The 72,089-nt window shown below is 37.2% G+C and overlaps 1 protein-coding gene across 1 annotated transcript; it reads left to right on the top strand.

Annotated features, from left to right (window-relative positions):
- The first annotated feature begins 27,233 nt into the window (after positions 1 to 27,233).
- On the top strand, positions 27,234 to 53,899 carry TMEM47 (transmembrane protein 47). Its single transcript, XM_082781987.1, has 3 exons — positions 27,234 to 27,659; positions 41,232 to 41,372; positions 50,357 to 53,899. Exons 1-3 carry the CDS (start codon positions 27,434 to 27,436, stop codon positions 50,533 to 50,535), a joined length of 546 nt encoding a protein of 181 aa, XP_082638113.1. The 5' UTR covers positions 27,234 to 27,433; the 3' UTR covers positions 50,536 to 53,899.
- Positions 53,900 to 72,089: the final 18,190 nt, after the last annotated feature.

Raw genomic sequence — 72,089 nt, 5'->3', positions numbered from 1 at the left:
CCTCAAGTACTGTGTTCAGCTTTGGGCTCCTCAGTACAACAAGGACATTGAGACCCTGGAGCATGTCCAGAGAAGGGCTATGAAGCTGGTGAAGGGCCTGTAACACAAGTTCTGTGAGGAGCGGCTGAGGGAACTGGGGTTTAGAAGAGGAGGCTTGGGGAAGACCTTACTGCTCTCTACAACTACCTGAGAGGAAGTTGTAGGTATCTGGAGGTCAACCTCTTCTCACAGATAACTAGTGTTTATATATGTCCTATGTAATAGGACTAGAGAGAATGGCCTCAACTTGCTCCAGGGGAGGTTTAGTTTGGAAATTAGGAGACATTTCTTCTCAGAAAGAGTAGTCGGGCATTGAAATGAGTTGCCCAGGGAGGTGGTGGCATCACCGTCCCTGGGGGTGTTGGACTTAGTGCTTAGGGATATGGTTTAGTGGGCGATATTGGTAGTGGGGGCATGGTTGGATTAGGTGATCTTTTAGGTCTTATCCAACATTGATTCTGTGATTCTATGATTCTATCTCACTGCAGGCTGTTGCTCTCATTTTCTCATGCACATGGCACTATTTGCTGGCACCATCTCTCTCTCTCTCTCTCTCTCTCTCAGCTTTCTTTTAATAAACATATTGCTTTTCCACACATTTATTATGCAAGTTTAGTAAAATGGCCATGTTAACTATTGATGGTTTCAACTAATGCTTTATTATTCATCTTGTTACACAGTGAAAGTCATAAAATCAGAAAATGTTTTGGATTGGAAGGAACCTTAAAGACCATCCAATTCCAACACACCTGCCATGGGGCAGGGACACCTCCCACTAGAATAGGTAGCCCAAAGCCACATCCAACCTGGCCTTAAACACTTTCAGGGATGGTGCAAGCACAGCTTCTCTGGGCAACCTGTTGCCATGCCAGACCACCCTGACAGTAAAGAATTTCCTCTGAATATTTAATGTAAATATACCTTCTTTAAGTTTAAAAACATTAGTACTTGCTCTGTCAGTACATTTTATGACAAAGAGTCCCTCCCCAGCTTTAGGCCCTCTTTAGGTACTGGAAGGCTGCAATGAGGTCTCCCTGGAGTCTTTTCTTCTTCAGGCTGAACAACCCCAACTCTCTCAGCCTGTCTCCACAGGAGAGGTGCTCCAGCCCCTGGATCATCTCTGTAGCCCTCCTCTGCACTCATTCTAATACTTTCTTGTCCTTCTTGTGCAGGGAGCCCCAGAGCTGAATGCATAACTCCAGGTGGGATCTCATGAAAGCAGAGTGGAGGGGGAGAATCACCTCTCACAACCTTCTAGCAACACTTCTTTTGATACAGCCCAGGATATGGTTGGCTTTCTGGGCTGCAAGCACACATTGCCATCTCATGTTGAGCTTCTTATTAACCAGCACCCCCCAGTCCTTCTCCTTAGGGCTGCTCTCAATCTGTTCTCTGCCCAGCCTATATTTGTGCTTATAACTGCCCCGATCCACATGCAGGACTTTGCACTTGGCTTTGTTGAACTTCATGATGTTCACATGGGTCCGCTTCTCAAGTCTGTTCTGGTCCCTATGGATGGCATCCTGTCCCTCCAGAATGTTAACTGCATCACACAGCTTGGTGTCATCAGCAAACCTACTGAGGGTACACTCAATCCCATTGTCCATGTCTCCAGCAAAAATGCTAAACTGCACCAGTCCCAATATTGACCCCCGATGAACACCACTCATTATTGACCTCCACTTGGACTTTGAGCCATTGACTGCAACTCTTTGAGTGCAACCAGTTAGCCAGTTCCTTACCCACCAAGTGGTCCATCTGTCAAATCCATATCTCTCCAATTTAGAGACAAAATCATGGGGGACATGGGGGACAGCAGTGTCATGCTTTGCACAAGTCCAGGTGGATGATGCCAGTTGCTCTTTGGCTACCCACAAATGTTGTAATCCTATCATAGAAGACCACCATATTTGTCAAGCATGACATGCCTTTACTGAAGCCATGTTGGCTTGTTTTTTACCTGAATGCAAGATAAGTACAAAACACACTACCCCCAAAAAAGCAAAGGGGTTGTCAGCTGTTAGGTTCCATCTATCAAGTCTGATATTTTGATATTTGTAAATTGTTCTTATTTATTTATTTATTTATTTATTTACTGTTTTTGATAGCATTTCTATGATAAACCAGTGGATTTAGAAGGCAGTTCTAACATTCAAATAACAGCTTCAAGGTAGTTGAAATCCAGTCTCCAAATAACTTTGGTACTGGTTGTAGAATTAATAGTTTATTATGACATCGCAAAGGCTGTGTTTGGATGAACTTAGGGGGGCTATTAATTACTTTCTGTATTTACCACTATTAAAACAATTTTGTAAGCTTTGGAATTAAAAATGTAAATAAGATATTAAGCCTCCTAAGTATTTAAAAGGTTTAAAGGAAAAAAGCTTACATCACCGTTTAGTGTTTCAATGACCTCCAAAGGACAGATAACAACAAAGACCAGCAAAATCAGAGTTACACTGTTATATATAGAGAGGGGGAGAGAGAGAGAGAGAGAGATATCTGAGTCTATAAAAACAAGCTCTGGTGAGGTCAACATCACATTAGATTTTTTTTCCAGCATAACATACTTTCCATGTTCAGTATGCTTTTAAATCTATCATTTTATTCATAAAAATCGAAATTATCACCTTCCTTATAAACTGTCTTTAAAGTAAAAGACTGAGTAAAACTCTAGTTTGAGATTCGTCCCAGGTGCCGCAGTGAACAAGTGCATATTTTGTGCCCATTTACTTCAGTAGAATTTCATATGTGTTTTGACTTCAGTGGGTTTTGCCTTGTGCTGAGTTCTATTTGCATGTTATCTGTAAGAATTTTAGCATTTAATATCTGAATTCAAATTTTCAGGTTTACTTGTTACAAAAAAGTCTGCCTGTTGCACTTTTGAAATGAAGTCAGTCTTAGTACATTGTTGAAAATATTTCAGTAATTTTTAAATGTGGAGTTTTTCATTTAGTTTTTCTGCTGGTAGAATGTGTGGGTAGGCATGGGCAGGACTGGCCTTAGTCCTGGATGGATGGTTTCAGGTTTCACCAGATTCCACCATCCACCCAGGACTTAAGGTGGTCCTGCCAATGCCATAGGAAACATAGGGAACAAAAGGACTATCTCTTTCCCTTTAAGCCCAGCTGTGGTGTAGCCAGATTTCATTTTCACCTTTCTCCCAGGCCAGAATTGCTAACAGTGCAGTGGTATGTGATGCTCTGAGCTACATATGGCAGCAGTAATGGAGAAACTCGAAGTCCATGTTCTGTAAATCACTCTGTTCATTAGTGAATGGTAGCTAAGGAATAACACTTTACAGCCTCACATGTCAGCTATGCACTGTGCTGACTGGTGAGGCTGGATTGCCAAGTAAGGATCAACAAAATTGCTAAATTACAAATTTGTCCTCTTTCTATTCAGTCTGAGATCTGAGGGATACAGGATTAGCAACCTCAACTTGGGTCCCTCTACAATTTATTCAGGGCAGTATGTGTGGCAATGCAAAAACCAAGAATGGCAGGATGCTTCTAGTCAAATGACAATTTGAAATGTACCTAAAGTGCTCCTAGCCAGTATAAGGTATTGAAGAATGTGTGTTTTAGATTACCTATATGCTCAATCCAAAACTTCTGAATGTTATTCATCTCTGGTTCAGAAACCTTAGCTTTTTTATCTTGATTTGGGATAGGTCCATTTTTTTGTCTGACCAGCCTCAGTCTGATCCCTGGTTTGTTACACAGGAGGGATGGTGTAATGGAAACATTGAAAGGTGATTTTCTACTATTCTGGCTGCTGTGAACTTGGAGAATTTCTGTTGGTCGGAAGAAATATATAACGCATAACTAATACTAGTACACGCTGCTGTCTGCTTTACTGGATCCCCTCAGTGCCCAGGCTACACTGCCTAGAATGTGTAAGAAGTCCAGTTGCACCAGATGGCTTTCAGCAAAAGTGTGTGTTGGGCATTTATCAATGATCCATAACAGTAAAGGTGTCTTTTGTACTACAGCACATTCACTCCTTTGGCATTTTCATTAGAAGCAAATCATATGGACCTTACCTAGGGCTCTTAGAAAATAAATTGAAGTAATAATATCATCAATATTTTCATCACTTGTCTTATATGGAGGACATGAATGAGAGAAGCTCTTCAAAATCATGTTCATATTGAAATCAGAGGTCTTCCTTCTCCTGATGAATGCCTGAAGGCTTCATCTGTACTGAGAGAACAGCAGACTTGCAAGGACTGCACAGCAGAAACATTCCATCCTAAGGTTGGAGGGAAGCATCACACAACCCAGTTGGATTAAAACAGATTAAAAGACATCTCTCTTAAGTGGAAAAACAAATGGAAGCAAATTTCAGGATAGTTTAGTAACAGCTATTGGAACCCCTGGCTGAAAGCTCATGTTATGCAAATTCAGCTAAACCTGTTATGGTGAATTTATGGCATGTACACTTGAATTGGCACATGGGACTACTATTAGGAACAAGTCACCTGCTCTCTGCCTGTGGTGTGGGAACTGGTGTGCTCCCAGCATACCACTGCCACTTCACAAAAAGACCTAGTATATCTGGAGAAGCTTCACTGATATATGGAATTGGGGACAAGGAAGTTATAAGACAGCTAAAGACTTTCTTCAGCTGAAATTTCTTGCAGTAAATCTGATATGGGTTGAAGACCCTATAGTCTTTTCAATCTTCAAGACTAGGAATCATCATGTTGAAAGGCTTGAATCATCATGTAGCTTGTAGCTTTGCAGAAACTAGAGTTCTTTGTCTGGTATCCAGATCTCTTAATTTCACAATTTCCTCTTTCATGAAATAGGTATGATATCTTATTGAATCTGATGCATAATATAAAGGCTAGGAGATTGTTTTAGTGGCTGGATAATAACAACCATAAGAGAGACAAGTCTCTTGACTTTATTAAGGACACTCCAGGTTATGCTCAGCCCTTATGAAAGGATATGTTTTAGGTTGTTCTGCAATGATTGTTTTGTTGTCTGCAAGAAATATTGCCTGATGGACCTGTAGGATCTCCAAGTGGGGAGCACAAAATCTACTGAAGAGTATATCTTACAGTAGTATAAGAATATAACACAACATACAACATGACTTTGGAGCCTTAAAATCTGGCCATGTAAATATGTTGAAACATGAGGATTATGTAAAGTTACGCTTATATTTTGAAAGCCCAGGCTTAGCTACGTGGAGTTGTTATCATTTATTCACCAAAAAAGGACATTGAAAGAACTTACAAGTTAACATCAACCATCTGCTGCTGTATATTAAGAGTTTTAATCTTAATGCATCCAATGATTCCTGGCTTAATGGTCTTTTTGACCTAGTTGTCAATATCAGCAGGATAATCTTGTTAATTGACAGGGGTATGTAATTTATTGCTGCAGATGAAAACATACCTTTTATTGTATATATTGAGAGAAATGCCTTCAGAAAGTGTCGGTTTTGATCTCAAAAAATGTAAATTGTTTTGGCTTTGAAGGATGTAGTTTTGTCTTTAAGACACAAAAACTAACTGAAGGAGCAAAATAAGGGCCCATTGAGGGCCCATCAAATCTGAGCTGTAAGCTAGCTATAGATTGATGGCAAAATATCTTTTCTCCAGACACAGTTTTCAGCAGCAGCTTTGACAAAGGACAGTGAACAGGAGCAGAAATTCAAGAGCAGAACAGGTGCCTCCAAGAAAGTGTCAGTGCTGTCATCCAAAAGCAGTAACCAGTATCTTCTATCTGCTGGCAGTTGAGAATGCAGTATGGGAAAAAATAAGTGTCATAAACATTTGTGTTGCTCTTGGACATGATATTTGGCTTGTTACGCAAGGACAAAGGGGAAATAAGCACTACTACTCCTATCCCAAGCTGAACAGACATGGAAATTCTGTTAGCTTTTGAAAGAAGAGTAGATGTTTAAGCCTCCAGTGCCAATAAATAAATAAATAAGGAATAGCTACCTTAGTTTTCTTGTTTTCACATATCAAAACTAAAAAGAGCAGAGAAGTAACTTTCTTAGAAACTAGGCTGGCACAAATTTTTTCACCCACTTATTAAAATAGCACATTCATCTGAAAGAATCGGATATATTCCATGCTTTAATGTTGAATATGTCTCAATATTCAGATGGCTGAAGGGGTCCATCTTCTTCAAGACTATACCAGAGAACTGGTATACACTTGTGGAAAACATCTCTAACAACTGCTTGAAATTTCCCCTCACATATCAAAGTGGTATCGGCACAGTGGAATTCAGGTGCTAAAACTTACAAGAGGAGACCAAAAAGATCCAAGGATTCCAGAGAAGCTGTTCTGAATATGGGAATAAAATATATGACTTTCCTGTCATCTTCAGGAATGATAGATAAATGAAGTAGGCTAATAGAGCAATACAAAGGTATTCTGTGAGCTATTAATCCAGAAAAAATGTTATCTACATTTTAATATTATGGGTGGTAACAGCCTTTGAAGATTATTTAAAAAAAATAAAAATGGAAGTTTTGCTACTTCATTCTAGTGGATGAATATACAATAAATATTTTCACAGCTAAAACAATTACTGGTAGTTATACTTACATAGGGTTGGGCAAAAACAGCCTGGGGGTTTTTCTGGGCTTTTTATTTTCTAGAGATTTTGTGGTACTCATCAGTGTAGTGTCCAAGTATCCTTTGGATAATTAGATATGCATGATAGGTTCCTTACTGAGAGCCTCGTTCCTAGTTGAATCTACGCTTCAGGTAAATATAGGCATTTTAACTCTTCTCCAACTTCCATTAATTTAATGATGGTGAGAAATCTTCTTTCAAAGAGGCTCCAGCAGTGCATAGTGGATGTCATCATTAGTATAGAAATTCACTTTTCAGCTAAATGTCTCAGCTGAAATATTTTCTGCTCTTACACATTTTAATGTAGGCTCTTTAGCTTACCTTTTTCCACAAGACTGCAACCACCTTGACAGATAATAGACAAAGACTTGTTTAGTTGAACACCAACTTGCTGAATGTGTTAAAAGTAAACCCTATGTTGGCATTAAAATTGTACAAGAAGTCAGCAGAACAATCAAAGCACAGTGGCAGCCTGGAGTATTGACTTGCCATGTATGAACAACCTTGCACTTTCATCCCAGATATGTGAAGTTCCACAACAATCTGGGACTTCCATCACAGTGACATTGACTGGAATGGGGATTTGTGAGGTGTTCCCAGACACTCTGAGCCAAGAGATTTCTGACTGTGCTAAGTGAAAGCCTAAATCTAATAGGACCCCAGAGTTTTGCATAACTCTCATAAACACCATTCACAAAGCATGGGAACAACTCCTTCACACTACTCTCCTGTTGCAGCTCTGAGTGCTTCTGTCTTGCCCATTTGATGTCCTGCTCTGGTCTGTATAGGTTCTTATATGTCCTTGGTGTCCTATATTTCTAGTGTTATGTGGATCAGTTCTTCTGGGGAAGAAGTGAGGGGAGAGCCTGGGGGAGAACACTGTTATGGATGAAGCCTCTGAATTTGCTTTGCTGGGCTTACAATGGTTTAGGTATTTGTGTTTGTTCATAGCTATTTTAATAATAATAATTTTATTAAAATATATGCTTCCTACTGGAACTGACCTTCACCAACTACTTTTATCAGAGAATTTTGTGAACAGTAGAGAAAGGAAAAATCCTTTCTTATAAACTATAAAATGTCATAAATGGCCACATTTTTATAAAAACTGTTAAAGTTTTGTGAATCATGAAGAAATTAGTAAGACTGCAACCTGTTCGTAGATGGCTTGTGAAGACTCTCAAATACATTAGTTTTAATGGCCAATTTTACCAGTGTTAGTTCGATCAGCACAAGAATTATATTTCTGAAAGCTAAGACAACTTGGATATGTTATCCAAATTTCTTTCCAACATGTTGGAAGCAAAGCAAAGTGCTGTGTTTACTGAAGAAGACAGCTTTGCTGTGAGAGTTTATTTTTATTCCTCTTCTTACTCAGTTACAGGGAAAGATCCTATAATTATCGACTATCTTTTAGTGGTGATTTACTTGGGGAAGATTGATTAGCACAATCAGTCACTCTAAAGCAATTTTCATCACCAAATATTAAATGGTTTCTTTTCCTACTTGATTAGCAGTCCTGCTGCAGGTTACATTGTAGATGTAATTCTATAAACACTGCTTGCAAGATGTTGTTATATGGCAAATCCATATCTAAATATAGGAATTCTTAAACATTTATGGCTACTAATTGTGTATGTGTGCATGAGCACACATGCATGTTTGTGTTTGTATATGTGCATATGAAGAAAATCAAAACATGTCAATAATATTCCAAATTTAGAGATTCAGAGATTAATCTTCCATATAAGTATATGAATAATATTTTTGTTTGATCTTTTCATCCTACCCCAGCACAATCTGGGTAAAAGAAAAAAAAAAACACTTAGCAGAAAGTAATTCACATTTGTGTACAGCTAGCTTAATACATTTTAACTTAGGAATCGTAATCAGATTTTTATTTTATTTTGTTTTGTTTTGTTTTTAATCTGGAATACTTTTAATACTTTTTTTTTTTTTTTTAACTATTCTATTTCAAGCTTTTGGATTTAAAGGCTGCACTCTTTGGCTCTGTTCTCTAGGGCTGACCTTAGGTGAACTGCTACTCCAACTGAAGAATCACATGTAATTTCTTTACTAAGATCACCCTCAAATTGGAAAGAAAGCAGAAGCAACCATGTTCAAGTACAGATTCAGCAGAAAAGCTTGTGTCTGTAACCTTAGGTATTCCAAGGCAATGCGTATAACATAGCTCAAGTTATGTAAATAACACATTTCCTTATAAAAACTTTATATGTGCATTAACAAAAGGTAAGGTTTAATGAACAACCTAACTTCATTGATTCTGCAGTTTCTTATGCTCCACAGATACAAAGGCAAGCAAACTGCATATTTGTGCAAAGGATGCATAGAATATCTCTCAGGTGAGGGGTTTCATCGCTTTGAGTAACTTCTTGACATACAATTCATCTAGAAAAAGGAAAGGAGCACCTACCCCAGGCCCATGATCTGGGACAGCAGTCTCCCCTCACTAAGTGGAAGTCATCGTGCTACAAATGGAAAAGATGGATGCAAAACCTGTGCAGGGGAAGCAGGATTTGGGAGAGGGAGAGTTCAACAGTTGGTTGCAGTAGATCCTGTCCCTTTTTCCCACCTGGGCTTCATCAGCAAGAAAAGGTTCCTAGTCTCCTTTGGTGGTTGAGATGAAATGATTTTCTGATTTCCCTGAAGCTGATTTTCCTCCTAGGTAAACTCACTCTTCAGCTTTGACCTTCCTTTCAGTGCCAGCTTGACTTTGCAGTTCTAGCCTGCAAGCCCTAAAATTTCTTTACATGGTGAAGCAGGAGAAATGCTTCACTGAAGCATTCACTACTTGAAGAAGAAATCAGTGCCCTTAGAAGTCTCAGTGGACTTGGGCTTTAAATGGGACTTTTCCTTAACAGGACCCAGTCCACAGTTGTGCACAAAAAATCTCCTATATCTCCTACTCTCCTGCAAATGATAAAGTCTGATAAAAAGAGGAAGAAAATTTTGCATTTAAAAACAAAAACTGAGCAAAGGTTCTGAATTTTACTTGAGTTACAAAATACATAGCCCTGTTCTTTGTAAAATAAGCTGGAAAAAAAATATTTTTGTAAATTTGTGTGGACTTTATTTTATATAAACACACACTCCCAGAGGCAAAATTTTAAAAAGGCTTCCCCTGACCTGAAGACACAAACTGCATGTTCACATACAAGTTCAGCTTTGAATCCTTGCTTATCAACTAGATGAGAAGAATAAGTAACCAGGCTAGTATGCACAAATCATTTTCCTGTGTATGGTACCAGGATGTAAAATTTATAGATGCAAAAGCCTGAGGAAAAAATAGCAGGTGTGTAAGATTTTAGAAATGCAACTCTGTTGTATCACTGCAACACACAAGAAAATGTAGCAGTATCATCACAAAGAAATGTTATTATTCTGTGTATTTTCATGTTCTTTCAAAGAAAGGCTGTAAGTCACTACTGCAGAACCTAAAATAACAAAATGAATAGGAAAATTTCTTGAGCCTGCAATATTATTATTATTATTATTATTATTTTTATCATAGATTTATTTATAAATGTAAAATATACCAAAATATCAGGCTATTTTCCATTTCTGAATTGGGTCTGTACCAGTCGTAGTATACACAAACCCACAGTTTGGGACCCCTTAATTTATGTCAGGAATCTGTGTGAAAGCATTGAGCTCATGTACAAGTATAAAAGTTTTTATTTATCTAGATGAGAGATGCTGAGATTCTTTTAAATAGTATTTGTGGCAAATCAGTATATTCCAACTGTGCAACAATGAAGAAAACTCACTGATCTGTAATTATTTCTGTTTCTTGTAAAATCTTTGATTATTCAGATAAAGCTCTCTCAGCTCATACAGTATGACCTCTTGTGCAGAGCATGATGTTCCATAGAGTAAGGCAACAAGAAATGTATCTAACTTATTTTTGAACATCATTAATGAAGGTGACTCAGGTTCTTCAGCAAAAAACATTTTTCCATTATCTAATTGCTTGTCTGCTAAGAAATGTTTCCATTTACCTAATTCTGATATTTTAATTTTGCAACATTAATTCTAATTTGATTTTGAAAAAGAAAGCAAGCAGCTATTCCTTTAGCTTTCTCTTCAGATGTAAGCAACTGGTAAATAGCTTCAAAGACAATTAAGTAATACCAACTTAGTAGTCCAGGATTTATGATAACCACCTTTACCATAGCTATGTTTCAAATGAGACACATACACACAAGCAACTTAGATAGGTATTTGGTTTAAAAAATACTGTTAATAAAAGGTCTCCTGAGTAGACAAATCTAAAATGTTAGACACAGGAACCTAACAGCGATTTTTAATTTTTATAAGTAATGTATTTCCTATTCAAGTAAGGGGTATATTATGTTTTTGTTAGATTTGGGTGGATGCTTTCAAAATACTGGAAGTATTATTTCTGTAGTGGATACTACAGAAATGGCACATGTTCATACAAAATACTGGAAATCTCATTTATATATTTGCACTGAAGAACATAGTGCTGAATTAGATTTGCTAGCACAAAATCTAATGATAAGCCAAAAATTTGTTTGAATCCTATTTGTGACTATTACATTTCACAAAAGCAGGACTTAGAAAATATATAACTAACCTTTAATTCAAATCCTGAGCCTTGCCTTTGAAATATGTATTGTAAATAACAAATCATATGAGACTTCAAATTAGGAAATAAAAAGTATCCTTCATGACTTGTTTTCATTGTGATACAAGTTCAAACTTTTACAAGAAATCTTTTAAATGATAGACAGGAAATGAAGGTTTTCTGCTGAAGAACACTGCACATTCTCATCTCAGTAAGCAGTTATGAACATTGTCTAATGTCAACAGCCAGTGTGGTTGTTCATACTCTGCTCAACTCTCAAGTTCCAGACCTATACCACCCAGTTTTCTCTAAACTCATTATTGTTGGGACTAAAATGTGAAGAAAAGTCATAACATTTTCCTGTAGACCATCTTTGGTGTCCCAAGTCATGGCAATGTTGTTTGTTTTGCCTGACCTTACACGCAGTTAATTTTAAATGTTGTACTCTTAGCTTGGTGGAGGAGAAAATGAAGCTAAGTGTCTCCTCAGATTGCAAACAGGTAAAGTTTAAAAGAGAACAGAAGAATTTTGAATAGGTATCAGAGCAATAAGTGATAATATTGCCAGCAGAGAAGAGGAGGTCAAGAACTTAAAGGTTCCTCTTTAATTTTCAGATGACAAACAATTATTACACGGCAAGAATTAAGTTAAAAAAAAAAATCAGTAAAAATTTCAGTATGAAATTTGAGGCAAGAGACAAGTGAATAGAGAGAAAGTCACCTTTATTTTGGTCTCAATTGAATTTTTAAAACAGATCTTCCTTTCCAAGTAGTGAAGGCCCTACCCGCTATTATGGGAACATGCTGAAGTTTATCTCTGCAACCTGTATATTGGGGGACACTTCCCCAAGACCTGCTTCCTCAGAGCATGTGCATCTGCTTGTGTAAGAGCCTCATGCTGGTTTTTGCACATGAGGGGTACATCTCTTTGCCCTGGTGTTTCATTTTATTTATTTAAATAAATAAATAAATGTAGAGCTTCCCAGGAGGATGGTGGAGGATTGCTTTTTCTGTGTTTTACAGGGAAACCCTACATGTAGAGTATACTCAGAGCAAATCCATTGACCATATTTATTCTCATTCAATAGAGACGTGTTCTGCCATAATTAGGATTCATATAACCAGACATGGTTACTTGATTTGTGTTTATTTTTATCCATTGAAAGGAAATGGAATTCTTTTCCAGAAGAAATTAATTTCATTATATTTATTTCCAAAGAAAGCAATATATCTCAAATTGGAAGATGTACAATTAAGGACATTGTAACACCCAAAATAAAACAAAGTGCCAGAAATCCAGCAAGTCTGGGCAAGAAAGGCAAATAATAAAATGACATTTTACTGGAGATGATGCCTGTTCTAGACAGACAGTGATTGCTGAGTGTCAGTGATGAATGAAGCAATTCCTGTGTGTGTATATATGGAGACTAGTAAAGCCACCAGGACTCGGTATTCTTTGCATTGGGGTTTTGCCATTAAAATTAGCTTGAGCAGACTCACACTCCTAATTAATATAAGTCTAATTGTACATATCTATCTATATGAAATAAGTAATATTTCTAAGCCTCTTCAGCTGTATTCAAATCAGCATTTGACACAAAACAAAATTATTTTAAGATGAGATACCTGGAGATAACCTAAACTCAGACCTTGCTGGATACCAGGATTTACTTTGCTTCTGGGGGAATTAAGCATATAATTACACTGGTGTCACCTGGATAAAAGAACATAGATGAGTTACAGTTGCCATGTGTCTGGTTAACCTAGAAAACAACAACAAAAACCAACACTTTGCACAGTACTGAGGATTCATTGTTCAACCTTGGCCTTAGAAAAGGTCTGAAGAGATCGTTAATGTTGGGTGTTGGGGCAGGAAAGAATTAAATGTTCCTCTGGTAAGGGGTTATTTTTAATTAAATGGCAGATGTGTGAAACTGCTAAAAGATCTAGAACATTATAAACCTTGAAAAGATATATTATTAAGCCTACCATTGGTAGTATATATGACTATCTTTAGTACATAAACACATATAAACACAAAAACTCATATTTACACCTACTCATATTTACAAAAAAAATATAAAATAAAATATTGCTATAATTATGCATATTTAAAAAAAAAAAAATGATGAGCCAAAGTTGAGACCCTCTTTACCTTTAATGAAAGTATTTTTGTTATATCTTTGACTTACTGAATTCTAGCATGGGAAAAAATATTTTAAAAGGACTCTGGTCTGAGAGACATGAATGTTTCAGAGAATGATGTTGAATGTAAATTATCATTTATTTTTTCTATGCCAAATGTCATAGCTAAGCACTGTCATCTATTTCTTTATTGTAACCATTTGATAGCAATCTATGCACAATGTCCAAGTCTAAAACTATTAAATCAACTGTTAGAAAAGAAATTCAGCTGACAGACAAAGTCTGATAGAGGATAGTAGGATTCTTAACAACAGTTGCAATTCATGTGGCTAAACTTATCTACGTGGGACTAGAGTAGCAAGGTATTCACAAGAAGTTATATGAATAATGATTCATTTAAGGCATTGAAATTCCTCTTAGCTTCCCCATGGGGTATGCTTTCATCCACAACTTTAAAATGAGCACAGAAAATAGTAGACCAATGATAATTTCACTTTCAAGAGAACTGAGATCTGAGTAACTAAAGCTCGCTGTCATTGTATTCAGTTTTCAAAATGCCTATCTGACATTATTTTTTGGGAGTTCCACATTAATACACAAAGTTATATAATTTTAGCAAAACGGGAATTTTTGACATGTACACGTATATACAGACTCATGTCTTCTAGTTTGTTTATCCTGATCTATATCAAGGTTAATAGAGTTATATTAAATCTCATTGCCTGTGAATGAAGTTACAAAAAATTTGGCATGTAGCTGAACTGCAGCCTTCTGCAGGTCTTGCAGCTGGATACATGATGCTATATTAGAACTTCCCTGCTCAAGTATAGACATTAATTTTTACCAAAATTTAAATTAGTGTTTGATTCTCTACTACAATATAATAATTGAAGGAAACAGTAGCAATCAATGGTACTAAAATTATTTCTATAACATTATGCGTGTATCTGGGACATTATCAAACATACCAAGGCATAGGGATGTATGTTTCTGACAACTGTTCTTTTCTTTCTCCACTTCAAGTACATATGTGTGTAGATAAATATTTTTAAGCAGATCATATTTAAACATATGTATGTTTTATGTGCATGCATGAATGTTTGAAGATAAAACCATGAAATAAGAAATTTTCCCATCATTTATACCCTTCCACAACCAAAAAGTATGCAAAAAAGAGATTAAAAAAATACTGCAATTCAAAATAGATTATCAGTCAGTGTCCTTATCTAAATGAATGCCTATGTTTCTGGGAAAAAAAAAAATAAAAAATAGATTGCCTTTTTAAATGAATAAAGGTAGCTTCTGCTGTGACTAATCTTATCCAACTATCTGGGAAAGGTATTGCAGGAACAAGTTTATTGAGTGTAATTATTCAGTGTGCAGGTAGCAGTAAATAAGAAACATGAACTTCTTAGAGTAAAAGAAATACCTAGTTACTGAGGATTTTTGTAAATCTCTTTTTAGACCAGAGTCAACATGCAGTTTTTAGGAATAGTGCATCATGATCTGTTCTGGAAGTAATTTGGACCAACAAATCAGTATTGGATATTGTAGCTGTATGTCTGTGACAGTGATAAAGTTGATAACATAGCATAATATGGATAATATATCAGTAAATTTTTTTGAAATATAAGAAATCATAATTACTCAACAAAATTGTTAACATAATACAAAATAATCATGAACAAATGTTTCTGCTGCATTATCTTCTCTAGCTGTATAAAATGCATATTGTTTTAATTACAGTATTCTCAAACTTGTCAATTAAGCAACTTCTAAACAGTTGCTATTGTCAGAAACTATACCAGTCTAAGATATATGAAGGGTAATAATATTATTTGGTCCTCATAGACCCCCCAAGAGGATCCTAATCAACTATTCACTACATTGATCTCTATAGCATATAGAAAGGAAACTTAAATATGCCTTCCAAGAATTTGGTGTATGAAACATACAGAATCCTAATAATAACATTCCTTACTTTCTACTGTTCTGCTCCTGTTTTGTCTATGTTGGCTGCTTCAGTGAGGTGACTGGTGAGGAGAACAGTCTGGAAAGAGGTTGGTCCATATTTCTTGTCCTCTTTGACAGAGACTTAAGATAAGATGGACCCATCTTAAGATAAGATGTTACTAGAAATAGACAGTACCTGTTGTTCCCCTGAGAAATAAATTTATTTTTAGAATGGGTTCCTTCCTGTCTCTTCCTTTATCAATGTCTGTCAATACCGAATGATCTTCCAAGGACCTGAAGACCCTTGAATTTTATTGTTTCCGTTTAATCCCATAAACATTTTACCTATTTATTTATTTATTTATTTATATTATTATTATTTCCTTATGTAGCCAAATGCATTTAAATCAAAATTTTAAACTTAACATTGTAATCTTTTAAAATATATTTAATTTCTGAGTACTAAAGTGCTATTCTAAACTCCTTTATTTTAAACATTAAGGAAATTGAAAGCAAATACCATGCTGGTAGCATCACTTCTGTTTTGTACTTCTTGTTTCATAGCCTTGAAAAATTTTCAGATATATTACCTGTGTAGCTTGTCTTATCTTGTCTTTTGGATTCTTTGGTGGATGTGTGAATAACTTATATGGCTGGTAATCCTATAGGTAATACAACAACATTGCCTAGTATTCTCAGAGGTTGATTAAAAGAAAGGAAAAAAAAATAAAGAAGATATATTAGTAGGCTGATTAATAGTCACACAAGGTTTTTACATATTTTCTTCCTTGTGTGCTGGCATTTTTAATAGTGGCAACAACTGTTCCCATTGCAATTTTATATTTAAAATTCAATTTAATCCTATTTACCTAAATGCAGATTGAATTTTGTCATCCTTCTTTACTGCTCATATTATACCTAGAAATATGAAATAATTGCTCATCATTTTATTGAAGAACATTTAGTGGATTTCTAGGTTTTCTAGGTGATATAGGTGTGTTATTGTATGGTATTTTAACTCTTTTGTTCAGCCTTTTTTTGCTAGACATAGACATATTTAAACTGTAGGTTAGTGTCTTCTATCTTTTGCAGGTTTTGATGTCTTTCCACCCATAAATATTCTTTGCCCATTCATGGGCAAATAATGAAGATCCATATGGATTCATATGGATCCATATCTTCATTATTTTCAGATAATAGAGTACGAATTCTCATATTTACAGTATTAGTGTTATTGGATGTCTTATCTCATCTGATGCTAACATATATATTCTAGGGCTGCTTTTTCATGACTGTGAAGGTTTTGGTTTTGTTTGGTTTTATGCTTTGAATTAAGTCATAACTTTCACTAGCATTAGACTTTACTTTTACTCGTTAGGATGTCTTGCATCTATATCTGTCCTAGCTTATGATCGTCTTAAAGCCTTAAACTCAGAAAATTTGTTTAGATTATGCATTGCATCAAAAATAAATTCCAAGTGTTCCTCTTTCCACTTCCCATTAATTGTTTTAATATGAAATGTCTATAAAATTAGCATCAAACTTTTATGTATATAAAAGTTTCTTTTCCATGTCTTTCCAATCTTTCTTCTGTTTCTTGTGCATCCTGAATACCTACTTGTACATAATCATTCTTTTCTTGTAGTTATCTACAATATATATAGTTCTATCTTGTAGTTATAGTTCTATATATAGAACTATATAACTCTATAGCTATAGTTCTATATATAGTTCTATCTTGTTATTCTTGGTGTTATATTTTTCTTATTATTTTTACTTTTATTTATTTATTTATTTTAGGATTCTCAAAATTTAGTCTCTGCTCTTCTTTAGTTCCTGTTTCAGTATTCTTTCCAGTGCATTTTCCCTATTACTTCCCCTAGTCATCATGAGATTTTCTCATAGCTAGCAGTACAAAGAGATTTAAGGAGTTTTTGTTTTATAAATTTCTCTGTATTTTTCTGCAGAAAAAGCACACCATTCTGAAGGAAGGAAATGTGGAGCTCCCAGCCTCCTATGTAAGAAAGGTCATACTGGTCGAGTTTTCAAAAAAAATTATTTAACTGCTACATACTACATTGTCTTATAAAGTTCAAAAAACAAATGTAACAGCCACCAAAAGCAAGAACAAAAGCATATGGCTCATTAATAAAATAAATAAACCAATGTATAGAGTTGAAGTCAGACTCATAATTTTCAAATGCTTTGAGAGAAAGACATTGAATATATGACAGAAATTATCGTCTCCAAATTGCATGGCTATTTCTAATTCTCACAACTGTCTTTTGTCTATTTCTCACACTGGGAAGCAGTATTCTTTCCACAGAATTCATTAATTTTAATTAAGAAATCATTTTGGAAAAAAAAAAAAAAAAAAAAAAAAAAGCACTTTTGCTGCTACATTTTGAAATTCACATACTTCTTGCTTTTTGCTTGGAGTGGGAAGAGGAGACAAATTCAGTATGACAAACCTTAATTTGCATAGTTTTGAAGCCAGGGACATGGAGTCACTCCAAGTCAATATGGAGATGCTAGTTTACCATGTCCATGCATGCTTCATACACAGCACCATCTGATGCTTATGTGTTAAACAGATATACTGGCGTTAAGCTAAAGTTGTCACACAATTCAAGATGGTTTGAAAATAATCATGGCTGAGCCAGTTTGGATTTGATCCCAATCCTCATGGATATCATTTTAACAATTTCCATATGTAAAATAAAATAAAATAAAATAAAATATAAAATAAAATAAAATAAAATGTAAATTTAAAACTTTGAGTGTTTGTAGACCAAGTGAGTAACTCACTTAAAGAAGTAGCAATGAATGGAGAATTATGGGTACATGCTTTGACATTCATATCTACTTTTCTCAGCAATTGCCAGGGCAAATTCTGCAGTTTTTAAAAGTTTCTGCTCTTTCCCAGCTTCCTTGAGGCAGCTTGTGAGGCTGGTTCCAGCCTTGTTCTCTGTCAGGTTAAGCACAAGGAGACCAGAACCTGCCAGGGCACTGAAGATATGCCCAATGTAAAGTATAGGAATATTCCTTGCAAGGTAGAAATCGGTGCTATCAAACACAAAAGAGGCCAGATGTGATTTTCTTTTGTATTGGAATATCTTCATATCATTTCACTCTACCAGAACAATGCAAAGTAATGACTATAAATGAGAGACAGACCAAACTTTACTGTAACATCACTGACATTCACAAAGAGAACCCTGTCAGGCAAAAAAATTCAGGGGCAAGGGCAAAGCAGGGTCATAGTATACAAGTTGATGTGGGTTAGAGAGGAACAAATTCTTCCAGTCAGATCCTTCTCTCACACCCTTCTTTCTAGAAATTCATTTGTTTTCAATATAGTGTCATTGTTTCTGGTCAGCTCTTGGATCTCAAAGCCATTTCTAGAGAGCCAAATATAAGATGCTACATAGCCAAGGAGTCTGTTCTCAGACACCAGACCCACACTGACAGCCTGCAGCTGTCTTTATGCAAAGGCAGGCACCTATCACATGGCTCCCCTGCTTCATCACACTCCTAGTACATTTAGGCTGCATTCATTTGTTAATCATTTCCTTCATTTTTTTTTTTTACATTGTTGGGACTTTTTAAACAGCTGAATCCTACTTAAAACAAAGACAGTTTCTAATGCACATTTTGGAGATGGAAAGATGCACAGTGCAAGAGATCTATAAAGGTTCATCACAAAATGAGCAGCGTACCACAGGCATCTATCTGTTCTTAGTGTGACTCTGCACGCACTGCTTACAGCCAAAACTCCAGCAGCAGGGCAAAACCAGCAGCACTGGTGCCAGCAGGTAGTTGGCTGTCATCCCACTGTGGTCCCAGAAGGATACAAAACTGTGGGGATTATATACTGTTTCTGTAAGTGACAAAAGAAAAGGGAGATCTCTGTGTACCCCGCTGGACTTCTGAAATTGAAAAGGAACTTGATTTATTTTATTTTACTTTTAAAAAGCAATACCAAACTGCAAATGCTTGAAGGAGAGGGGAAATGAAAAAGATACTGCAAAATATTATGACATATTTATTATCAAGGCTTGTTCTGCACCTAGTCTGCATTCCTAACATATTCATCTACTCAAATCAATAAGATTTGGGGTATGTAAAGAATCTGGGACTGGGTTTAATTTTCATGCTAGTCAAAGTGATTTTTCTTCAATCTATCATATACTGTGCTTGACATATGGCTTTTCTCACAATCAATAATTGACTGGTATGTGCTTTGTGCTTCAGTGAAGGTAGATTTAATATATGGGACATTGGTGTCAAATACTTCTGTCTTTTGAATTACAAATTTATTTTTGTAATTTTTATTGTACTGTTGTTTCTGTTAATTTCATACTCTTCACAAGGTCTTTGTTCCCTGGGTCCATAACTAATGTCTTGCTTCAAATAAACAAGTACCTTCATATCTCTCAATAGACCATGACAGCCTCCTTCATTCTTCATATTTCTTAATGGGGAGATAGCCAGTGAAGGAAGAAATACATGACTGTGGTAAACAAGCAGAAGAAATGTGACTCATTGTTTTTCCAGTGATGTTACCAGATTAAGTGGACTAGAGGTCTGAGAAATGTACTTAACTAACCAGTGGAGAGATGCACATGTTACAAGAAAGTGTAACTGTCATCTGCCATGAGATTACTTTTCCCTAATTTAAATTCATTTTTCTAGTTTTAAAATAACTTTGGAATGTGATTTTGTTAATATTGTTTCTTTATGAAAATGAAAAACTTTGATGAACAAAAATCTTAAACATAGATCTAGAGAAATGTCCTACTTAAAATCCATGGTTTTCTTGATCTTCTAAAACTTATCCAATTTGCTGAAGCTTTGCATTTGATTCCCTTAAGAATTTATTTTAGTTCTTAAGACTGCTCATTGCAAGCCTTGCTTGGATGTATTTCAGACTGCAAGTTTCCCTTTACTTTTATTTTTACTACTTCTTGTGTGACTGAGAGAAGCCAGATGAAAATCTTTTACTGGCAGTCTTAATATGAACAACATAGCAACTGGAGCTGTAGAGCACCACTTCTTGGCTAAAAACAAGTGGTGAGTGTATGATGTGGAGGAGGGAGCAGGAGGAAAGGGAGCTGCTAGGCCTCAAGTTTATTTTTTGCTAAATGTTAAGCAGGCATGAAGCTAATCTGATAAAAAATGAGATTACAAAAAAATGGATGGATCTAAAACAGTTACAGATACTCAAGTTATCAAAAAAAAAATCCTACAGGATACTGTCCTTTTCTGCCTTTAAGAGAAAGATCAGAACAATTTATTTAAAGGCAGTGAAAAGAGTACAGTCATAATCTCTCATACAATAATAAAGCAATAGCCTTGTTGGAATACTGGGGGGGAAGGGGGGAAAGGGGAAGGGACGGGTTGAAGATATTTATAATTAGCCTCCAGGTTTGCCCTCAAAAAGCATTAGCTGTTCTTCTTAATCTGCATTTCCACTCACTGGCAGCATAGAATGAGAGGAAAGGGCTGGTAATCACAAAAAGGCAACTGCAGGTCCAGTGCCTGGTCCAGCGCCAAATGGGCCACGGGAAGGTGAACCCCAGTAGAGAGCTGGGACCAGCCTCTCACCTGGAACTGCAGGGACGCTTCCTGCCTTAGCTGCCTTGCCAACTAGTAGGGGAGCTAGATCCACAGCATAGATTGATATGGCTTTTTAGGTGGCCTTCACACCAACCAGAGTAATCAAGGAGTGTAGATGCATATCAAATCCTGGCTTTTGATGTGTTCTGTAAATTCCTATAGGTCCCTTTCTTTAAATGCTGATTTCTGTCATTAATCTTAATTAGACTGGCTCTAATATTGCAGTTAGAGGCATTCTCTTAAAAGAGCAGAATGAAATGAACCTGCTTGCTCCCTCTAAATACTTTGCCATTTTGAGTAGAGTATCAAAAAAAAAAAAATAGTAAAAAACAAAAACACATGCCACATTATAAATGCAATGAAAAAGAAAAAAAAAAAAAAAAAAAAAAGCAACATCAATCCAGCCAATGAAAAATACATTTCTGTTGATGCTTGAAGGCATATGAGATGTGTTAAAATATATGAGTGAAGAAATGCATTCAGTCAGAAGTACAAATGACAACGATTAGGGGAAAGATTCAAAACATTGTGAAAGAAATTCCAACAGGCATCAACAAGCATAACAAATACACTTTCTCAGATATGATATCTGTGATATCTGGGAGGTTTCACAGTAGCTCATTTGACCATATGAGGTGATGATATATCAGGAGATAACATTTTTACAATCTCAGCCTCTGTTGGAAATAAAAAAAATAAAATAAAATAAAATAAAAAGATATTAAAATGTGAAGTAATGATGCCCATCTTCTTAGGTTTAGATAAATCAGAAGCATTGAATTTTCTGTGTGTTGTTAACTTAACCATACATTTTCCATTAGGTTATCTACTATATATTGCAACGAGTAGTTTCTACTTACTTTTTTTTTGTTTTCTTAGGTATGTTATATTCAGCTTTATCACAATTTTCAAACAACATCTTGTTACTATTTTTTATTCCTAGTAAGATAAAAACTTTCCATGCTTTTTCAGCTTCTGCCTTTTTTTTTTTTTTTTAATTTATTTCTCAGTAACTCTTTGTGCTCTTTGTGGCACAGACAGTACTAAACCACTACCAAGAAACTAAAGGTTTTCTTCTGCCTTCTGCTGCATAGTGCCAAGTCCACTGTGGTTAAGGAAAATGCAGTAGCACTTAGGTGGTGATGTGTTTTCCAGATTGGACACTATATGGCTTTAGAAACTAATTTAAAAATACACATGACAGCAGCAGTGACCTCAGCCCATGCATAATTCAGACCCTAACCCCCTTTAGGGAAAGATAACTGAACTGCTGCCTCAGTACTACTGCTATCATTGCAGGACCTAGTATTAAGACACTATGCACAATGGAAGAAGCCCCAAGGAAATCAACGTCTTATTTTCATAGTTTCTAACATTTGCTAGGTTGGAACCTTCTCAGGAGCCCTTCACCACACAGCTCTTCCTATTGATTCTGTAAAGTATTCACAGCAGAGGTAGAAGGCAGCTCAATACATATGGGACAGGGCTTTGACTGCTTGTTACTGCTCTCATGCAAGAGTCTTGCTCATGGCAGAAAGGGAAAAAAGCATGTCTCACTCAGTGTTCCTTATGTAGTGTTTATCAGATTCAAGAAAACCTCTCCAGCTCTGACTTGGAAGGACCCTTTACCAGGTATATACTGGTGTTGCAGCTGGGACTTATGACAGCATGAGAACCCTCTCAGCAAATATGCAGATGATGTTGAGTGGTGTGGGTGTGTTGCTGCCTATTGACTGAAGGACAGGACTGTGGTTTTGAAGGACCTGTGCAGGACGAAGTATGGAATCTGACAGGAACTTTGCAAAGATTAAGATTGCAAATAAGTTCTTGCACCATGGGGCTAATTATTACATGCACCTGCATGGGGCGAGGACCAACCAGCTAGGAAGGTGCTCTGCACAAAAAGACCCAGTGGGCAAAGTGGGCAACAAGCTGAACAAGAGCCAGCAACATGCCCTTGCAACAAAGAAGTCCAACGGCATTCTGGGCTGTTGTAGAAAGAAGGTAGCCAGCATACCAGGAGGCTCGTCCTTCATCTCTATTCAGCACTTGTGAGACCATATCTGGAATGACCTGTCCAGAGTTTTGGCTTCCCAGTACAGAAAACATATTGACATCCTGGAGTGAGTCCTGCACAGGGCAATGTGGATGGTCAGAGCTCTTGATATATGAGAAGCTGAGAGCTGGGTTTGTTCAGCACTGAGAAGAGAAGGTGTGGGAGACCTTAGTACTTTCTAGCCAGAGGACACAAAAATGATGGTGCTAGACTCTTCTCTGAGGTACATGGTGATAGTAAAAGAGGCAACAAGGAAAAGGTAGAATGCAGGAAATTCTGATTAGATACTAGGATCTATTTTTACCACATTCATGTTCAAACAGCATGGCACAGAGTCCCAGAGGGACTGCAACATCTCCATCCTTGGAGATGTTCAAGCCTCAAGTGGACACAGCCCTGAGCAACTTGATCTGATTAGACCTGTTATGAGCAGCAGGTTGGGCTAGATGATCTCTGAAGGTCCTGTTCAAGCCTAAAATATTCTTTGACTCTATGGTTTATGGATGTAATGGTATGATCTACAAGAGAGATAAAAATGCCAAAAGAAAAACAGAGAACTCAGAAAGAAAGAGGAGGGGGAAAAAAGAGAGGAAGAAAGAGGAGATGGTCAAAAGACAAACTGGTGAGAAAACAAAACAAAACAGACAGAGGTTAAATGTTGGTGCTATTGTGATATCTTAAGAAAAATACCTCTTTTGAGAAACACAGTATCATTTTAAAAATGGGCTCCTACAATGTTTACTTTCATAACATACTTAAATATCTTAGAAAAATACTAGGTCATGGTTTAAATTAGAATTTTTCTATTTTAAATTACATATATAATAGCATATTGTATTTTTAAATATATTTTTATTCCAGAGTGTAGCATTTAGAAATGGCAAGGTTTAGACAGGTTTAATTCAGATGTTTCCACATAGATACTGAATAACTTTAATGTTCACACACTAAATTAGTATATGAGCATGACCTATGTTTCCAGAGGATCCCTGCTTGTCCAAAGAGACAAAGCAGACAATCCATACTTTTTTAGAAGCTTTGCAATTTATTTATTTATTTTAATTGCACATTGTACCTCCATATTAACTTCTTGCTGAATACAACAGTATTAATTACATTTGGATTCTTCTATGGTCTTTGTGACTTTAGCACGAGTTCTCATAAACAGCAGTTAATGTGTCTATCAGATTTGTAGAAGGTATATAATTTTATGTTTCATAAGAGGAATTTCATATACAGATTGGTTGAGAATTACCTGAACTGTCCACTGATGATAAGAGAAATTGGGTGCTTTGAACCTCATATTTGGGAATAGTTAACAAGTTTATAGTGTTTTACATGTTTAAAACATCCTTGAAATTGATTTCATTTATCGACATGAGCTTCCAACCTCTATCCCAGTTAAGTCATTCAGACAAAAATGAGTAATTTGTACAGCAAAAATGCACATTTTGTGAAATTACACTGACCCGGAACTTATGTTATCAGCAAAGGTAAGGTTGTCATAGTGACAGAGAGGAGATCTTTGTCACTTGAATTAATAGTTTCAGTAGTTGCTCATTCTGTAGACTGACCACCCAGGAAGGCAGGGCAGTGAGTTTTCTAGTTGATTTCATATCCATTCACCAAAGGTAAAAAGATTGTCATAGTACTCTGTAATTCAAAGACAAATTTCTGAGGCAATGGTGCTTGTTACTTTGTTACAAAGTATGCTATTTCAGTTTTTCCATGCTGTCTTTTCCCATTTTCCCTCTATTCACTTAATCCTTGCTTGCACACTTAGGCCATCTCTGCCTCCTTCTTTCCAGCCCTCCTGTACTCTGGGAAGTACCCCAGGCTGTTTTCACATCCTTTGGACCCTTGATATCTGATCGTGCCTTAGAACCAAGCAGTCCCACTGCTTGGGCTGTGTCTCCCGTGCTCCTTGTTGCATCTCCTCAGCAAGGGGAAATCTCCCTGCTCCTTCTCATGTCCAGAGCAGGCTCTCCAGGTACTTCCAGGGCTAGTGGATGGCTAGAAGGCCCAGGCCGGAGCGTGTCTCAGCATTCATTTGCTGATACACTGTTCATTCAGACACAAAAGCTGTAAACAGCTGCAGTACACTCACTACGGATTAAATCTCTGGAGAATTTGACACAAACACAGATCTCTTGAGCATACCAAACTGAGGCATAGTGTGTAGGTTGTGGTGGTTTTGTGTGGTTGTGGGTCAACTTTCTGCTTCTCACCTTAAAATGTGTTGAAGTTTTGTTTGTTTGGTTGGTTGGTTAGGTTAGGTTTGTTTGTTTGTTTTGTAGACAGTGAATCCATATAACTGAACTTTAGCTAGAACTTAAAAAAAATAAATCAACCTAATGCAGACATCTTGCAGAGGCAAGCCCAGCCCTAACAACAAGGGTTTAATAAAGAAAAACAAATTGAGCCTTGTACAGAAAGTGCTGGCAACATTAACTGTAGATACCAGTGCTATTTCAGTACATAATTTCCCAAGTTTTCATATGTTTCAACTGTTGGTATTTTCTCCTTCTTTTTATGAAATACTGGAACAGAACCATGATTCTGCATTTCATACCGTTTTGAGATAGTGTGCTTAGCTTGGCAAAACTACACTATTTATCAATTTTTAAAGCCTTTCTCATTGTTTATTTTATATATATTTTATTATATATATATATTTATAAAAATATTTTATAAAATATTTTATATTTTATTTGCTATGTTCTTCCAATAATTATCATTTTACAATTGAGAGGTAATAGAAACATGACTCAGACAAACCAATTAGTTAACATACTTGCTTCTGGTATATACTTACTCAAATTATATCAGACATTAAAAAATATCAAAAAAAAAAAAAACACAAACAAAAAAACAACAACAAAAAACTTCTTTTAAAACGTTAGCAGTAGCAGGTCAAGGAAATGCATTTCTTCTTCAGGATTAATGACAGACTGGCATTAGCAGGTTCACAAATATTTATGGCTTATAGCCCTTTGAATACACCTGCTAAGAAAACTTCTGCTAACATTACATTGTATATGCGTCCTGATACACCTACTATGGTATCAGGGCAGTGAGCTTTGGTGGTTGTGTTTCTAACAGAGGAGGCACCTAAATGCTTATGAAAAGGAGAAATTGTTGCAAAATGTGTAATCCAATGCAATGTCACTGAGAAGTCAAAACTACACCTCAAACACTCCTGTAAACTGCTGTAAGAGTAAAGCTGTTCGTGCTCCAAGGAGCCTGCAATATGAATAATATTCTTTCTTTCTTTCTGTTTCTGCCTTAAAGGACTACAAACAGTGAAATAGAGTGAGGAATTTGGCTAAATCGTTAGGATTTACTCATGCACCTTCTGAAATTACTGAGAATATTCCCATAGCTAGAAGAAAGACTTATGGAGCAGGGTTTTCTCCTGCTTCTACACCTGACAATGGCTTTTGGGGCTTGATTTCTCCCTTCGTATTTTTATAGTTCTGCCTCAAATCTCAGTCACTGTGTTCCCTTTCAAATCTAAAGGTTGAATCTTTTTCTTTCTTTTTCTTTTTTAATAGTCCTTAATGGATGTTATACGATATCCCTGTATGTGTTTTTTTGTCTTGTGAGGCAGACAATGTTTAATAACTAGACAAAATATGCACCCTTGACATTCTCAGTACTGTAATACTAATTAAGCAAAATAAACAGAGATGAAATGGAAGCTGGTCAAAGTACCTATCCTTTCTTGAGATTTAATTTGGGTTCAGAAAGGCAGCTGATGGGAGAGAGAGAAGGGAATTACCAGTATGCCCGTGCGTGAACAACGAAACCTTGATTTTTTTCTTCTTTAACCTTATACTGAAGACTTGTGATTTAAAGGTCATTGGAGAAAAGGAGTCAAGGTCAGCCACTGCTAATCCCCAACCCGAGATGGCTTTTCTTTTCTCCCGGTTCCCCGCTCCATGGCGCTTTGCCGCGGAGCACCCAGCCCCGGCCGCACCCGCACCCGCACCCGCCGCTTCCACGCATTTCTGCCCGGGCTGAGCGGGGAAACTTCCCCAAACTTCGCCCCGAGCGGGGCCATAAGGGTCCATACCGGGCCGTGCGGGGCCGGGCACCGCCCCAGGCGGGGGGCGGGCCGGGGGAGGAGCGCGGCGGGGTCGGGCCGGGCCGGGCCGGGCCGAGCCGAGCGCGACAGGGGGAGCTGCTGCACCTGATACACCGGGGCGGGAGCGCGGCGGAGGAGGGAGGGAGCTGTGCTGCCTGCGAAAGCCTCTCCCCGCCGTTAGTCAGCGCTGGTTTCGCTGCTCCTCCCGCCCCCAGCTTCTCCTGTTGGGAGCCGGGCTTTCGCTCCTGTTCCCCTCGGGGCTGGCGGCAGCGCATCCTTCTCCTCCTCCTCATCTTCCTCCTCCTCCTTCCCCCTGGTCCCTATGGCTTCGTCCGGCAGCGGCATGGAGGAGGTGCGCGTCTCGGTGCTGACCCCGCTGAAGCTGGTGGGGCTGGTGTGCATCTTCCTGGCGCTGTGCCTGGACCTGGGGGCCGTGCTGAGCCCCGCCTGGGTGACGGCGGACCACCAGTACTACCTGTCTCTGTGGGAGTCCTGCCGCAAGCCCGGAAACTTGGACAGCTGGCTCTGCGAGTCGACGTTGCACAGCGGTAAGATACGGTTGCCTCCGCTCCCCCTGCCCCTCCGCCTTGTCCCCCCTGTCCCTGAGCCGCCTCCCGCTCTCCCGGCTCCACCGCGGCCGCCCGGGCTGCCCCGCCGGCGTGCCCCCGCCATCCCAAAGCCGGCTTTCCTCGGTCGCCTGGGTTTGCGAGCGGCTCGGGACAGGGTCCTTGCTCCTGGGGACAGTCCTCCCGTATGGGAGCGGTGCCCGAGGCTCTGCTCCGCTGCCCCTTCTTCTACCCGACTTCCCCGCTTCGCCCGCTGCCTCCCCACTTCCAGCCCTGCTCCCCGCTCCGGCCACCGCCGTCGGGAAAAGTGCGGGCGCCTCTTGGCCGCCTGCCCTGAACGCCCTTCCCGGCCCCTCTCCGCCCCGTGCTCGGCCTCTGCCGCCTCCCCTCTGCCTTCCCGGGGCCGGGGCTCGCCTCTCCGCCCGTCGTCCCCACCCGCCTTGGTGCAGCGGGGCGCCCGCCCGTGCCGCCCTGCTCCAGCCCCTCTTCCTCCGCCTTGCGAGCGAAGGCGAGGGCAGGTATTTCTGGAAATAAAGCTCTGGGGAGGGCTTCGGGAGTCAACCGTCTGCTATTTCCCCTCCCCGCGTGACGGTCTAAGATGCAGGAGAGGCTTAAGGATAGCTTCTGTAAGTGAAAGAGGTGACTGATTCCTTATCTCTGCTTGACTGCTTTCACAAAAGATCCCGACTTTAGCCTACTTTTGATTATTTTTCTTTGTGGCCGTTGTTATCGTGTAAGGAGAAGCTGTTGAGGATCAAGGATCTTATCATTACGTCCCCATCCCCAGAAGTCACCAGGCATGGAAAGCTGAGGCTTCCTAATCCTAATAAATAAATAAATAAAATGCTATTTTGTCCCACATGAAGACATCTGGATTCTAGCTTTCTCCATCCCTCTTGGTGTACTTGTGTATACCTTTTTCTATCATGTACTGCTATTGCTCCCGTTGTCTTTCATACTATTTTTCCTTCTTGCCACATTTTGACTTCTTGATGTTCTTTTGTTCTTCAGGTTTCTGTGTCTTTGGTCATAGTATTTATTTATTTCTAATGCCATTTCACTGTTGCTTGGGGTACTAAAAAAAACCCACTCAGCTGGTTGTGAGTGATACAAACAAGCTGCCGCCTGTTGAATATTTTTTCAGTAAATTCTTTTGTAGTTCGATAATCGTTTCTAGTTTTATGTGTTGTTTTATTTACTTTATGCTGATTCCAGTATCAGGAATCCCAACAGAAACATTTACAAACAAAGCTGGCCTCTTTTCTTCCCCTCTGCCCCTCATTTCCACCCCCATGCTCCCCCCACACATGCTTGCGTTGGTATATCATCCGTTTGGATCACTGTGCTCTCTAGCTTCTGGTAAATCATGCAGGGATGAGATGCTTGTTTTGGGAAAGGGGTAAGGGACTGTCTGTATGTTCTAGATGGCTTTTCTTTTTCTGGCTTCTCTGAAATCCTCTTACAGGTTCTAGGAAATTGCTGATCTTTGAGTAGAAATTACACGGGTTCCTTTGCTCCTGTTCTTGTCTTTCTATACTTGTGTGGAGTAATATTTGAGGTTTCGAATGTTGTTTTGGATTTTGTTTTAAATCATACATCCTCAAACCGAATTGTAAAGAACCGTCAGTTTCAATCAGTTACCCGGGTACACAAACTTCAGGGAGCTTTCTTTTCCTTCCCTGGTATAAATGGAAATTTATGTAGGAATGTCAGCTTCTACTGTCTCCTTAGCAACGTGAATCCTTTGCCCCTTCTCTCTGTCTCCTGAAATAGTATCCCCTTGATTGCAGAAGGACCTTTTAGCTGGCTTGAATGAGAACCTGCTTCAAATCTCCCTGCCCCACACACACTTCATTGGGCTCCCCCCTCAACCTGTGCCCCACCACGCATGTGCATACACACATGCACGCACACAGTGGGACATTAAGAGAAGCAGGACAGTTTATGGAACAACATGTAAGGCAAATAATTTATCTCGTTGCTTTATTAGTTACCTATTTGTTTATGGAAAGATGGAAGATGAATCAGTGTGGATGGATAGAAATAAAATATTTCTGTTTATTGAAAATTTGCCCTCTCCTGTAGCTTTCTTGTATACTGTGTGAAGATTCCTGCCTGCTCAGTTTTATTCAAGTTCATTGAATGAGCTTTACTTATTTTCCTTAGATACTTTCTAGTCTAGTGGAGCCAGGTTTCACACGCTACTAGGGAAGAAGGGAATGATTGTTTTATTTGAGGTGACTGGGGGGGGGGGGATTAATTTTCCTCATGTTTGGCACACAATTCTGCACTCTGAGGAGACCTGAAATATGAGACACTACTGTATGCCTTCACATTCTGCTAGTGCATTATAATTCCTACTAAAGTCAGTGGAAGGGCTCCCAGTAAGTTCATCCAGTTGGACTGGGCTCATATTCGAGACCATTTTGTGTGCTTCCTTAATATTTTAAGTACACTTTCCTCCTACATCAAGAATATAGCAAGCGGTATATTTTGGAGATAGTGGAGAGCTCCCACAGGGAAAGCTCTTTTAGCTTGATACCAATGCAAGCAGCTTTGTAGCTAGCTAGCTGTGAAAAGCAGTAGTATACACAAGAAAAAGGCATCTTCACCCATGGTTTTAAGAGATTTACTTCATCATCCCTTGAAGGAGAGTACCTCAAGTGGCACCATCAAGGGCAAGCTCATGCTAGAAGCTGTTAAAGCATATTCAAGGTTTAATTAAAAACCTTTGTTGTAATTAGATGTAGGACCCCTGACTGCTGTCAAAAGGGCAACTTGGTAGTTTTTGAACAGAAGGAAATGTACAGAACATGATTACATTGGCTGTTATAGCAGAAAATAGTTGTGTTTTCCTTGAGTAGTGCTAATGCTTGGGATGTATTTTTGCTTGCATTCATTTACTGTTTTGAGGCCTTTTTCTACAGCTTGCAAGCAATCCTTTGCTCTCATACTGCTTTTAAAGTTGTGTAAGTACTGCACAGTATTGTGAGTTCAAGTATCTGAATTAGGCAAATTAATTAAAAAAAAAAAAAAAAAAAAAAAAACACCTCAAGATATTGTGTTGGAGCTCTTCTTAAAAGAGCTCTTCTTAATTTGCCTTTTTTTTTTTTTTTTTTCTTTTTCAGTCTTTACATAAATCACCTTTTCATTTTTTTCTGTAATTTCAAGAAATATAAATATATTCATGCATATTCCTCTCCCCTGTATGAAATTCTAAAATTCCCACTAATAACAATTTCAGGAGCTGAAAATTTAACAAAGTTGCCAGTGTGGAGATCTTTGTGATAAAGTCCAGCAATGCTGTTTTACAGTTTCACCAGCTGTCTAGGCACAAAATTATTTTCTATGATCAAAGCTTAAATTGCCTTGTGCACAAGTTGTCTTTTAAGTCTGCTGTATTTTAAATCCACATGCTAAACTGAAAACTTACAGGGTTTGGAATCTCTCTTTGGTGTTGTTAAACAAAATTTTCTTTAGACCTCATTTGAAGTGTATTAAGTCTGATTTGCAGATTTATCAGGAGTTAAGAGTTATGTATGAATATTTATTTCTGTCTCAGTATCTGCCTAAAATTAAATATGCCTTATGTATAACTGCATGATGTTTATACCTTTACAGGTAGTTGCCTTATGTTTTCAGAATTAATAATATTATATTTGAATTTATGCAGTTCATTGCAGGCATTATAGTTTTCTAAATCAAAGATACATAAATATGATGTGGAATGGTTCCATAGAATCTGGTCTGTCAGGTAAACATCATGTATTTTACATTTTATATGTAAATATATATATACACACACACGCACGCGCACACTATTCCTAGAAAATAATGGCTCCTTTTGGAGCATTTCAGTTTATTGTGAAAATAGCACATATAAAAATATATTTGAATGAATGCTATTAACCAGTATGAAACTATCCTGATGGATGAGAGACATGACTTTGTTACTTAACAACCTATGTATTTGTTTATGAAAACTCATTTTCCTTATGATTACTGTATTCTCCAAAAACTACCCATGAATGTTTGAAAAGCAAAATGATCTCAAGTAAATAAATGCAAAAGGACCTCTGTACATATTGAAGCCTAGTGGTTTAAAAAAGTCAAACCATAAATGTAGGCTTAAGTTACATCATAAAACAGTAAAATGACTTGAATCTAGTTTTGTGCTTATAATTCTGTTCTAATTTGTTCTTGAAAGGAAAAAAATAAAATAAAAGGCTGCTCATTGGTAGCACTTGAAGAGCTTTAACCTTAATTATACATTAGATGCAGATATCTGAATTAACATGGCTCAATGGTCTTGGATGGTATCTGCTTGTTTTGAATCTAAGCAGTTGTTCCAAGGGGAAATTTCTAGCTCAAAAGCAGCTTCCTCATTAGAAGATGTGGATCGTTGCTCTGAGTTGATGTTGACACATTTGTAAAAACCTTAGCAAGGCTGATAGTTTGGTATAAAATAAGAGAAACAGATGTGATTTAACTAAGTCTGAAGAAAGTAGCACATGCAATGTACGGATGAATTAATAAAACATTCAATTTATTTTTAAAAACTGTAGTCTGGCACTTTCCATATTACTCTCTTTAATAATCATCCACAACACTTTATCTGAAGGTGGATATAAAATCAAAAGCTATACTACTTCAAACTCACCACCTAAGACCCTGAACAAGCTTATCTAGCTTTGAAGTTGGGTCTGACTTGGAGGCTAGTCCTTCTTTCCACAGGGAGCTGGGTGACACGATCTCCAGAGGTCTTTTCTAACCACGTTTTTTCTGTGACTCTGTGGTCACTGATACTCTGTTTATGCCTTATGTTTACCTGACTTCTTGAATGTGTTCAGAATGTCTTGAATTTGTGAATTACCTCTCCCTTTAGCCCAAATAGAAAATTTTAAGTTATTCTCTCCTCGTTTATAAATGGAGCGCTTATTTTAGTCTCAGGCTACCCAAGGCATAACACATCTAAGACTTCTGCATAGTAGTCTAGACCTTTTAGTTTGATGGCAAGCTACCATTTCAGCCATCCTTCTCCAGCCAGCTAAGAGACACATGAAAGTGTCTCTTAGACACTTAGACACATGAATTGTATAAAGTGTGAAGTTTGTGTGAGTTTATCTGATCAGAGAGCACCATACTCTTTATGACTGATAACACTCTTTATCTGTTACTGCTGTTGTTCATTGCAATTTCAAAATTAGTAACTTATCCTGTTGCTCTTTATTTAATAAAGAACCCTTGCACCAGTAAGTTAAAAGATGTTCCTTATGTTAGGGAGATCGTAAGTGGTTTAAATATTTGATGAGACTTTATATTTAGAATCAAGTATAGAGTAACCTTGCCTCTGTTACTGATTTTTGTCCAGGGATAACTACGTAATATTCAATACAGCAAGCTGTAGAAGGTAAAGTCTATCCAGCTGTATTGCTTTATGGGTTTTCAGTTGTTCCAGTTCTATAATATAAATGCCATCATTTTGTTGGAAAGTACTATTAGAACTATTCTAAATGCTAACTGTTTTCTGCAAGGAACAGTGGAATGAGTTTTGAAAACTGCAAAAGATAGCCAGTTTGCTTGAAGAGCATTGGTAACTGTAGGAAATAATTACACTTCTGTTACAACATGAAGTGCACTTATTCCTTCTTCAGATTACTGAAATATATATGGGTGAAGTCAGAAAAGGTGAGCTTTTCTTGAAAAGCTTGTATAACACATCTCCCACACTTTTCTCCTAATGACACAATTGTAAGATTTCCAGGGTTTTCTGATGTTCTTGGAGTTGTAGGTGGGTGTTTCATTTTTTTATTGAATGAAAGAATATCTGATAATTCAAATGGTGTAGTAGCAAGCTAATCTCAGAGTAATGCCACATAGCCAATGGAAGAAGTGCCTGAGTACACGTATTATTCTATGAATGAATTATAGATTCTTGATTTTCTGTAATGCTGCGCTTATTTTGAAGTCATCGGTTGTCAGAAGTGATGTGCAATGCACGTTGCCTTTAAATAATAAAATAAAGATCTGTATAATGGCAGCACTTGGCTCTATCTGAAGAGGTGCTTCATTTAAAGGATTTTACTCAGTGATTTTAAAAGTGCAGGCAGGCCATGACTTAGAAAAAGAGGAGTTATACTAAAACCTCCCAAAGTGTGTATTTTCTATAAATAAGGAATACAAGCTTTAATCTTCAGGAGAGATGTGTGTCAGTGGGCGGAGGAGCAAGCACCTGTTATGTTTCAAGTTGCTCATACATCTGTAACCCCCCAGGCATTAGACCATCTTGTCTTGCAAAATCTGTCTCCTTTGCACAACAGCAGCAGCAGAGATGGTTACCATATTTTTATTGTTTTTGTTGTTTGGTTTGATCTCCTGTAGAGAATAAGGATAAAACTTGCACTGCTTTTGAAGCACACAAAGTTTGAATCCAGTAGTCTCAGGGCCATCATAGTCTGCCTAATACAGCAGCTGAAACAGAAACATCAGACAGATTAATGCACTGCATATCTTATGCCAGGCTGCTGAAATCATCCTGAGAAACTACAACTGTATCTGCTTTGCATGCTGCTGACTTCTCTGGGAACCATATTTTACCCAGCCTTCTCAACAGCATCCTTAGGTGGAAGACACCAAGAGCTCTGCTTGCCATTGAAAGGTGAATGAAGATGTGCCTGATCTGCTACCATTATTCCCCAACAAATCCACGTGGGCAGTGGCATTTGATTTAAAACACTTCCTGTAGCGTTGCCTGCATCTGTACAATGGCTGCCTAATTAGTCCTCGGATCTAGCAAGCAAGTTCTTCCCAGGCTGAGGAATTAAGATGATAGAGAGTCCTTCCAAACAGCTGTTACCTAACTTGGAACAGAGCTAGTGTCTTCTTCTCTGATAAAAGATATGTTGCTCTGGAGGAGAGTAAAGCAAGAACAAGTCTGAGTGAGAGAGATGCAACATTGTAAATGACTGCTAATGACTTCTCCCTCCAAGCTAGGAGAAACTGAACTCGGGCTGCCTCCCAGTAATGTTGAGGCACTTTTGTTCGTTGGTGGAAAGTCAGAACAGACCATGTAGGTAAGAGTGACTTGAAAGCAAAACTCAGATTTGTATTCCATCATATCTATTTGTTTACGTGCTCTGTGGATCTTTCTTATATTTCTATGGCTTCAGTCTACCAGATGGAAGAGAGTGGTATCAGTCATACCCAGTGGTTATATTCTTTTGGAAATGGAAGCAGAGTTTCAGGTCTGGAGATGAGAAGCAAAGATCTTACAGTTTCTGAGAAGTTGTCTAATATATTGCAATTAAGGAGGCATCTGCCTTTTCTATTTCCTTAGTCAGCTGCTATCATTAGACATTGGCATTCCATGTCTCAGCAAGACACGGGTATCCTTGATTTTGCTCCACTTAGGTGTTTTTTGGATACATCTCTGTGCATTTTTTTTTTCTTTCTTTGTCTGGCTCTAAATGACTTTCCACTCAGTATTAGGAGCACTAAACCATCCTGTGAGCTTCTTGTATAGTAAATTGAAAGTGACTGATGCCTTATGTGGAACCTCTGAATTATCCTTAGGAGGCACTTAAGGATTTTGACACTCAGCTTAAAATGCTCAAATTTCTGTTTGGACATTGCCAAAATTCTGATGAATTAGCACATAAAAACCTCACTGTGAAGCCCACCTGTGTTGTGCAAGACTCCTGGTATCAACGGCTTTGTGTGTAGAAGACGACCAAGTTCTGACATATTAGCACAATAAATAAATCTCCTGTTGCAAAAGAAGCATAAAAATGCTTTGTCTCTTCTCTGAACAGATTATTTTTACAGCTGAGACCTCCCTTTATTATATCTCATGTTCAAGTTCACACTGAAGTCACAACTAGAAGAATGCCTTGATGGAGTATCTGAGTTTTGTCTTAAGAAAATGATGCTCCCAGCCACTGCTGTCTGGTTCCCACAGCTATGGCTAACACTTATTAAGTGATGAAGTGACTTGAAGATCCGCACACACAAGCAATTTTCATACTTTAGAAAAATCTGAATCCATAAAAGAAAGTGCAGAATCCAGAGTGTATCTGTACAACAACTAGCAGTAATAAGTATGCTGTATGAACTGACAAGGAGCACAAAATATTTAGTTATTACTATTTTGTACAAGGTTCCACTGTGAAAGGTTGTGGCTAGAGGAACTTAATGGAAATTTGGAATGGATCTTGCCAGAAAAAGCTTCTCTTTGTAGTGTGCAGAAGTGTAGACTACACAGTCTCAAGAGACTGTACTTGTGCTGACTGTAAAAGAAAGGAGGAATAGAAACCAAATAACTTATAAATGCTGGACTTCCCAAGTTTAACCATTTTGTCCTTCATCCACACAGCCAAATATTTTGTTTTGTTTTGAACTTAGAAGGTAAAAGCAAAATTCCTCTGAGCAACTTAAAAACAAACAAACAAACAAAAAAGTTGTTTCATCTCAGGCAAGATTCCAAAAAACTGACTTTGTACATAAAATTATTGCACACACAGATCTTAAAGGTGAATGCAACAGTTGTTTTCCTTCAGTATTTCCACTGAATTCCATAGTTTGACCTTCCACAGAAATCCATGCACCTGATAATGCTGAAAAAAAGAGCACTATCATGTGACAAATATACTTTTAGAAAACAGATTCTATTTTTGTCTTTTTATATTGTTGTTACTTTTAAAACATGGTTGTTGGATGGCTAAGTTGATGACTGTTGATAACATTAAAAATAATTTTTAATGTGAAACAATTAGGAATATCTGTAGCAGCCTTATTTATCTTAGTTGATTGTTATGACATTAAGTAGGTTATATTTAATTCCTTATGTGCGGGTGCTTCAACTTTCTATGCTTTACTTGACGCACTCTTTGAAATTCAATACTCCTGAATTTAAATGCTATATTACAATTTCTAGGAATATTTGTTGGCTGACAGCAAGTAAGTGGAGGCTTTGCAATTAATCAGAAAAACTTGCATTAGAGTGTTATAAGTTATTTTGTTTTTGTTTTCCTCAGTGGTGTTTTGTTTAGTGCTAGAAGGTCATTACCTTCAGCTTGTAACAGATGCATGCATTTCTTTAGCCTCTGTGAGGAGAGGACTCCTCATAGAACCATTGTATGAAAGAAAGGAGTACTTGATTGCTTCTTAAGAGATGTATTCAGTTTGCTTTTGTTGCCTGAAAGAAACATATGTACAAATACTTCACATATTCCAACAATATGCTTTTACTTCCACAGCTTTTTTTACTAGACAATACCATATAGAGAGAATATTTAATTTTTTGGGAACTTGCCGAAAATGTGGAAAAATGACAGTGCTAGCCATTTGCATTGTTCTTTCTCACATTAAAAAATGGCCTATCTATTAAAATAAATATTGCAGAACTTTTATATTTTTAATAATTCTTTTAAAGCTTTTCCTGAATTTAATTTGGTATTGAAGCATTATTTTGTCCAAGAAATAAAGCAAATGGAGGTGCTTCTAATTATAAATGAATATACAGCCAATGAATATAAGCCTTAGGTCATTTCATTAGGGGGCAAGAAGGTAGGAGAGTCACACCTTTCAGTGTGCAATTAACATTGTGCTTCCATATTATTAAGAATCTGGTATAATTTCCAAAGAGCAATGCAATCAGTCTGTCCTTGCAAAAAGGCACTGAATTATCTGTGAACAATTACTTGAAAAGAAACGTCATATCTTTTATTTTACTCAAAGTGATGACTTTTATGAATTTTATACAATATGCTTTGAAAATATGTTTGAAGAACCTGGGTTCAAATTTGCATACATTTGCAAATATTGAAATCTGCATCCCTAAACTAACAGGCAGATTATTATAATAAAAATGATGCAAAAGTTATCATCACTATCAGAACTGAGGTATAGATTTACCATGGAATAGACATAAACAATGGTTCATGTTCAGTAAAAAAACTTTTTGGATTTACAGAACTAAATGCAGTACAAATTAAATGGAAGTTTTATTAAGAAATCTGTCTTGAATTACTCAGCGATTGTCCAAAAATGTATTCATTCCTGTTGTTCAGATTGGTAAAATAATGAAAATTGGAAAAAGTTAGGTTTTCTGTTGTCTCTGCAGGTATAAAACAACAAATGAACTTAATTTCAGCATACCTGTGGGACGGCAGCACCTTTTAAAATCTGAAAGTTTTTAAGGATTTGCGGGAGTGGAGTTTTTACTGGTTCTTAACATTTTTCTTAAATAGTTGTTGTATAATGTAAATAAACTGTGCCGATGTACAGTGAAAAATATTTATGTGCATTCTTACGTGTAAACGCATATTTAGAATCCTGAAAACTTAAAAAGATCTTCTCCAAAGTCCCATTTTGCTCATGTTCATGCATGTTTTTATCTCTGCACAGTCTCCCTGAATTGCTGAGTCTCCTGAAATGAGTATAGTAACTCATTTACAAGATTGTCTCATGTATAGATATGGTGCAAGCATATTTTGGATATCACCAAAGTGTACTGATGATGTTTATGTTCTGTGTACCAGTAACACTATGTAAAGGAGAAATCTGCTGTTCCCATTTTGATGCTGTGTGTTATAAATCACATCTGGGTAGTCTGAGGGAACTACACCTTGTTACTGTAGAAAAGCATTTGTTACATGTGGTTATAATGTTGTAGCTATCTTAACTTACAGGGGATTCTTCTTTCAGGAGTAGTTATTCAGTTTTCTTGGATGTTTCTTTTCTCTCATATAAAACAAATCCAGTGGCCTCTTCTTAAAATAATCACTGTTAATAATTTCTGCATTGCCTATGCAGAAATTTGCTTACTTAGTCCAACATAAGATTTATTTTGTTGCTAGCTCAAATGGCTTACAAAATTGATAGTTAAGGTGTTTCTAAGACAACAAGGAGATTTAAGCATACAGTTTCCATGGTAGGCAATATAGAAAAACTCAGCCCCTTATTACTTATGCTGTAATGTCTGTCTGCTGTCTGACTGGACTGACTTTCATGATGTTCTTCAAACAGAATCCGTCATTGTTGCAGGTGTACCTAAAGATTGCTAGAGTTGCATGCTCTCAAATGAAGACTGGAACTAAAAAAAAAAAGGTGGGGGAGGGAGGGCAGGGCAGGGCAGGAGAAGATTCCAGACGTTTTGGAACACAGAACACAATGTTAAATACCCAATCCTTAGGAACATATAGAACCTCAGTCCTCAGTTTGGTCCTATTGTCAACAACAACAAGTAGGCTCTCTTATTCTAGAAACTAACTTTGTTTAACTAAGTCAATTCTTTTTTTAAGTTGGGAGCGTAGGTGTTTTTCAACACGGATACCTCCCACATTGGTACTATAGTAAAGTAGCTTGTTTATTTTTTAACCTTTCCAAAATCCATAGATAGCTCTGTCCTGGAAGCCAAGCTGTATTTTAACCTCATGCTTATATCATCTTTGCCTTTGTTATTTTCACTTGATTGGTGGCCTTGCTACATGGCTTAGTAAAGCAATAGTGTACTCAAATCGTTTTCCATTTGTTTGCTACTCCAATGCTGTACACCTTTTGTTTGCATTAGACTTCGGTATCTGGTCAATATAAAGGCAGTATTTAATATTGTATTATTTGTAGTGGCTTTCAAAACTGGTGGTTTCTGAGTTTTCCCATCTGGCACTTTGATTTATTTTATCACTTTTTTATGGCTTTTAACTTTGGGGCAAGATGAATTTACGTGTCTAGTCTTTGTAGCTGTGTAATCTTCAAGTCCGAAGATTCCTTTCATAGTGTTCCAAAATGGTCTGTTCTGTTTATTTATTTCTATATTTTCCATCCATAATGCACTGTGATATTGGAAGAATACTTTCTAAATCATCACTATACTAACCACTTAGTGTTTTTGAAGTATCACATCAACATTAAAAACCACTTCTCGTAACATTCCAATCCATAACTAAAATTGTATTTCCATCCAGAGGAACATGCAGCAGGCTGATCTTTTAGATTGCATGCTGAAAGTAGAAGAATAAAAGATTGTTCCTAGCCTTGGTTTTGGTCCAAAAACATGGAGTAAAAGGGCTTGGAAGGTTGAGTACTTAGTAATTAAAGTATTAGTAAACAACATGCCTAGATTTCTAACAAAAATTAAAATAAGTGTGTACACACACAAACACCTTTAAAACAACTTTCTTTATAAGAAACGCCTCTATAGATCTTCAGTTTCTTGTTTTCATCTTCTCCATCTTTTTCATATAACATATGAAGGTTTTTTTTTGTGATTATAGTTGTAAACCTCCCATTCCAAAACCCCACAACTGCATTTTAGGCATCTTTAGCAGATTAGATCCCTGTTGAAACCAGAAATATGTTGTTGTCTAAAACACTGAATTTTGCTTTTCAGAAAGAGAATGTGTATTTTTACTGTTGCTGTTCTTATTTTAGTAGCATTAAAATCTCAAAATTTATTCTAAAAACTGTTAAATCCTTTTATTTTCTTTGAACTATACAACACATTCTTCCATTTCATTCTGAATGTCGTGTGTGTGCTAGTACATTCAAAGGAATGAGATATTCATTGGATACTTAAAGTACAAAATAACAGTGATCAATAGTAAATAGTGATCAGTTTCTTTTTCTTGAAGTCCATGATTGCAAAGAAACAAAGTTTTAAGTACTCTTTGCATGGAGAGATGGCATGAAGCCTATGCCTTTCTTAAATCCCACAGAACCTTTTAAGTTAGATGTTGTATGGCCTTGGTGTCCATCTGCTTGCAGATGAATTTTGTTTTATATTATCTAAGACTTCAAGGATGTTGTTTGTAACTGCATACATAAAAATAATTAGAAAACACACTGGGCTAGATTCAGAAGTTGCTTTTGGGGGAAGAAAAGAAAAACTGACACATTAGGATGACCTTAAAGCAGACTTCAGATTTGACTCGCCCTGCATCATTACCATTTTTTATAAGGGCTAAACATTCGCCTTTTTTTAGTGTTGAAAATGTATTTTTTCCTTCCTTTGAGAATTTCCTTCTTTTAATTTATTTATTTATTATTCCTGTTACATGGGCTTGTTACCTCTCAAGTGGAATGTATCCATGATCAGCCTCTGTGTATTTCCCTTCCTATGTCACCGTAATCAGTTCAAGCAGAGGTTTGAGTTTTACTCTGTTCTGTGAGAGGCTTACAGCATTTTTGGGGTCAGCTAAGACATGCCAGCTAATCCTGGCCCAACTTCAATTTCTCATTCTAAATTGGACAAAGCCAAGGTACCAAATTATTCAATCTTCCTCAGCTGAAATCCCTATGAGGCCAACTAACCCTTGAAAAACTGTGTGAGGTTGTTGCACTTTACTGTTAAGTCGCATTTGTTGTGTAAAGGTGTTTGGCTAATTAGCAAAAAGAAATCCAAGAAATCCAAAAGAAAAAGTGCAGTTGTGTATTTACCCAAACCTTGATGCAGGCTCTGTGTTCCTCGTATTCTGTTGTTTCTGCTGAGCGTATGGGCTTGTTTTATTGCAACTGAATTGTTATATATTTTTTTTTCTCTCTCTCTTTTTCCTATAGACTGGCAGATAGCTACTCTTGCTTTGCTGTTGGGTGGTGCTGCCATCATTCTCATAGCTTTCCTGGTTGGTCTGATCTCAATCTGTGTGGGATCTCGGAGGCGGTTCTACAGACCAGTTGCAGTCATGCTCTTTGCTGCAGGTAAGCAGTTTACCAGCACCATTATGAAAAGTGCATAAGGGCAGCTTTACTTTCATGATATAAAATGTTCCTTGTACTGCATACCAATTCAGAAGCATTTGGTTTACCTCTTGACTGTTAAGTCCTGTGAGGTTTTTCAGGATACCAGTTTTACAAGGTATTAATAATTTTTGTAGTTCCACTTTTATAGTTCATAAACAATTTTTTATTCTTCTTATACTTCAGGTTTGGTGAAGTATATGCAGCGGGGAAAACTACAGAAGATAAATCCATTTAAGTACCATTTTTAGTCTGTTACTTTGTGCTGCTTGATGGCCCCATTTTTATTCTTCATGCAAAGACCTTTCTGATATTTTAATGTTCTTCCTTTTGCAATTTAAACTGGGAAAACTAATGCTCAGATGTGAAACCTTGAAGCCCCAAGTGTGAAAATAAATAGGATTATGTTGTGAGGTATTTATAGATGCTCCTGTGCCACTGGAGGAATTAATTTCATTGTGTCAGCTTGCTCACTTATTAATTTAACAAGCTGTCACACTGTAGTCCCTGTTTGGTTTTAAAAACATCAGGATGGAACAGTTTACATAGACAATCACAAAATCTTAAGGGAGACGTATGCACCTGAATTGTCCCTAAAACTGGTCCAGTGCGGTATAATTACAGTATCAAATCATTTCCTTTCATACATTCTGGTATTTTGGGCCTTAGTCAGCATGGATGTTTCTATTTCTCCTGAGATTCACCAAGAAAAGTTTGTCTTCATCCTGTCACTCATATCTGCATTGGAGCTAGCAGCTTAAGCCCCTTCTGATAGCCTTTAATGAAGAGAGTGACAGAATGTAGTCTTCAGGATGTATTAAAAAAAGCCACGTACAAGTATACAAAAAGACAAAACTCAGCACGTGAAGGGCTGAGATTCAGAAATCAAAAGCTCTGGGGAAGGCTACTGCTGCCCCCTGCTGTTTATGTTACTTTGACTGAACCACAGCATTTCAAGATGCGCTTTTATTTGCTCAAGAAATATAAGTAGATTATATTTTATTCACTTTGAGAAGGTGAGTGCAAGGAAGGATCAGATTTTATGAACAGAAATTGCATCTTTTTGTTTCATGTGTTGTATTGCTGAGTTGACTGAATAAATAAAGGCACTTGTGCCATTACTTTAAATATCAGTACTAATTCTGAGATTATAAATCATATTGGGCAGTTAACTTTGAAGTGATAAGGATTGCTGAGTTTATATAGTTATTTCTTATTTGGTTTTTGATTTAATTTATCATAACATTGTTTAGTAAATTAGGCAGCGTATGTGTGAGCAATTACTATCTTGCCATATTGCTTAGTCAGTATACAGTTTGTATTTAAATAAAAAAAAAAAATCCAAATATTACTGTTCTGTTTAAAGCTTAATCTGTTCTCCTGTGTATAAAATTAGTTCTACTATTTATTACAAAATTTAGAGGGGAGGGGAAGGTGGCAGTTTAGAACAGTAGAATATTCCTGGATGGAAGGTACCCACAAGGATTGTTGAGTCCAACTCCTAGCTCCACACAGAACCACCCAAAAATACAGACCATGTGTCTGAGACCATTGTCCAACCACTTCCTGAACCCCAGATGCAGCTTCATGCCATTCTTTTGTGTCCTGTTGCTGTCACCAGAGAGGAGATCAGGTTTAATGCTTACTTGAATCAGAAAGGAAAATGTATTAATCCTGTAGCTCATGAGTGGTGTCCATCTCTTTCCTTTGCTGTATGTATGTATGCACACACTTGCATGTATTTTAAATACCCCTGGCCTGAAGCCTGTAAAAGGAAAAGAGATGATGAGGCAAAGGCAGCCTGCCCCATTTGCGCCAGGGGAGTTTTTTGTTCCAAGGGAGTTTTAGGTTGGATGTTAGGAAGAACTTCTTTACCAAAAGGGTTGTTAGACATTGGAACAGGTTGCCCAGGGAAGTGGTGTAGTCACCATCCCTGGAAGTCTTTAAAAGACGTTTAGATGTAGAGCTTAGGGATATGGTTTAGTGGGGACTGTTAGCGTTAGGTCAGAGGTTGGACTCGATGATCTTGAGGTCTCTTCCAACCTATAAATTCTGTGATTCTGTGATTCTTCTTCGTTATCTGGCAAGTCTGAGGCGAATTGTTTCAGGATTTGATGCTGACATTGTTGACATCATTTCCTATGGATTTTCTTTGTTTTCAGCTACTTTTTGATATGAGTATGGACTTGCATATCTTGAGAGAATCACTTGAAGAATCCACCAGTGAAGAGGAAAAAGTTAAGGTTACAGCACAGTAAAGTTATGCAACCTGTGGATTTCACAGAACATCCATGAGGCTAGAAAACCCCTGTCCCATGAATCTTCTGACATCACAAAATATTTTGCCTGACTGATTATGAACACATCCCTCTGCTGCCTTGTGGTAGAAGGACACAGCATGAGTTGCCTAGATATATTAATGGTCTGTGTGGGTGTCGGGTAGAAAACATCACAGTGTGGGAAAGAGAACCAAATGGAAAAGTGACCTCCAGGCACTTCAGAGTCTGAGCAGTTGGTTCCAGGCATTTCTCTTTCTTCTCATTTTGATTTTTTTTTCCCCCTCAGCTTTAGGTTTCATTTAGTGATTTTGTAGGTGAGGAAGATGAATGAGTTACTGAGGCTGAAAGAGGTGATAAATGGACAAAAAAAATATCTACCTGGATACTGAGAATAAACCATTGAGTGATCAACAGAAGTGTGTGTTCAAAATATGTACTATCAGCTCTGTGTAATGGGAGAGGAGCAAGAATATCTCAGGCGATGGAAAAATGTACAGCATACAGAAAGGCAGAGTTGCAGGACACTTGTGTGGAGCTATCCATTGGGGTTTATAAATATCTCACTGCTAGCCATTATAGTGGCTTGTTAATTCGTTGACTTGTGTCAGTGTGCTGTATGAAGGGATACAAAAATCAGTCTTAATTGAGCTTGGTAGACTTGGTGTCCTCATACAGCTCTTCCCAGCATTTTTTGTCAAGTAGGGGTCAGTAGCATACATACTTGCTGGAATATTTAAATGCTTCTGATTCAAACCAGCTCTGAAAGCTGCATCCTCAAAGTGCCATGTCTAAGGTCATAAACTCATCAGCGTGAGGAGTCTCACAATATGGTTACCAGATAACTGACTGCTAACCAGGTGAAATTTTAGGAGTAGAAAGTAGAATTGTTGATTGTCTGAAGAAAAAAAAAAAAAAAAAAAAGTCATTTAAAATGTGTTTGCTTTCACAGGCTCTGTTTTAACAGTGCTTTCTGAGGAGCTTGTGCTCTCACTGTCTTAAGAATTTCCTTCCTTTTCAGCCCATGAAGACACAAATTTGACTGACTGTGAAGTAATGAGACTTCATATGGGTGACTTGTGTCAAAACAATTTCATTACCTTTTATGATTAGGTCTTAGAAGAACCTTTGAGGTCAGTAAGCTTTTAACACATTTTACATGATGTTCACGTGCTGTAAGCTAGGGAAATGGTGGTGAAGTGAAAATATGGGTGAGGGAGTAAAAGAATGACAAGCAGATAATATGTAGAGGATATGTATGTATCTTTACATTTTGACAGGGAGTCTGAGCACAGTTCTGCTGGATTAACTCCCGAGTTCTGTGCCATTATTTATAATGCTGTGAAACAGAATGAAAGTATACTTACCAAACTTGCAGTTAAATGAAGGTAGGAAAAAATACAGATGTGTTGGAAGACAAAATTCAATTTTGAGGAATTGTAAGAATGGTCTGAAAAGTAGGACAAACTTTGGTAGGAGGAAGTGCACATAGCTACAAAAAATAAAAAAAATAAATAAAAAAATCAGAGAGCACAAAACAGCATCAAAGAAATCAGTTGACAGGATACTGTAGGTCATCTAGCATCTAGTCCAAACTCCTTGTTGAGGTTGTTGAGGCAGGACGATCATTAACTTTAGGTCTGTCAGCTGTGGTTTTATCTTGACTAGTCTGAAAGATCTCAAAGGATAAGCTTGTACAACCCATTCAAGTACATTGTCCTGTTGCTGTACTGGCCTCCTTAAATTTTTTTTCTATGTGTCCATTCTGAGTCTGTGAAACTGAAAGTTCTGTCTCTTGACAACATCTTAAGTTTCCTGCCATTACAAAGAGTTTTGTTTCAACATCTTTGTAGCTGCATTTTCAGGTAGATGTAGGCTGCACTGAAATTGCTCCTTAGCCTCCTCTTCATGTATCTAAATAAAGCTACCATCCTCTTCTTCCTCTTGAGGACAATTTGCTGTAGGCTTCAATCATTTTGGCACCTTTCTGTACCCTTGCCTGGTGAATCCCTGCTGACTGCTGAATGCCACCTTGTTCTGCACATGCTTAGAGGTGCACTCCAAGAATCACAGAATGGTCAAGGTTGGCATGGACCTCTGAAGATCACCTAGTCCAACTCCCCTGCCAAGCAGGATCACCTAGAGCACATTGCACAGGATGGCATCCAGGCAGATTTTAAATATCTCCAGAGAAGGAGACTCCACAACCTCTCTGGGCAACCTCTTCCAGTGCTCTGTCACCCTCACAGTAAAGAAATGCCCTCTCATTTTCATCTGCAACTTCCTGTGCTTCAGTTTGTGTGCGTTGCTTCTCATCCTGTTGCTGGGCACTACTGAAAAGAGACCGGCTCCATGCTTTCAACACCCTCCCTTCAGATATTTATACACATTGATGAGGTCTCCCCTAAGTCTTCTCTTTTCCAGGCTAAACAGGCCCAGTTCTTTCAGCCTGTCCTCATATGACAGGTGCTCCAGTCCTCTCATCATCTTCATAGTCCTCCTATGGACTCACTCTAGTAGTTCTATGTCCCTCTTGTACTGAGGAGCCCAGATCTGGACACAGTAGTCCAGGTGTGGCTTCACCAGGGCTGAGTAGAGGGGGAGGATCACCTCTCTTGACCTACTAACAACACTCTTCTAAATGCACCCCAGGATACTGTTGGCCTTGTTGGCCACAAGGGCACATTGCTGACTCGTGGTCAGCCAGTGTCCACCAGAATTCCCAGGTCCCTCTCTTCAGAGCTGTTCTCCAGCAGGTCACCCCCCAGCATGTACTAGTGCTTGGGGTTATTCCTCCCTAGGTGCAGGAGCCTGCACTTGCCTAGAACTAGATGTACTAGAAGATGTACTTCATAAAGTTTCAAGGGATTGAGGTGATGCTGATAGACATTGATGCAACTTTGTCGTCTCTAACTTGTTTCTGCATTGCTGACTGCCCTACTCCTTCCCAAAGGCTCCAAGACCCCTGGAGATCTTGGAGAAGCGTTCATTTTGCATCATCTGCCATTAGACTTGCTTTTCTGCCCATCATTGGACCAGTACATATTCTGAACTTCATGTTGCAACTAATGCACCTGTGGAAATGTATTACACTTTTTTTTTTTTTTGCCATTTCTTAGCTTGATGTTTGGCTCCAGCTGGGCTTCAGCCTTCCTGATTTTGTATGTAAGTACCAAAATAGTATTTTTATATTTTCCTCTCATTGTCTATCCTTGTTTCCTGTTTGTTTGCTCATTTCTTACACATTTGTTGGAAAAATTCCCTGCTTGGCCAGCTGGGCCTCCTGCTGAAATTCCTGGTCTTCGTCTGTAGTAGGGTGGCATATTCTAAGCTAGCAATATTTTAAAAATTAGCATGGATCACCCCCCCTCCTCTTCATACTCCTTCACAATTTCTTGCACAGGTTGTATTAAGCACAAAAAGTTCCTAGACTGTTGTTGTATGTCAGTCTTTGAAACTGCAACACCTATTGGTTACTAATAAAGTGTATGTGAATGAACAGGAGCAATGGTACAGAGAACTAGTCAGCACCACCATTTTCGTAAGAGACACCAATCAAAAAGCCCAATTTTAAGGATTTTTTTTTTTAAACAGCAGATCTATTATAGTTAAAAATTTTAATGAAGGAAAAAGATGACTGAAATTTAGTTTTTCTAGTTTTAAAGGTTTTGTTGTGATTTTTGCATGTTTAATGTGGTGAGTACTTACACTTCATGTAAATGAAGTAAAAGTATTCCTGTTCCTGTGTACTTGTCCTGTACTGTGTACTAGCCATAAAAATGTGTCTAAACTTGAAATGAGTAGTCTAGTTTGAGCTGACTATTTTTTTTTTTTTTTTTTTTGAATAGAGATTTTAGGTGGATTCATTATTTATTTATTTTGCAGCCTTTTTCTACAGGGAAGAACTAGTATTTCTGAAAAAGTGTAGTACCTACACTTCCTATGAGCAGGTCTCTTTAAATTTATTGGATGTGGATCAGTGCTTGCAGTCATTGGTTTCAACATCGTTTTGGGTCATACTGGTCATTTTTTGTAACTTCACTAACTTGTTTCTAGCCTATATTGGTCCCTTTCCATTTTACAGGGAGCAACAATGATGGGAGTTGTAAATAGTGCAAAGTGACAGCATTGTTATGTAGTGTGGTTGTTTCTGCTGGCCTGCTGATATCAGCACTTCCTTTGAATTTTTCAATTGTGTAGCTGAACCAGTAGTAGCAAATTCAGGATGCCTCACTATAAAAATGTCAGTTTGTGTTGTAGGTGTTGCTCTGTTAGCCACGTGTTCCAGTGGAATCACTTTTTTTTTTTTTTTTTTTTTTTTACATATCCAATCCATAGATTAAAATTCAGTATTAATTTGAGCGAAGGTAGGGAGCTTCCTTGGGTGCAACTTGATAGAGACACATGCACACCAATGGCTATTTCTGTATTGACCCAGCAGAGGTTCTGCAGCTCCAGTTCAGGAAGCCACTGAAGAACCTGCTTACACCTATTCATCTGAAAAATTCTTTTGGACTTTGAATGGTCTTAAAGATGTGACTGAAAGTTGAGCATATGTTCAGGTGTTTTGGGGTATAACCATGTTCTCATTATACAGAATCAGAATGCATAATCTTTTCAGAAGACTAGAAGCTTTCCCTGGTGTACCACGCCAAAATTTCTCCAGTGTTGTGCAGTATTTTGTGAGCTGGCAGACAAAAAATATTAAACAGAAATGACATAAAGTAATACTTCAATAACTTCAGAATTAAAAAAAAAATATAAAAAAAAAATAATAATCCTGTGGATTTTAGTACCCACAGCAGAAAATCCACTATCCAAACATTACTTTGATTGTCAGTCCCAAGAAAGAGTTGAAGATGCTAACTGGATGTGAGAGGTGGGAGGGGGCATGAATTTCCAGTGGATGTTTTGCCGTGATATCAGAGGGTGTATGATGAGCATTGGAAATCCTCTCCCCATAATAGTCCCCATCCAAAGGACAAGAAAGCATTGGTCTCTAAGCACCTAATGAAAGATGACATTTGACAGCACTGAAGAGGGCATGTGGGAATGAAAAGGCAAATGACAGGTTTTGGGTGTGCAAAAAGTGTTTGACCAGCAGGAAAATATAATTAATATTATTTTATTTCACTGTAATTTCAAAAAAGCTTCTGTAGCCAAGAGTAGTCATACTTCTTATTTTCCACTGGCATTTTATTTTGACTTTTGGCTTTAAAAAAATTCACAATTTTTATATAAAGTAGTGTTTGTTCTTTTAACAATACCTGGTAAAGTCTTAAATAAATAAATAAATAAAAATGAAGCAGTCAATGTTAAAGTAGTTATGGCATTATAACTAACTATACCATTGAACTTTGATCAGAGTATGTCTCAAGTCTGCAAATTCTTAAGAATGTGCTCAACTTTGTGGATGTGCTCACCGTCTGTAATTAGAAGGCTCGTAGCTTATAGGGGAAGTCATGGACTGAAGTCTTTAAAACCTGAGTGTTCTAAATGCCGGAAGGGAGACTCATTTGAGGGATAAAAAGGTTGTTTTGTATGGTCCTATGATGTATAATTCCCATGATATTTGTTTGTAGATGGCAGAACTGGAAGCCTAAAGAATCACCAAATCATCTTTATTGTTCTTGTCTTCAAATTAAGTGCAACTTTCACCTGCTTACCCTGGAAGCTATTGTCTCACTTATACTGTTAGCAGTATGCCTGATTACAAAAGAGCATGGACACTGATCAGACTGAATTGTTTATGTGAAAACTGGGGTTTTTCATCTTGCACCTTCCTTTTCAGGTTACAGTATGTATTGTTTTGGTGTATCACAAAGGACAGGTTTGATGAATTCCTCTGCAGAACTGTGGATCAGACGGTGGGAAATGGGGCACTCTTAGGGGGGACAGTACTGTAGAAAGTGATGGTTTTTACGCTCTTTCCTGCCTTGGATTTGATGTGTGTTATTAGTGGTTTTTTTTTGTTTTGTTTTGTTTTGTTTTGTTTTTTCAAAATTAAGCATCTCTGATCCACCCACTAAATTCATAATGTGAGGAAATATTTTCTGTTGAAAAGGTTAGCAATTGATCAAACTTCATGAATTCCTAGTTATTCTGTGCAATAATATCATTAATTCTGATTGCATTACACAGTAATGCATAAAAAATATGTAATTCATTGAGTCTCCATGTACATAAATATGGATCACATACTGCAATGAATTACTATTAGGCTAAGTAAATAATTTGATTCTGAGCTTTATTTCTTAATATTCATTTATTCTTGCTTCTTGTTATTTTGACTTATTTATAATAGGTATGGAACAAATGATCTTAGATTTGTTGTTATGGAGGGAATAATGACACCAGACTAAAATACAAAGAAGAGAGACAAAAAAGAATTGGAAAAAGATTGCTTTCACTGTTTATTTCTTGGGCATCTGAAGTATTATTTTTATACCATAGCAATATTGTTTTTCATCATTAAGGGAATATGCAAGAACTGCTCTGTTTTCTGTGGAAGAAATGAAGGTTTATATATATATATATATTACATATTGTATACAGTATTAATAGCAAAAATTGCACCAAGAGCATTTTGAAATGTGAATTTAAGTTATGTGATGGCTTTATGGAAATGAATTAAGGCTTCTTCTGACATTTGGTTTGTTTCTTTTTCAGTTGTTCTTCAGGTGTGCAGCTTAGTCCTCTACCCAATCAAGTTCATTGAAACAGTCAGCTTGAAAATATACCATGAGTTCAACTGGGGCTATGGCCTGGCTTGGGGTGCAACTATATTTTCGTTTGGGGGTGCCATCCTTTATTGCCTGAACCCTAAGAACTATGAAGACTATTACTAGAATCGTTTAATGGAAATAAAAATATCAAAAGGATTACCCCATCTTTTCTAACTCACAGTTTTTTTAGAACACTTGTGGAGCACCAGTCTGCTCAGTTGATAAAAATAGCCTTTGCCTTTTGGGTGTGAACACTGTAACCAGCTTTTACAACCATTTAGAAGAACTGCGAACACTAGGATTGCTGATCTTACATAGGCAGATGCTGCAAGCTGCTGATACATAGGCTTTATTTTTCTGACAACAAGCAAAGGATCTACGTGACAGCGATCATTGTGAGAAAACTAGTTGGAATGAGAATGCAAGGCCAGCATCTGCTATTGCCTTCAGGGGAGCAGCTGGTATAGGCTCCATTTAGAAGTTTCTCTGTATCATTGAGGATTCAAATGTCTGATAAGCAGGCAATGGCATCTTGTACAATAGGCTGTGTTGGCCCCTTATTACTTGCTCAAAAAAGCTCTTAAGGAATTAGTTGCAAGTAACTGTTGAGGACAGTGAATGTAACTGGTTAATGTCTTGTCTAATATCTGCATTCAACAATCTTCTTGGAGAATGAAAAAAAAAAAAAAGCAAACACACACACAGGATTTCATGAATTGGTAATTGGGTAATTGCCATCACCATGCCAGCTGTAGCAGATTGTTGAAGGAAGTCCAAACCTGGAGACATGTGCTTCTGACTATGTGGTTGGAAGTTGTCTCAGCTCTGAGTATTATGCTGGGAGGGTGGAAATAAGGGGGAGGACAAAAGACCATATACATCCCTAAGGCATCTAAAATACATGAATAAATTGCAGTTTTCCTAAGTACCCTTTAACTTCCAAACATCAGCGTGAAAAAAAAATGAGTATGGAACAAGTTCAATTCTATTTTTGGAAGGTATTTGTTAGTATAAGTGAGTATACATAATACAAATATAAATACAAAGGGAGAAAGAGAATTCATCTTTAAATTGTAATAAGAACTGTGATGCAGTGGTTAAAATACTAACTTTGTACACATTTTTGAGGGTCTTGGACTGGTACCCCCAGTCACGGTTGGCATTGCAAAATAAATATAAAATGGTTTGTCTTCTGTGTATGCCCTTGTACAGATTCTGTGTTATGGGAAATGCTTAAAAGTTCACATCAAGTTAAGGTACAAGTGAATGAAATAACTACTTGTTATTCCATATGTAATCTAATACTTATTAAAAACGTTTTATAAGGCTGTTGCAAAGGGAAAAAAAATAATTGCCATTTTTAAAATATCTAGTTAGGTTGCTACTGTTTCTGATCATCAAGAACATAGCTGAGACCCATTCATGTCCATATTAAAACATTAGCACTGCAGGAGCTACTCTCATGTTTTTAAAGGCTGAGTTTATAATGGGCTGGCTGATGATTATGTACACCTAATTACTCCTTGCTTAGTATGTTTCCCACTTAAAACATCTGGATATTGTACCCATTAAATGAAATCCAAGTTAAAATAGGGAGAATTTCTCAGTGTATTTAAACTGTATCACTTTTATTTTTGTTTACGATTTGCTTGTTTGGGTATTTTGAATTAATTATGAACATATTTTTATACAATTCTAATCTTTAGAAATAACTATTTTTTTTAATGGAGAAATTTAAAGTATATTCTATGTGGACCTCTGCAAAAGTGGATACACTGGGGTTGCATGTCCACCTCTGCACAAATGGTTTTGCTGGTTCCACAGAAAAGACTGCTGAATGACTCAATGTTAAGATCACATTTGCAGTGTTAATGATTATGCCGCAGTTCTCAGGGAGCAGAGGCTCTGCATTGACCATGCTACCCTAGGACTGCCTCTAAGAAGCTGTTCTCAAAGTGTTGCTGCTGTACAGAAGTGATTTCTAAAACTCCAGGCCTCCCTGGAGCTAAGCCTTCACTATCACAGAAAAATATTCTGTATCAGCATTCCTTCCTGGACCAGTGGTGATTAATTAGATTAGACAGAGCAAAACGATAGTTTCACTTAAGAGGGATTGTATAGCAATGCCTAAAGAGGTAAAGGATGGAAGGAAGATATAGGTCCGTTTATTTTGCAGGCACCCAAGAGCATTTGTAACATTTATTTTTTCTGAGACTGACTTAAGACAAATATTCAGTATGTAGTAAATTCTGTGTCTTTCTTAACTGCTCTGTAGTTCTGCTTTTATTTAGCAGCATGGAGAACATTTTAGTTTGGCATGGGAATTAGGTTAATGTAGAGAGAAGTTCACTGTGAGAAGATTTCTATACCTTTCTAGGGGAATTGTGTTTTGATAGCAGTATTGCACAGTGTTTTGCCAATGCTGGTAAGAAGGTACAATACTGTAGTAATAAATCTACAAAATTATCAAAACATTTTTTTCTTTATGTAGAGTTTGAGTGAAATTAAATGTGAGGCTTAAGGCATATGCAAGTTAATCGCAAGCACTCCTAAAGTTACATGGCTGTTAATACGAATGATGTTCAGGCAAAAAAAAATTACAAATGTGAATGCCTAAAGACAAGGTTCTTCATTCATATTTGAGTCAGAGATCTGATTTCAGCACCTGCTTTTCCTTTTGAACATAATTCAATCTATTAGGATGCACCTTGAGCTTCTCAGGTCCTTTTACTTGGACATCTAGTATTTGGATTTAGGTATCTACGTTTATCAGCTTGGAACCTCCCTTTATGTTGCTACTTGAGTTCTTTTCCCACCCCCATTCCAATAATGGTAATTGTTTTTCAGAATTGAACAAAAAGTAATTACACTTCTGATTTCTTTCTAGACACACACACAAAAAAAAAAAAAAAAAAAAAAAAAAAGTTGTGTCTGAGTGTAAGTACAACAAATTAATCATTCTGAACATTATGCTTGTGTCATGCCATCGTTATTTCAGTTGTTTGACTTTGTCTCATTGTCAGGATGATTCTTTCACACAGCAAATCCCTTGTTTATCATTCAAATATATATGAATAAAGATATATATATATATATATAGCAAACTTGCAAGCAGGGCTAGTTATTTGTATTTTTTAGGCTTAAAGTATACCGTCCGGTGCTGACAAGTACCTAGCACCTCTTCTGGATTTCTTGCACAACTTCATTTAGCTTTTGTAAATTTTAAAAACAAATATAGAGACCTATGTGTTTGAAATATAAATGATATATATGGATTAGCATGTAACTGTATATTATTAAACAAGCAATGAACTGACCCGTAAGTGAAATCTAATCTTATGGCTAGCAATGTAATTTATTCAGACTGTATTTTTGTACAGAGCAGTGCACACTAACCTATTGCCTCTGTGTCCTCTATAATGCCTAAAACTGTGCCTAGAAATTTAATTTGTCTTTAAATGAAAGAAAAAAAAAAAAAAAAAGACAACTAAATGCTTCATGTTGTTAATAGTATTGATTTTTTTTTCTGATGTTGTTCTTTATTTATTTTTGAGAGATATATAGTATGTTTATTAAATGAATCCATCAAAATACGGTTCATTTTAAATGGTCATTATTAGCAGGGAAAGTTTTTTTTAATCAAAACTTTTAAGTTTGCAGTTTTAATACCATTTCTGCATTTCACGATTTTTGTAGCTTACATGAAGTTATATGTGAAAAAGTAACAAATAAAAAATTGTTACACTAATCAAATGTGCCTGTTTCGTTCTGAGTGGAGTACTTGCACAGCTGAGACCAGCCTGAATTTCTGTTGGGCAGGCATCACTCTACATAGGCTCATGAATGGCCTTACTAAAGGAGTCTTATCAAACTACTCAGAGAGTGAGGGGGAGAGAGATAGGATCTTTTCTATGTAATCCCTCTATCTTGGCCGTATAATAATATAGGATAGGTATCCAGGTTTCACATAGCCCATGATGCCTTTATAAATGCAGTGATTGTAACATCAGAAAAACAAATTGTTTTAAATGTGTTAAATAACACGGTGATATGTTGAATCTTTACTCAGCACCTTGTTTCAGTGGGGAAACTTTTTCCTTATATACAGATTTTTTTTTTTCACATTTCCAATAACAGTAATTCTTTTTTTTTTCTGTTTTGATTCTGAATGTTGTTTACTTTTCACAATGAGGAAAAAAAAAAAAAGCACAACAGATACTGGTCTTGAGCTACTGCAAAAATGGAAAAGCATGTTTTATATACCAAAGATATGGTACTGTGATATTTCTACCATTCAGAAAGCTAATGTCATCTGTGCATCACTGGATACCTCTCACGTAAGCAGGCAGCAACGTGAAGAAGGGGCAGCCAGTAGAAAACAACGTGAGAACTGGGGGCTGAAGTCTGTGGCTTCAGGGGACTATTGCAATAACTGAGTACAGGCATGAGGGTGGGGTGCACAAAGTGGAAATGAAATAATGGAAAAGGAATTCAGAGCAGGGAGGGAGTAGGATGGGTGGTGTGGGGTAGAGGATGGGGATTGTCTGAAGATTTGTTTTCTTTTAAAATGTGAGTACAAAAAGAGAGGAAGTTCACAAAGAACCAGGGACCTGCAGCTACTGGAGAGTGAGAGAGCAAATTGGAGGGTGGGTGGAAGGTGTATTTCTCAAAATTTGCATTAAAATGTTCATTGTAGTGAGTGTGGTCTTAGGGGACATATTACTCAAAGGTTTGACCAGTGCTTAGAGCACAAACTCTGGGTCATCTGTGTGCCTACATGTTGACAACAGTGTCAGAGGGGCACACTGGCTTACCAAAGCAAGAAATTAAGTATAAGGCGAGAAGAATTTACTCTAACTGTCTTTTCAAGTATGCTTAATGATATGAGCGCTGAGCTGGCATGCCCTTGGTGTATCAAAGATGTTCCAGCACACTTGGCAGTCGATCTGCATCTCACTACATTTGGTATCCACCATAAGTGTAGACCTGTACTGTACCACTGAACCAGATGAAGTGTGGCTGAATGTATGGCATGCTGTGAGCAAGAAAAAATGTGTGGAGGATGGTATATGAGCCCAGGTTTGTTTATATCAAAATGAAGCTTAAACATGAGTAAGCAATAGAGCCCTTTATGGAAACAAATGACTTGACTCTACAAGTGAAGCTGAAAACTCCAGGGTACAAACTGAGGCAAAAGGAGTCAAAACAATGTGAATCTGCCCAGAGTGTACTGCTATGCTCACAGAACATCTTTTTGATCTATAAATTTAAATAAATCTAAAACTCTTTGGAACATTACAAAATCTTATTTTAAATTGATGTTTTAGGCATTTGTGGGCAAGGAGTTGTAAGTCTTGTATGTTTCTATACCTTTAAGGAGTACTTCCCAAGTGAATGTTTGTGTTAAATGTGTAGGTGTGATGGGATTTTGGAGATACAAAAAGATTTTTCTGCTATTTTAGTGGCTTCCTGGCACTCTCTTGATGAAAAGAACTGCTATGCAGATTTTCAAAGAGACAGTAGTTTCAAAGAGGACTTTAAATCATTTAAGTATCCCCAGAAAATCTAGTGCTAGTAAAATAATTAAATAATAAATTAAATAATAAAATAGTGCTAATAATAAATTTCGCCATTTATTTATTTGTGAGGAGAAACACTGTATGCAGACAGCCAGACAGAAAAGTTTAGATGATTTCAAGGATCTTTTCCAACCTTCCAACCTATATGATTCTATGATGATAGAAACTGATACTTTCTCTAAGGAATATATGAATCTTCAGTGAATGAAGTATGGGTATTCAACTAAATTTTGAATTGTAATAGGAAGTCACAAAAGGTATAATCACTAATACCTGCTACCTGTTATCTTTCATTTTAATTCTCCCACCTTTTTTTCTCAGTCCATTTTCTTTTGCTTTTTCAGTTCTGTAATATTGTCCTATTATTCTATGGAACTGTAAGATTTAGTAGACAAATGAACCAATATGACAGGCCTGCCATTTCAAGAAAATATCTGCATGTACACAGCTAGTCAGCATAGACAGCAGGTCTTTACTGTGGCCAGCAGCTAGCAGCAGGTTGCTGCTGATGATGCATTTACCTTGGTAGAAGCAGAATATCCTAGGACAAATAAAAGGTGATTTTGTGTTTCAGGAGTGGTATCTGACCTGGGTTGGTTTCTCATCTGCATCACTCTCATGCATGACTGCCTTGCAGCCTGACCCATGAGAGAGAGGGTAAAAAATCTGCACCTTTCACTCAAAGATGCTGAAAAGCAATATGGCTGAAACACTTGAAGTGTGAGTATTGGGACGGACAGAACTGTTTTGTGTATGTGAGAATGGTTACTTTAGCTGTACCATATGTCACACTGAAGAGGCTGTATAACAGTGCAGTAGGGAGAGAAGTTGTCAGTTTACATTTTGTGTTCTAGATTGGATCTAATCTTTTTCTGAAAGGAAACTGTCCTTCCCTTGGGTCAACCAGGCACACCTGATATGGATAGCAGTTTGGATTTCAGGATAAAATGAACAGAGAGAGAGGGAGAGAGGGTGTGAACAGGGAGGCTGCCATCCCACTTCAAGGTGGGAGACACCCCAGAGAAGTAAGAGACCTTCCCACCTGCAGAGGAAACAAACCCAGAGCCAAGTTTCAGGGGTGACAAATGTGATAAGACTCCCAAAAGATCTTCTGAGTTACTGTCAACTCTCTGTATAGCAGCTTTAGAGGCTTTTGTCAGCTCAAGCACTTGATAGGTTCCCACGTTAAATAAAAAAAAAAAGAAAAAAAAGTTACTGTGATGTTTTTGTTCTTGTTTGTGTCTTTGGGCACTGCAGAACCATCTGAGCATCTCTGTACTGCATTGTGCACCACAGCTAAAACCCTGTCCTGAAGGGTGATGTGGCCCACTGAGAAATGAAACTTACAGGGCACATTGTGGTTTGGGATGGTCCTCAGTCCTGCCACAGTTCTGTATTAGATGCCAAGAAGTCTTTGTCTCTTGGTGAATATGAAATTCTATAACTGAGATAAATCATAATGATGCAGCAGGGTACAAAAAAATTTCTGCAGTAGCAGACAAGCCTTGGTATATAACAATGATGAATGGATTCATAAATGCCTTCCTAAACAAGAAGAATATTTTCTGAGTGACTCAGAGCTGCTATTGGTCTAAATGCTCACCTTCATCTGCAAGTTTCTGTTCTAAGAGCTATCTCAGGAGACAGAACCAGAGCCATTAACTTAATTCTTTTAATTGAGAACAGGTAATGTTTTTTGTATGTCTGTTTTTGTTTGTTTGTTTGTGTTTTGTTTTGTTTTTCCTTAGCCACTTTGAAGTTCATAAAATAGAAAAGAAAGGATGGGATGAACATTATACTTAGCTTGGAATAACAGGGGAAAATCTTTCAGCTGATAGCTCAGAAATTTAAATGTCTGAGAAAAAGTGAAATGAATAGTAACTGAGAAATACGCTGCCTCTTTTCTACTCAGACCAACTTTTTTCTATTCATTTCTATTTCTTCCCTTGATGCTACAAGAAAAGAAACGTTTATTTCAGGATTTGTCTTGGTTATCATCTTTTGAAGTAAGTATGCCTCCTGTATAACAAAATACTTGTTAAGCTAATATCAAGAATTTCTAATGGTAATGTTTAGAATACCTAATTTTCAAGGCCTAATTGGAAGCAACTTAAAGTATTTCATCAATAACATTTGCTTGAGGGGAAGCCAAAAATGATTCATGTAATGAAATAAGAAGTCCTATCTGAAGAAAATTATTTTTACTGTGAACCATTTGAAAAGCTTTGCAGCTGCTGGATTAAAGGAAAAACTACTGAATTATTCTGAATTTTTAAACACATTTAAACATAAAAGATCATTCAGACTAGTTTAAAGCAACTTGCAAGAGGAACAGGCAAAGCTATTCTGAGAAACTTAAGTGCGAACAGATTGTGCTCCATTTATTTGAAAACAATCTTTACCTGACTGAAGCACAATGCCATTATACCCTCTGCCAAATATCTTGGAATTCTAGCACGCTTGTTTTTATGGCTGTTTTTAAGGCTGTAAGAGTTTTACCTCAGCATGGTGGCTAAGGCCTCAGGCTAAAATGCCTGTTCTCTTAGGTGCAAATCCAGACAACCCTCAGCTCATGCCTTTCTCCTTGCAAAGTGCCCTCAGTTAATTGAGTTTGATGGTTTGATGCTATGTGCAGGTAGAAATTCTGGAGTCTCTTGACAAAAGCTACTCTTCCCCTCTTACTTCTTTCTACCCCAAGATTTTGACAGCTCCATGTCTATACCTATGTTGATACAAAAAATGGTTTTGCAGCATAGGTACTGAGGAGTCATGTCAATTTTCTAACAATTTCTCCCTCTCTGTCTGCAATTACACTCAGGCCTTTGTGTGTCTGTGGGCCACAGCTTTTCTCATCAGAGAGGTGTTTAATACAGCACTGCTGATACCACAGGACTTCATCCAGCTATTCTCACACTGCCAAAACACCTACAAACTAAGGAGTGTCTGATTTTTCCCTTCTTGACTCTTCCAAGATTGGTTTGTATAAAGTATGAATAAGTAAATGTGTAACCAGCTGTCTTGGTAGGGGCTGAACAAACTTCAACCTCTTTAAAAAATATTGAATTTGTCAAGTGGGCAGCACTTTGGTGAGTGTGTGTCTGTAATAAATGATCTACACCAACACACTGAAGATGATGAAGTACTTTTTTGCACAGGCAAAATCTTCTCAGGAAATAAAATATAATGGTGGTAGGGAAGGATATATAACTTTCATATTCTACACTTATTCTATAGAGAACTAAATGAAATTACAACAAACACATAGATACTTTCAAAGTATAAACTTAGAAAACCAGAATATGTATAGGGAGGCCATTCTAGGATGCTGTTTGCATTATTAGCTTTTGCAGAGCTGATAGGAGAAAAAGTAGATGGCCATGCTAGTAACAAATTAAGAACACGGAGAAAAAAATATATTAAAAAAACAACAATAAAACAAACAAACGAACAAAAAACAACAACAACTAGCAAGCATGAAAAAATATTATTCATGGGCTATACATCCTTCCCATAAAAACTGTCAAATGGAGAAGAATCTGTTTTCAGTTTTAATTTTAATTGGGAAGTTTTCTTGATCACTAGGAAAAATTTAACACTTATGCTACTTTGCAAAGCTTATTTTCTGAGAGATCTGAATAGATACAGGTTAATTATTTGCTTACAATAAAGCTGTTTACACTTCTGATTCAATTTTGAAGGTCTCTAGCAGCTGAAGCTCATGTGAGTAGTTACACTAATTCTTTTAAAGGTCCAATTTTTAGTATTCCATCAAGAGTTTACAAAAAAGTCAGATCAGCAGCCTCTACTTCCCTGTGCAGTCATGTATCTGTGGAATTCAAAGCACAGTTCTCTGGAAGCTGCTAATTGCCTGTCAATCATCTGGCATACTAGCAGTTCACACATTTTTGCTATCGACCTAGCAGATTAATAGTATAACCCAAACAAAGGAACAAAGGCTAAACTGTTCAATTGGTTAGGGTAATGTGTGGTCTTTTCAGGCCAACATTAACAGAGAAACAGAAAAATTATGTTCTTTGTAAAAGTAAAGCTGCAGTGACCTTAACCCTGGCAAATAGACTGAATGAGTTCAGCACTATTTACCAGTAAAACCTGAAATAGCAAGTGTTTAAAAAATGAAAATTAATAATAATAAACAACACATATTGAAAAATCATTCCAAGCAAAACCGTGTAATATTTTTTTTTTTTTTCACTTTTAGCAGTCAGCAGCATGGCAAACATAATTCACAAAGTACTGCTAGATATGGTTGATCATCATACCATAACCTAATGCTGAATGTGTTTTTAGTATCTGTGGGGGTCTATTTTCAGGACAATAAAGGGCTTTTTAAAAAGGAGTGTTTTTTTTCCTGGTGTCTTTGGGCCTTGTATTCTAAGATCAAAGTCAACCTGAATAAGGGTAACAAAATTAATACTTTTGTAGTTACTTGTATGTTCATTATAGCTAGTAATTCCTGCCCAGGTTAACACTCCAGTGTGCTAACACCAAGCCCACACCAAAGAAGACTGCCTTGAAATTTCCATTCTTTCTGTACTGTGGAGCTTCATCAAGCTCCATAATTAAGATTGCAGTGAGATTTTTCTGTCCAGTAAAACAGCATTGGAGGAAGAGAAAATAATGATTTGTGTATGGATTGATGTTTCAAAGAGCATTTAGGTAACTTTACTGTCATTTACTTGGTATTAATTAGTTACCATCCAGAGAGAAAAAAATATTTCAGGCTAAAAGAGTAAATATACCCACATATAAAATGGGCATCTCAGTTTCCTTAAGCAAGTTTTGTTTCCAAGGGTGTAATGGCATTACATACTTCTCCCTTTACATCTTTCTGGCTTCTTGTTCTTGCTCATGATACCCATGTCTACAACCTCACCTATTGTAGTACAATATTTTTCCAGAACTGTGTGATAAATTTGAGCCACTTATGTGATCCATGGCAAAATTAAGTATTTGAGGAGTATCCTTTCTGAGCCTAGGTCATTTTAGCAACAAGGCATTATGGATAAGCAGCAAGCAGGCAGGGGAGAACTTGCACCAGTTTCATTGTTGCAACCAATAAATCATGTTGTCACAACCTCTGTCTCTGTATTGCAATCTCTTACAGAAGAGAGCAAATATTTTCTTCATTGCTGCTGCTGCCAGTCCCAAATAACATCTATTCTTTAGGCCAGATGAATCAGAAGTCCTAGAAAATGTCAAAATGCACAAATGAGAGGATCTGAAGCAAGAATGAGCTATTCGAATATAGCATGACCTCCTACCAAGCACAGGAGACTCCCCCAATAATTTCTGCAGAATTGTTTAAATTATGTTTGGGCAGTAAATCCCGTCTTCTCACATTTGCTCCCAGTGACTTTGGTTCAACCTTTTAATATCTTAGTGTTTTTGTTTGTTTGTTTGTTTGTTTTTGTTTTGTTTTGTTTTGCCAAGGTATATTCTCATGATCAGCTTAAATCTTCATTTGCTGTCAAAGCATCAGTTCTCTTCAAGCAGTGGTCAAGCATTCAGTCACCTTCTTCTGTGCCCACATTTTACCAATGCCTCCGTTCACCTGGGATGTTGCAGCAGCTCTAATCCTGGAGACCACAAAACCCACAACAATCAGATTTCAGCAGTGGGAATTTAGGATGCAGCAAGGCCTGAAGTCAGTGTGAAACCACATTGTCCATGTCTCAAAGGTTTGAGCTTAGTCACAGTCAAGCAGAAGTTGGACACAGAAGAGCATCTGGGTAAGGAGCCCAGTGTTTTGCATGTGGTTCCCTCAGGAGAACTCTTGGCACACCCAGGGGGATGCCTCGATGGACCACTACACTGCTAGCAGCAGAAATGGTGAGTTTGTAAGTTGCCTGCAGAAAATTCATCTTGTGGCAGGAATGTCTTTGTGGGTGGAATGACAAAGGTGGTACATTTGGTGACCTGTCATGATTGTCTTAACTGACCTAACAGTCTCCAAGCTACAACATATTATCCTGAAAGTTTCACATACTCCATACAGAAAGCTGTTGTTTTCTTTACTAATATCCTATTGCATCAGTGGCATCCACAAACTACACAGAAGACAAAGATGTACGAACTAGATTGACTTTCAAAATGAACAGTAATTATTGTGACTAAATATTGGTCTAAAAAGTGCGTGTTAGGTGGCCAGATTTCACTTTATTCATAGAAAGAGATTTCTGAAACAATGCCCCAAGGTTGGATACAAGCTTTGTTTCCTGTGAATATTATGTAATATTCATTTGAAATTTCCCATTGCTACAGATATTCAATTCAGTAAACTCATTTATTGACCTATAAATTGCTGATGAGTATTCACCTTCTTAAGCCCTTTCCCACCCTTCTTTAGTGAAGGTTGTAATTAGCACTATTTCATCATGTAGTCATAAAAGCATAGGGAATTTTCAGCTGCAAATCAGAGCCAGGAGACTTTCAGTAGTAGTAAAAGAAACTGAAGTAAGAACATATAGTAAGGGCAGGTAGAAGAATATTTCAGACCTTAGAAAATCAATTGGGAAATAATGATCATTGATGAACGTATAAAACTTGCAGAAAGTCTCATTTATTCATTGTGGGCTTCAATAAAGAGCATACCATTTGTCTGCTACAGTGCTGGAGCAGGATGGATTACCCTACATAGTGAATATTTTGTTTGGTGTTTTATTGATCTGAGGTGGAAATGCAGGTTGTACTGTAGACTATGAACTGGATTCAAAGCCATGAAAGTCAGTGAAAAGATTTCTTTTGACTTTGGAGATTTTAAACCAGGCATACATTGCACGATCAATGCAAATTTGTTACCGTCCTGGACCAAAGGGAAGAATATTCTCTGTCTGGTCCAAATGAGCTGCAGTTACTTCTTAGCATTTTCTTCTGTGAACCTATTGCATAGAAGGAAACTGCTCTCTTTATTTAACAAGTCAACTCAGATAGGAGTTACATACCCATTCTGTGTGTACCCATTGAGGCATATGCATATATATGTCCTCCATCCTTGACTTCCATAGGACTGCCTATGGAATGTGGCCTTTAAAAAATAAAATAAAATAAAATAAAATAAAATAAGGGGGCGGAATATAGATACTAACTGGGAATTTTGTCCATCTTCTTACAACAGCACTTCATAGATATGTATGTAACCACCAAAACTGCTATAAACTAAAATGCTAATCTGAATTGTACCCGATGAGTTGTGCCTTGGAGTAGCAGCATTCAGTTGAAGAAAAAAACATCCTTTTCAGGAGACCAGGTATCCGATGCCAGGAAAGAGACAAGAGACATCAGAAGGAGTATCCTTTGTCCCTACAGCAGTGGGCAGAAATTTCCTCTTCTGAGTCTCCTCTGTATGTGTTTGAAGAGTCTAAAGATAACTCTAAAACCGATCAAGAAATAAAAATAAAAAATGAATACAGTGATCGTCCATGTCAAAGTATAGACAATGTCAAATGGATACTGATTGTGAAGACACAGATTTAAAATTTGTGTACTGTATATCTTTTTCTTCCATTGATAATTTAAGGTAGATTTTTTAAGGAAAAAAAAAAAAAAAAAAAGAAAAAGATTTGGAAGTCTACTGAACTTTGCTTCCAATCGCATCTGATTGGCACTGTTGATTCAAAATTTGCAAATTCTTCTTTACAATGCATGCATAATGGCCATAAGATAGCTCTTTTCTTCTCTCTATGTTTTTCAATTTTTTTCAAGATACAAGAGATTTCTTTATACCCTACAGGAGCAGGACCAATTTCTTCTGATACATGAGGGAGCACAAAAAATGACAATGAAGCTCAGCACCCAAATGGTACAATTTGGTATAAAATATCAGAAAGATATAGTAGATATATTAAGTTGTGTGCTAGTGACATTTATCACAAAATATCAATATTTCATAAAGATGTTTTGTTCTCTGATTTTGACAGCTGCAATTTGCCTTTAGTTACTCATGATGAAACAGTATGTTAGTTAAAGGTGTCCATATGCATATTTCTAAAAACTCTTTAGAAAGGCATTAGAAATAGCTCACTATGCTACTTAGTCTTTGCTGAGAATTGATGAGTCCTGCTGAGCTTTGCTTCAATTTCAATCTGTCAGAACTGACGTGTAATTTGTTTTAAGAAACTGATGAGGTTTCAGAAATGTGCTATTCTTGGAGGGAGTGTAAATTAAAAGATGGTCGATGAACATGTGACTGCTTGTACTTCTGATGTCTAGCTCTGTAGTAGCCAGAAATCTTCTGGGAACAATAGAAAATTGTGAATGGGCTTTTAATGTTTGCTTAATGGCAAGGAGGGAGAGAAGGTTTGGACTACTGTGCAGAAAAGGATGCTTTTGGCAAGACAAGTGGTTACATTTCAGAGCTAGTTTTTGGAGGGTCTGTGGGTGGCACTGGCATAGCTTTTCACAGGACAATATTTTATATTCTAGTTCTGATGCTGCTCCTCTTTGTAGGAATTCTAAGAAATTAGAAATATTATCAGATTTATACAGAAGACTGCATTTTATCACTTTCTTTTCTCTATACAGAAGTTCTCTGGCTCTCCTGGCTTGTACCAGTACTTGCTTCCAGTGCACTGACATCAGTCTGTAGATGGAAAGAGGAGCTCTTGGAGTGTAAGGTGCTAAACAGCCTCATCAAACAAGAAAACAGTCAAAGTCCCTGGGGTTCAAACATAAGCACTTGCAAATGATATAAAAACAATAGCTGTGACTTTCAATGTAGACTAGTATAGACAGCCTGGCCCTAAATTTACTTCTTCTTTCCTGTCCCTTTACCAATGGCAAATACAGAGATCATTTAATCCTCTTTTATACTATGTATCAGGAAAGTCACTCTTAAATAGTTTTTGAGTATTTTCTCACATCATATATACTATCTTTACAACTGTACCTGCAAACGTATTTTAAAATTTCCCAATACTACAGCACACAATAGATCTCTTGCATTTCAAATCTTGAAACTAGCCAAATACTACTTGTGCTTGGGATGTTGATTATTGTAAATACAAAAGGACAATAAATCTACTATGACTTAGCTAACTTTTAGTTATATATCTAATAGTTACAGTAAAGAGAAGTGGGAAAGATTATGTTTGTCACCAGAGATTGTGAATATAGTAAGCTCAAATACAAAGATATCAGCAGTTGCTCAGAATATCTATTCTTGGTGGAATTTGCACCCTGATTTTGGGAATGGGGAAGGAAATTGTCTTTTCCATAGGTTTTCAGGGTGACAGAGTGATTTATCTAGTTTTCTTTCAAAATGCTAGAAGTCTTTGTGATCTTGAACAGTCTCCAAAGAGAGCTAATGAAAAATGTGTACAATGTACAATTAAATGTATAAATGTACAAAACGTACAAATGTACAATTAAAAGCAAGAAAAGCAGGGAAAGCAAAGGAAATAAAAATAATATTATTGTATTTTACAATGATGACAATGACTGCCAGATGTGGCTACTGGTCTTTTGAACAGAACCTCTACACTCCCTCCCCACAAATTTATAATATTTTAAATGCAGGCTTTTTATTATGTCTGTGTTTTTTGTTTGTTTGTTTGTTTGTTTTTGTTTGTTTGTTTTTCCCCTCTCTTCTTTTTTTCTTCTTAGCATATAGCAATAGTATCTGTCAGACAACAGGGATACTTGATTCCAACCCATAAAGTCACATCCTGGAAATGGGATTAAATAGACTAGGTAAAACATTAATTTCCATGAGTTTGCTACTTAATTATCATCCCAAACCACTGCAAGATCATCAAGGCATGACGAAGAATATGAAAAAAGTTGTCTTCTGCATTTTACATTCAGCAGCAGCCACATTGCATTTATCTATAGTAAAAATGCTTGTGTATCTGCTTTCTTCCCAAGGCTTCAATGCATACTAATTATTTTCTCATGTATATTAAGTAGGATTTTATAACTACTGCTCCTTTGTACACAGTTTCAAATCTTTATCCTATAGCTTTTCTTCTATCTTGCTTGCTTAGAGCTGAAAATATATTTTTATAAAAGTCTGGTGCAAATTCATTTTTGTACCAGGGCAGAATCTTGTAAATTTAATACCACATAATACAAAGACATACTCTTTAGACAAGTTTTATATTTCTTGGGTAAGGTGAAACACTGAAGTGTACTAAGGTGAATTGCCTTGTTTTATTATGTTTCATTTGCCTCCAACCACAGGTAGAACATGCCAAATACCTTTATAAGTTTCAACGGCCTCGTTACAAGCCTCCACCCACACTGATGATTAACCTTAGCATCACACATGTGTACTTGGTACACATGGCTTACAGACACTACAGGTATTTAAGTAAGAATATAATATACATGTAGCTCTATGCTTTGTCTGAGCTGTCCTGGTTCCACTTCCCATAATTCTTTGTATCCATCTTTCTTTACTTCAATTCCTAGCAAAACATATTCTTTTTGGAAATAATTAATCAATCTTTGATATAGTAACCTGATATTTATTAAGAATTTGGTCTTTTTCACATTAAGAATTTTAAGTGAAAAAAATATATTTTGCACAATTGTTCATAGGAAGAGAAGCCTTCCTTCTGCATACAGAACCATCACTGAAGTCAGCAATTTTCTTCCTTCCATTCCCTATTTAGTTAGCACTGGAAATATCCTTTTCTATATTACTGCTCAGCCTAAATAATATGTAATTCAGCATTAGTTTTAATACTGCATCAGGCCATTACACCTTGCTCTGCTTCAGTAATTCACTCCATGGTCCAAGGGTTGCCTTTATTAATAGGTCAGCCAGAGAATGAAGTGTACTGAAGAAGAACTGCAATTAGGATTCCCAATCCCCTCCTAACTGTTCTGACATACTATCTAATCTTCACAAGCCCATAAAACTTTAAGAAGAGAACTACCCACACATTTAACTTTGTAATACAGTCACACCTTAATGATTTTGAGCTTTCTTCCCACACACATATGATTCAGAAATATATTTTTTATTATTATTATTATTATTATTATTATTATTATTATTATTATTATTATTATTATTATTATTATTATTATTATTATTATTGTGGGAATCAGAGAGTGGGGATAACATATTCTAGGTAATTCACTCAAAATATTTATCACTGCTAGTTAAAAGCTAGAAGCTTATTGTATTATATGTTAAACGTTTTTTCACATCTTGTTTAGTGGAAGTGACCTGGCCTTGTGCATGGTGTTATACATTCCCCTGGCTAGGCCAGCCTCATCTCCTTGAAAGGCAGAATCAAAAACCATGGATCTTGCTTTAAAACAGTTACAGTTGGTCCATGGCACCCTTGGTTGGCTGGTTCAGCACAAGATGTTTAAAATGAAGCTAGACTCTGGAAATTGACTATATAAAAGTAAGATATGGGGAAATACCAAATCTGCAGTGTCATATGGCACTTCTTTCACTTGGCTTATTCATTACTTTTATTCCCACTTTCCATTTTCTAAAGACGCACCACAGGATTTTGCAGTCACATACTGCCACCTGTAATAATCTGCCACCAGATTACCTCTATGGGTAATTTGAGAGATTTGTGAGTTTTTCAGAAGTATGTGATGGCATTGCATTCCAGTACCTTTACTTCTGCATTATTTTTGTAAATTTTTTTTCACTTCCTACAGTACAAAGAAGAAAGATCACCTTAAAGGTTAGGGTTATCCTAAGATTAAGGAACTGCATGTGAAATTCTAAGGTCTCCCACAGATTTCTTGTGGGATCCTGCTGAAAACAAACCCTGAATCTTTTTTTTTTTTTTTTTTTTTTGTGACGTGATGTGATGACAGTTTGTTACCTTTTTTACTTAATCAGGTTAGGAGCCAACAGTGAGAAGATAAACACCACATGGTCAGACAGTATACTGAAGATGATCCAATGATAACTTCAGTAGACAGAATCCATTTCTCAGTATGAAGTTGACATGAATTTTAGAAATCAGTTTTGTAGATGTTTTAGGTGGAGGCACCAAGACACACAGGAAATATTGAAGGAAGTGGCTCATATACCTCTTTTCTGTTTGTGTAATTTGAAGGGCTAGAGTCACAGAATTATTCATTACATAGTTTGGAGGGTATGAATAACAGCTGGTGTAGTCCTTACTCAAAACAAGGAAATGAGGTCAGCTAGATGAGGTTGCTCAAGGCCTTTCCCAGTTGAGTTCTGAATACCTATGACGATGGAACTCCCCTTGCTTCTCTGGACCCCTGTTCCAGTGCCTGACCACCCATTTTCCTTGTATCTAATCAGAATTTTCCATGTTCCAACTTATTCCTGATGCCTCACATCTTTGCCTTGTGTATCTTTGAGAAGATTCTGATTCTGTATCCACTACAACCTGCCAGTATATATACCTATAAACTGCAATATTTTCCTTTACCTATCTCCTCTCAGGGCTAAACAAACCCATCTCTCTCAGGTTGTCCTCATATGCCCAGTGCTCCATCTTGTTGACCATCATGGCTGCTCTGTGCTTGACTTGTTCCAGTATGTCAACATCTTTCTTGTACTGGGGAAGCTAAAACTGCAGAGCACTCCAAAGGTGGTGCCACAAGTGCCAAAAAGAGGTGAAGAATCACCCTGTTGGATCTGCTGTCTATGCTTCTATTAATAAAGCTCTGGATACTCTTGACCTTTAAGGGCACATTGCTGGCTCACGTTGAGTTTGTTCGAAGATATTTTTTGGCAGAGCTGCTCTCCAACCAGTCATTCCCTATCCAGTAAGTCCATACAGTGAGCTACCCCATTCCAAATACAGGGCTTCCAGTATGTTTTGCTGTTCTGTCCAGTTTAATGTCATTTGCAAACTTGTTAAGAGTACTTTCTGTGCCATCATCCAGGTCACTAATAAAGACGGTATTGGTCCAAGTGTTGTTCCCTGAAGAATGCCTCTGGTTAGTAGCTACTAGATGTTCTTTGTGTCTACTAACTCTGGTGATAAACCTTTGAACCAGGATGGCCAGGCAATTCTCAACACTACTTTTCCATTTTGTATCTCCTTAATTTGTCTTTAAGACTGCTGTGGGAAAACACATCAAAGACCTTGCAAAAATCAAGACAAACAACATCTACAACTCTCCTCTCATCCATGTTATCAGTCATCACAAATAGTAGATGACTGGTAGAAGGCAATCAGTTTGCTGAGGCACAATTTGTTCCTGAGAACTCCATCTGGCTGTTCCCAGTCACCTTCTTGATCTTGATGTGCTTGGAAATAAACAAGAAAAGAAAGCTCTACAACTTAATTTTAGTTGTTAGCATTATCTAAATACCTCTGAGAAACTGTTACTGAAGTGACAGAATCTGGCTGAGTGTGAATGGAGAAGATCTACTGAGCTATTTCAGAGTAGAACCATATTTTGCTTTAGCATTGTTCAGACTTAGCCAGTGTAAAAACAAACAAACCAAAAAACAAACAACAAAAAACACTTCATAGTTATGTTGTAGTGGAAGTAACCATATACGAAAGATGTAGGTGAAGGCTTTGAGAACAACTCCAGTATGAAATAGTTTAAGGTCCTTACACACAGGTACTATCATCTAACTTATTTAAACAGTTTACTTTATCTGACATATGATACCTTGAATTCAAAATTTATTATATACATACATCTATTGAGCTTTCTAAAGTGTAGGGATTGTAAATGATTTTGTTTAGAACTCCAATCCATTCTTAATCTTAACTGCTTTCTTAGGTTGCTATATTTAAATTCATATTCAAGAACCTCATGTTCCTTGTATGAATGTTTCTTTTAATTAAACAGGATAAGTATTTGCTACTGTGAGTGAAATCCTGAACCAAAAAGAAATTGGATAGTGTTATCTCTGAGTGAATGTATTTTGAGATAATTCCAGTTTTCACTGCCTCATTAAAATCGTCTAGCACATAAAAAAAAAAAAAAAAAAAAAAAAAAAAAAAAGAGAGAGAGAGAGAGAGAGACCTTATAAGTATTCCACTTAAACCAATTTGCTTGGTAGGGTTTGTTCACCTTGTTTATAATTATCTCTGCCTTTAAAATGTCAGTGTTACAGGGTTAACAACACTCTCTTTCTGTGGCAAGTATATTTGAAGGAGACTGAGCTGAAGGAAAAAAACTTTCCTTTTGCCTGTAGCTTGCTAAGTTGGTACTTACTTTGCTGTCAGCTTCACCTTATCAAGTACTAGGAACACCTTATTAATTCCTTCAGTTTTTGTCCTCCAGTTTTACTCCTGTGTGACTTATGCTAAGGATTGTGTTTATGCTTAATCTATTTTTAAGGCTAATTCACAAGAATTCAGTGGGGTTTATTTCAGTTTATGAAGTTGTTGCCTAGCAAATAACAGTGAACAGTCTCACTGTTCTTTCCTAAGAAAAGCAGGTGTAAATATGGGAAAATTGTTTTCCTTTCATTATTGGATTTTTTTTTTCCTTTATGTATTTTTACTTTGCTACTGTCTCCCTAAGCATCTCTAGATAGAAAATCTTTAATCTTCTGTGAAATCTCTGTTATCACAGAATCACAGGATCACAGAATTGTAGGGGTTGGAAGGTATCTCAAAAGATCATTGGATCCAACCACCCTGCCAAAGCAGGTTCCTTAGGGCAGGCTCCTTAGAGCAGGCTGCTCAGGTAGGCGTCTAGATGGGCCTTGAATATCTACAGAGAAGGAGACTCCACAGCCTCCATGGGCAGCCTGTTCCAGTGCTCTGTCACCCTCACTGTGAAGTTCTTTCTCATGTTCGTGTGGAACTTCCTGTGCTCCATCTTGTGGCCATTACCCCTTGTCCTGTCCCTGTAAACCACTAAAAAGAGGTTGGCCAAATCCCTCTGTCTCCCACAGCACAGGTATTTATACACTTCAATGAGATTCCCTCTCAGTCTTTTCTCCAGGCTGAACAGGCCCAGGTCTCTCAGCATTTCTTCATAGGGAAGATGCTTAAGGCCCCGTATCATCTCTGTGACTCTCCAAAAAAATGTGACATTGTGTATGCAAATGCTCTCAGTAAGGAATTACTGCTTAGTGAAAAGAAATGCAGGCATACAATGTCTATCTTTCAGAGGTTTGTTGTTGTGAAACAGAATAATTCAGTTCTAGGTCACCCAGTTATACTAGATCTAAGTCAAGGGTGGTAAAAAATGTTTACAGTTGGATGGCTGTGCAGTGGCTTCAGTAAAATGAATGTATCTACTTTCTACTTTCCAGTGAGCAGGTGTTAAACTATTAAATAGTTACTGCAACTATAGATACTGTCTCCTGGGATTTCCCTCCTTATCTTTAGGTCCACCTAGAGACATCTCAGCAAACGAGCTGAATGGGTAGACCTTGCATCCTTCTTTCAGAGGTACAGCTAGTGTTAGGCTATGTTGGTTGATGTGATTTTCTGCTCCTGTGGGAAAGTAAATTTTCATTATGTCTAAGAAATTAACAACAAAGCATCTAGATTCACTCATCTAGGTCTGTTAATACAGGTGGATCCTTTCTGTAGGTACCCATTCCTGAAAATTTGGAATGACTATTTTTCACAAGTGAATCCATGTAAAAAAGCTTAGGAAACCAACTAAAGAAAACCCATTCTTTAGAAAGTGTTAGATGGTTTTCCCTGAAACTCTCCAAATGGCCTCACATTGAGTATCAAAAATAAAAAATGCATATCAGGACTAGTCACTGTGAAATCTCTTTGTCTTGATGTAAATTATTTCATAGATGCAGTGATATATAGAAAGGTTACTGTTGATGTTGTACCCAGGAATAATACTCTCTGGATTGACAAACCATTGACAATGTTCTAGTTTAGAAACAAAAAGCGTCTTTAATGAATGGAAAATGATAACACTTGGCCATTATTCATCTGGAGCTTCTCTGTGTATAAATCTACATGTTTTACAGAGCTGCCTCAGGAACTACAAGATTTCATTTTTATCTTTATGGCTGCTTGTACAGATCTTCTGGTTATTCTGTGGTGTTTCAACACTGTGAAGTCTGGGACCTTTCTGTAAGATCAGAACCATGACACACATATATCATATGTATATATATAATATGTATTGCTAAATTGATGCTGGCTGTCTGAGCTATCATATTAAAACTGAAAAACAAAC

The sequence above is a fragment of the Aythya marila genome (genome assembly GCF_965140915.1).
Source record: "Aythya marila genome assembly, chromosome: 1".
NCBI classification, from domain to species: Eukaryota; Metazoa; Chordata; class Aves; order Anseriformes; family Anatidae; genus Aythya; species Aythya marila.
Note: the sequence above shows the minus strand (reverse complement) of the source record. Positions and strands in the feature narration are given on the sequence as shown.

What these genes read in the sequence shown, in the direction of transcription:
- TMEM47 (XM_082781987.1), top strand. Translation starts at nt 27,434, where the DNA reads ATGGCTTCGTCCGGCAGCGGCATGGAGGAGGTGCGCGTCTCGGTGCTG. An exon ending in CGAGTCGACGTTGCACAGCG is followed by an intron (nt 27,660 to 41,231) that starts GTAAGATACGGT and finishes TTTTTCCTATAG; the next exon opens with ACTGGCAGATAGCTACTCTT. An exon ending in AGTCATGCTCTTTGCTGCAG is followed by an intron (nt 41,373 to 50,356) that starts GTAAGCAGTTTA and finishes TTTCTTTTTCAG; the next exon opens with TTGTTCTTCAGGTGTGCAGC.